The sequence below is a fragment of the Falco cherrug genome, chromosome 2 (assembly GCF_023634085.1).
Source record: "Falco cherrug isolate bFalChe1 chromosome 2, bFalChe1.pri, whole genome shotgun sequence".
Lineage (NCBI taxonomy): Eukaryota > Metazoa > Chordata > Aves > Falconiformes > Falconidae > Falco > Falco cherrug.
The window spans coordinates 89,499,884-89,570,239 of NC_073698.1; the positions used below are offsets into that span (position 1 = coordinate 89,499,884).

General features: G+C 42.9%; 3 protein-coding genes across 11 annotated transcripts; 1 reads left to right on the forward strand and 2 right to left on the reverse strand.

The window, feature by feature from the left end:
- Positions 1-726: 726 nt before the first annotated feature.
- On the reverse strand, positions 727-3,673 carry SAT1 (spermidine/spermine N1-acetyltransferase 1). Of its 2 annotated transcripts, XM_005443061.3 has the most exons (6): positions 3,398-3,672; positions 3,088-3,139; positions 2,920-3,003; positions 1,658-1,759; positions 1,531-1,571; positions 727-1,236 (listed from the first exon to the last, which is right to left on the reverse strand). In XM_005443061.3, the coding sequence occupies exons 1-6, from the start codon at positions 3,461-3,463 to the stop codon at positions 1,066-1,068; spliced, it is 516 nt and encodes a 171-aa protein (XP_005443118.1). In that variant the 5' UTR covers positions 3,464-3,672; the 3' UTR covers positions 727-1,065. The 2 variants fall into 2 exon arrangements, with proteins under 2 accessions (XP_005443118.1, XP_005443117.1); XM_005443060.4 differs by having other exon boundaries at positions 2,920-3,139; positions 3,398-3,673.
- Positions 3,674-4,038: 365 nt separating this feature from the next.
- On the forward strand, positions 4,039-32,967 carry ACOT9 (acyl-CoA thioesterase 9). 7 transcript variants are annotated; one of them, XM_027810913.2, is made up of 16 exons: positions 4,040-4,531; positions 10,977-11,068; positions 12,582-12,608; positions 15,628-15,673; positions 19,305-19,475; positions 19,587-19,624; positions 21,751-21,834; positions 22,432-22,535; positions 23,639-23,712; positions 25,827-25,894; positions 26,862-26,973; positions 28,040-28,130; positions 28,619-28,704; positions 29,466-29,553; positions 29,740-29,890; positions 30,142-32,967. In XM_027810913.2, the coding sequence occupies exons 1-16, from the start codon at positions 4,500-4,502 to the stop codon at positions 30,198-30,200; spliced, it is 1,323 nt and encodes a 440-aa protein (XP_027666714.1). In that variant the 5' UTR covers positions 4,040-4,499; the 3' UTR covers positions 30,201-32,967. The 7 variants fall into 7 exon arrangements, with proteins under 7 accessions (XP_005443116.2, XP_027666714.1, XP_055557310.1 ...); XM_055701335.1 differs by lacking the exon at positions 4,040-4,531 and adding an exon at positions 9,243-9,637; XM_055701338.1 differs by lacking the exon at positions 4,040-4,531 and adding an exon at positions 9,709-9,729.
- Positions 32,968-38,401: 5,434 nt separating this feature from the next.
- PRDX4 (peroxiredoxin 4) lies at positions 38,402-48,168 on the reverse strand. Of its 2 annotated transcripts, XM_055702655.1 has the most exons (8): positions 47,625-48,168; positions 44,924-45,041; positions 43,798-43,914; positions 42,529-42,651; positions 41,741-41,871; positions 40,108-40,142; positions 38,876-38,922; positions 38,402-38,531 (listed from the first exon to the last, which is right to left on the reverse strand). In XM_055702655.1, the coding sequence occupies exons 1-8, from the start codon at positions 48,151-48,153 to the stop codon at positions 38,528-38,530; spliced, it is 1,104 nt and encodes a 367-aa protein (XP_055558630.1). In that variant the 5' UTR covers positions 48,154-48,168; the 3' UTR covers positions 38,402-38,527. The 2 variants fall into 2 exon arrangements, with proteins under 2 accessions (XP_055558630.1, XP_055558629.1); XM_055702654.1 differs by lacking the exon at positions 38,876-38,922.
- Positions 48,169-70,356: the final 22,188 nt, after the last annotated feature.

Below are 70,356 nucleotides of genomic sequence, written 5' to 3' on the forward strand. Positions count from 1 at the left end.
ATTGATGAGCACCATTGTTTTCACTTACTGCTGCGCAAAGGCTTAAACACACAGGATGTTTTCCACTGCTCAACACAGCCCTTAGCTCCAGGCAGCTCAGCACTGCCACTGACTACACAGCACTAAGGCACATGCAAGAATTCTATACCATATCTGAATCATATGCATAAATCCAGATTACCAGCATTTAAGTTTGATGTTTTAAGTATCACATAAAGGAGTGCTTTGTGGTCAAGTAAAAAACTTTCCCTTGGCTGGTCAAACCCACTTTTGTGATTTAGGCTTTGAAATTACAGCTAGATGAATCTTCCCGTTCAGGGTTACATCCTTTTCACTGAGGTGTTCTGCAGTTAACTGGAAGTCCCAAGGAAGCAGTGCCTAGAGCTCCCCACTTTCTAAGTGGAGCTGCTTTCCAAAGCACAAGAAACCTTTAGCCAAATTCAGCAGCTCCAACTGTAACTCAAAGGTAGCCGACTAGCACAGAATGCTCCTGAGACACGACACTCTGCACCACACAGGAAGCAGAGGTTGATCTCTAACCCCTCCAAACATTCAAGATTTGGCACAGGTGCCCAGAACCTCACCAGTGGGTCCTGCAGGCATACAAGGACTGGGACTGGACAAGTTGTGCTTCACTCAAGAAAACATTTGGGTGAATGAGTCTTTTATTAATTTGCATGTCATCCAACTGAAAACTGTGAGAATTAAAAGTCAAAAATACTGCCATGAAGTGAAAACACTATTTATTTTTATAAAAGGCAATAATTAAACAAACCCTACCAGTGTGTACATTGTACACATTTGAATGACACTTACAAGAATGAAGTTTCCATATACAAAGATTACAAGCCCACACTGGTAAAGAATGCATACAAACACATACTCAACTTCACAGATGCCTCAACTCCAGATCACAGTAGCAATTACTCTAGGACCACACCTGCGTAGATTTTCATTATTAGCATCCACACTACTTTATTCTACTACAAACTGCACACAGAAAGCAAGGAGAAGTTTATTCAGAGAGCACATATATTCACAGAAAGAATTTGCTGGAATAATCTCTCACTCTTCTGTGGCCATCTTCAAGAGATATTCTTTGTCAATTTTGAAGAGCCTCCACCCCTCCTCAGTGGACAGATCAGATGCACCCCTTCTCTTATAGAACCTGATAGATGGTTCATTCCACTCAGCAACAAGGAAGTGCATACTGCTGCAGCGGCACTTCACAGCAACCTGCAAGTGTGCAACAACACATTTGAACCAACAGCACCAGGGAAGCCTACTAAGAACTGGTGAAGCTATTCAGCAACTATGTATCACCAGAAGTCATCAAGTTCATTGTCGGTCACTTCAGCACATGTCACTGCTTAACAGACTCTAGACAAGTCTAGTTTTTAAGCCATCTAGTGTCCTGTCAACTCCTTTAATTCTGAGTAGTGCTGAAGGAGAAGCTCTCACGCAGCTAGCAGAAGAGCAAGAACATCGTGTTCTCAGTTCTGCTTGTTTAGGCTTATCACTTAGACATACCTGACTCAAGTTCTTCAGAATTTCTGACCCAATGCCAAGTCCTAAAAAAAACAAACCACAGCAAGAAACGTAAGTTTTAATTTTGAAGTCCTACAGGAAGCAACTCATCTAATTCTGTAATACATACCTCTATACTCAGCCATCACATAAAAATCTTCAAGATACAGCAGTTTTCCAATCCATGGATCGTAAGTGAAGTAATACATGGCAAAGCCCACAATGCAGTGTTCTGAAACAAAGGGTTAACTTTAACTAGTTTGAATTTAAAAATGCTCAAGTCTTATATGCATGTTTAAAAATGCAGATTGTGACATGCAGACATTTGCTACTGGCTTAGAATTAGGAATGAAGTTCACAAGTAAGCACACAACTGAAAACACAAGCTCTGACAAACTTGTATCTACCTAACAGAATGAAGATTGCCCTTGCCATACCCTGAAATCCTCAAAAGGAACACAAGGCTTTTTTTCCTACAGAGAAATGCATACCCTACTGATGTATCAGTATTTCTGTTCTGGAAGACAAGAAAACACTTTTCACAGCAGATCAATCTTGATGATTGCCTCTTCTACCTCAGCAACCAAAACAGTCTACCAAACTCTATAAAGAACACTGACCTTTCAATGTATATTCCTCTAACTACACTGTGCGAGAAGGCATGCTCACAGGTCACCTTTACAGCAGCATTTCCAGCACCTCAATTTACGCTTCCACAGAGAGAATCACTTTTCTTTACCTTCACCACCATAAAGTCACAGTAAGTAAAGCTGCAGCTTCAATTTTAATTCTGTGGCCCAACACTAAAGAGAAACCAACTCTTCCAACAGCAGCCCACTCAAACCTAAGCCTTGAGTATTTTATCTACATGTACTGTAACACTCTGCACATACTGTAAGAGAAGCGTGCAAACAGATTTCTGATCTACTGTCTTTGGTAAAGGTTTGGCAACAGCACTTGTCCCTGTAGACCTTACCTCATATTATGATCATCTACTTTATTGTGTAACGGATCTTTTAGTTACCTCCCCGCCCATCCATGTACACAGAAGGGCCATGTACATGGCGAAGCTAGAGACTGTAACCTGAAGATTGGGGACAAATTAAAGAAAAAAACGTGATTCAACAGGATTACATCAAGGTAAGTCAGGGTCAAACAAGAAAAGCCATTTAATTAACTGGAGTCAAGTAAATTATGTTACACCTGATCTTCCCACGCCTCCAGGATTAGCAACTACTTCAGCAGAGTATCACGATACATTACTGCATTTAACAGTTAACCTATTCCTCCTACCCCAACTGACTGGCAGAACCTTACGTACAATCGATAACATTACGTATAAGATGCCTGTTGTGTATTTAGCATCTAGAGGTAAGTATTGGGAATCCTCACCTTCAGACGACCACTGCTCTTTTGGCACTTCTGCAACCAGACAGTGGTAGAACGGGTGCTCGCCAAAGCCATCCTCAAGCAGCTCTAGAAAAGCAGAATAAATCGGCACCTGAGCTACAGCCACCGTCACCAGGCCACCAACCCGGCGAGCAGATGCCGCTTGGATACCTTTCTCGGTTAGCACCACTTGATCCTCCATGTCCTCGTACTTGGCTAGTTCCTGGAAGAGAGGGACGTGTCAGCGGACTCTCCCCACCGGCCCCCGCAGCTGCTTCCCCATTGGCCGCTCCCCGCCCCCGGCCTTGCGCAAGAGCTTGTTTTCGTTCAGACACAAGGGCGAGAGTGGCCCCCTCCCCCCCGCAGGCTGCCGGGCCGCCCACCACGGCCGAGACCGACGCCTGAGCGGGTCTCCGGCCCCGCCGCCGCCCGGGCTGGGGGACACGCAGCTACCGGCCCCGCGTCGCCTGCCCCCCCCCACCTTGATCAGTCGCAGCAGGTCGGGGCAGTCCTCAGGACGCGCGGCGCGGATGCTGAACGAGGCCATTTTCGACGGCGCTTCCCCCTGCGGCCCCCTCGGCTGACGAGTCCCCGATGTGTGAACAGGAGGAGCAACTGCTTCTTCATTCGTGTCCCGGGCGCGGCGGCCACCTGCGGTCAGTCAGGCTGCGAGCATGTCCCGGCGGCGTTGAGCAGATAGGCGACCCCCGTCCGGCTGGCGCCGCGTCTCCGGCTCGACCTGTGCCCGGCGCGGTGGCCGGCTTCCCTATTTATAGACACTCACGCTCCGCCTCTCCCCTCACGCAGGCCAATGGGAGCGCCCGTGGTGCTCGCCCTCAGCCAATGATAGCGCTCCTCCCCGGAATCTCGCCTCAGCCTGCCAGCAACAGCTGGTGCGGGATGTCTCGTGACTCCCCACCCCCACTCCCCCGCCCGCGCGGTAGCGCCCCCTGGCAGAGCCGGGCGGCGCTGCAGGGCGCCCGGGTTAGACACCCCCCACCCTTCTCCCTCAGCGGCGCGGGGGGAGGGCGGCGGGCCCGGGGCTGAAGGGGACCCTTGGCGCTGCCTGGCGAGCCCGCCCTGCCGCCCCCCGGGGCTGGGGCTTCTCCCGGCACCGGCTGCCAGGGTACCCCGAAAAGCGAGCCCGTCGCTGCCTCGGCGAGCGCGGCTGCGCCCGACTCGGGGCTGCTCCTGCCGGGGCGCCGCGGCACCGTCTCGGGCGCCGTGGCGCCGCCTGGGCCCCGGGGCGCGGCGGCTGTCGGCACGGTATTTTTCACGGCTGTGTTGAGGAAAAAACAAAGAGAAGCCGCTGTACTTGGCTGAAACACTAAGTAATGGTCCGTATCAAACCCCGCGGGGCGCGGAGGGTGCCTGGTACCGAAGTCCGCCCCGGGGCAGGCGCGGCCTGGCGGGCGAGGGCGGGAAACACCGACGGCGGCCTCCGGGCTTGGGGCTTTCCCAGCCTGACACACGCACCGCCGCCGGCACGGTTTACCGGCCTGACTGGAGGGGAAGGGGAGGTGCTGGGAGAAGCACGATGGACAGGAGTGTTTTCGAAACGAGGGATCTGCCAGTAGTCTGCCATGAGGGAGGCTAAGACTTCTTTTCAGTGGAGGTATGGATGTCCTTGAGGAGAGAGGTGGGTGTGATGGAGAATTCAATCTGGATGCTTACCAAAATAGCTTTGGAGTATGAAAGGATGGAGGCATTAACCCCAGCCCACTTCTTCCTCTGAACGTTACCTATGGACACAGATCTGTGCTGCAGAGCGAGAGCTGGATCCTGATCTAGATGACCGTGCATGTCCATAGACCTACCAGCTAGGCCACCCAAAGGAGGAGTATGATTCTTTGGCGTAAACGTGGTTTTCTTTTCACCCTCTTCTATAAATCTTGCAACTATCATGCCCATTCTTAATTACTGTAAAGGAGCTCTTTATTGTACATGTAGCTTAATCTGACTTGGTTTAAGACTGACTTGGGATATGGGAAGACATTAAGTTGTGCTACTGCCTCAGAGTAACAGTCCTGAAAACCTGGATTCCCAAACAGTCTCACAACACTCGCACCCTATTTTTCAGTGTATCCAACAATGTACAAGGTTCTCCCTCTTTTAAACAGAGGGGCTGCCATGGAACATGATACTACAGGAGAACTGTATTAAGAAGCGTGGATTCTGGTGGTAGGTGCTAGCCAAGAAAATCCTTTGGCAGAGTGGAAAGTGCCTACAGTCCTGGAAGAGTGGTTTAGGACTTATGCAAACACTCTAACTGGCCCAGTTTACCCTCTATTGGAGCAAAAATGGAGATGCCCAAAGAACTGAAGCATTTCCAAACCATAAAGCAACAGCCAATGGCTATAATAGAAAAGTTTTGTTTCATGAGTTATGGATCTGGAAATCCTTCAGGACAGGGGTTTTGGTAGGGAGACTGACTCTGAATAAACTAGCAAAGAATAGACTCAGCCCAAGTACATACATTTAATGAATACACATTTTTTCAATCCCTAGAAATTACCTGACTGGGATTAGAAGTGGGGAATACTGTCTCTGTGAAAGATTTAACAGCGTTTGTGTTGTGTCAACTCTTCTTGGTTTACATTTCACAATGAGGAAGTCATGCTGTCAGGGAACTTACTGTTGTATAAGATCAGGAAGTGCCTAGTTCCTTTCATTCTCAGGTCAGAAAAGTCATATGATTTTTGAAGTTTCAGGGGAAAAAAAAAGCTTTTTCCACTTTTGACTTCTTTGATGTCCAGCTTTAACTTGCTCAGAAATATGCTGATACTGTGTTACCCCAGTGAATACAGTTCATTGGAGTTAGCTTTAAAGTTCAGAAGGTAGAAGGAAGTATCCTGAAGTATCAGAAACGGTTTCATGAAACAATAGGAAAAGAAGACAATAAAAAATAAAAGAACAACAACAAGAAAATGAAAAATATCTAATTATTTAGTTATATATTTATTACATTATTTAGTTATATATTTATTTTTTATATATTTATATATTATTTAGTTATATATTACTAGAGGCATTTTTTCAGAATAAGATTAATAAGAATGGTAAGAATATTTTAGAAAGAGGTTCTAAAAGAACTCAGTTTAGTGAATGCATCAGACTGATGGGCCTTGTACTTCCTTTTGTTTCAAGTCTGTTTGTCTCTGAGCAAGTTTTGTGTCATCTTGACGTAGCTGAGGTCAGTGGTGAAATCTCTAATGACTTGGATAGGGCTTGGATTTTATCCCTGAGTGGTCAACCTGTTTATTTGCATTTCTCTCCAAGGGAATGAGTAAGTGGTAAGTCTCCTGAAAAGGATCAAGTTTTTCTTAAATGATGCAATAATGTATGCTGGAAAGTGGTTAGTGAACGTGTTTAAGGTAAACCAATGTTGAAATTACTTGTTATAATGAAATATGCACAGAAGTCTGGATTAGCTTGCTTTTCTGTTGCCAGACAGCAGCTTCTTCCACATAGAACCTGCTGACGGTGAATCCACCTGAATCCTTCCACAAGAAGGGTTGGTACTTTGGTGTTTGCCAGGTGGAATGATTAGAATTATCTAAAAAGATCATGCGCATTGTCCTCCTCATTTTATCGCCTCCCTAAATCTTACTTGTAAGTGAAGAAACAGAAAATGCCATGTAAAATAGCAGACACCACTTTCTTTTTTAGCGTGCAAGAGGAACTGGTGTTAATAAAAGCACACAGAGTGCTAGGTAAGAAGCAGGTTTTCCCCACTTCTTCTCCAGAGATGGAGGTCTTGTCTAGTTTCAAGCTACAGGAAATAGCCATGCTAGTTCCCCAAGATCCTTTCACAGCAATGGAACTGGACAATTTATTCAGAGAGTTATGGGACCTCAGCTGGACTTGTACTGATAGTGTATTTTCATTTGCACCTAAATGTCTGAACAGCCTCTTTTCTTGGAGGCTGGACAGAAAGGCTCCAAGTGGGCGTCAGTTTTCTTTCTTTACCGTCAACTAATCAAATTCTCTTTACTTCTCGTATTTTAATTTTTTATTTCCTCCTTTGCTAGGATTTCCTTTGATTTCCTTGAATTCCTGTATGAATGCCTCTCTCATGCTTCGAAGATTCTGTTCATAAGAAATAAAATAGGGAAGGAGAAGAACTGCTTATTCCACATTAAAATGCAGTGAGCTAATAGAATTTTTCTTATACTATCGAATGTTCTCAAGTATTTCAATCCAAATTGTATCTCCAAATTATATCTCCTGCCAAATCTCTGCAGCAAAATACAGAAAATGCAATTAATATTCAATATTGACCTATAATTTATCCAGATTAGTCTTCGGACAACATTCAGGATTCTCTTAGCATTTTACTGACTAATTTCTTCCTAATACTTAGAGCTTGCACTGTTATTTATGAGTTCATAGTTGCTTCCCGGTACTTTTTCAAGTAACTTACAATTACTGTTTATCAACACCAGGCTGTACATAGGAAAAAAAAATATTTCTATCAGAATAGTACAGAATAGTAAATAAATACCACAGTAGCACTGCTCAGAATTCGGGGCAAATGCAAAATTAACAGTTTCATATAACAAAAGTGCATGAATTTCCATATGCTGGCAATAAAAGGACCATCATTTTCCATTATTATCTTTGTAGACATATTTTAGGTCATTAGAACCCTATTCCTGTAAGCTAATACATCTCATCTGTCATTTGGAATAATGCAATGGGTTTACATTTGATGAAGCTGGAATTTAGACATAACTAATTATCTGCCTGCATCCGCACATCATCTATATCATGCATGCAAAAGGTTATAGAAATAAATGTTGTGAAGAAACCAAGCCAGACCTCAGTTTTATAACTTCATGTTTTGGATGCAGTAGAAGTCCCTTCAGCTCTGATCCTGCCATATACTTAAATCAGTGTTCTTGGGTGCAGTACCTCAGGCTCTAAAAAGAATCCTAGGGAATCTAAATTCTTCTTTAAAACTAACAGGGGTTTGTATGATGAGCAGATGTTTTTCTTACATGTCACATTCACGGTTTTGTCTTTTGGCACAGTTTTCTGTCCTGTCCAGAGATGATTCTTTTCATGGCTTCTTGGTTTTTGAACCTGCAGTACACGCCCATACCAGGTTTCCACATTTTTTCCTACAACCAGCTGAATGAGGTTTGCAATAGCACTCTCGATTTCTTCCTCGGTAAGACACACAGAGCAGGTTTATGCATTGTCAGGTAGCTAGGTGTGACTGCCTAGGCCAGCATATACAAAGGCTGTACCTGGGGACTGGCCTTGTAAGATGTTTGGGGGTGCAGGCCAGGTGAGAGGAGCTTCTCCCCTACCGTGCCGTGCATGCCACTCTACCTGCTTGCTGCCTTCTCCACAAACAAGGCTCACCCACCAGGCTCTTTGCTTGTGCCTGTGCCTGGTTATGTGGTCATCAAACAGGAGGGAAGTGCTCGCACCACATCCCTGACAGAAATACTGTGCTGGTAGTAAGGGTCGGTTCCAGGCAGTTTTTGCTCAGTGTGCAAGGCACACAACTTCAGTCTCTCAGTCTTTCGAAACAGAAATCTGCACCCTATCACAAGTTTCATAAAAAAAGACACGAATCCTGTTTTTCAATTCACGTCACCTTAGTTTGCTTGGAAGCAATTTATCAAAAAGGATGTGATAGAGAAAAAAACTGACGAGGTGTGACTTTTGCAAATAATGAATAATCCAGTTAATGTACTTTGACTGTTTGCTTAGAGCATCTGTTTTCTCATAGCCTCATACAGCCTCAGTGGCATCTTTAGCAAGGTATGTTTAACGACTTCATTGCTAATTCGTACCTCCTAGGAGCACCATTTTGTTGGCAGCGGCCTCTCCGCTCTGAGGTTCTTCAGTTCCCAGTGACAGAAGTAATTCTGATGCGAGTTAATTTTTTTGATTATTCGCCTGCGGAAACCGCACAGCTTGCTCAACAGGGCAGTGCTTCCTTAAACCTCTTCTCCCTAGGACAAGCCCAAGGCTCTCCATTATCTTCCCTAACAGTGCCACCAAGTGACTGGCCAGGGGAGGAGGCCGCGTCCCCCCACGCCCCGGCGGCACACGGCCGTGCCGCGGCGGACCCGGCCCCGCCGGCCGCCGAGCGCCCGCCCTGCCGGTGCGGTGCAGTGCGGTGCGGTGCGGCCCGGCCCGGCCGCGGAGGGGCCCGGGGCCGGTGCCACGGCACGCCCGGCTGCGCGCCCGCGAGCCTGCCCTTTTCAAGACACAGCGGAAAGAAAAGGAGTATTAAAAATCAATAGATTAAACAAAAACAAATCACGGTGTTTATTCAAAGCAAGTCCCACGCACAGCCCGGCGGGCAGGGCCCACCCGACGCCTAACGGTCGCCGGCGGCCCCAACCTCCGCCCCTGCGAGCGGGTGCGAGGAGACGGAGAGGCCGGCGGCCGCCGCTGTGCGCAAGGCGCGGTCGCTGGCCGGAGGCCGGGGCCGAGCGGCAGCGCCCGGCGGCCCCGGAGCGGCCCCGGGGGCGGCAGCGGGCGCGGGCAGCCGGCTCCGAGCGGCCCTGCGTGGGCAGCGCACAGAGCGCGGCGGCGGGAGCGGCGCAGGGCCGCTCTCTGTGCGGGGGAGCCGCGAGTCTATGGTGCTGGAGGACCGCGTGCCTGGGGCAGGCGTGGCCCCGCAGGCGCGGGCGAGAGGCGGCCCCGCCGACTGCTCCGGCCCCGGCCCCGGCGCGGCGGGCACCATGCTGGCCACCCGGTAAGGCTGCCGCCGTGCCGCTTAGCCCCTGCCCGCGGCGGCGGGGCCGCGGAGGGGGGCGGCCGGGGGAGACGCCGCTCCCTGAGGGGGAGGTGGGTAGCGGTTCCCGGCGGTGCCGGGGAGGGGAGCAGGGCCCTGGGCCGCCGCCCTGCCCGGGGGGTGTCGTGCCCTCACCCTCGCCCCGCGGCCGCCCCGCCCGCTGCCGTGAGGGGGCTCGCCCGCGGCACCGCCGGGCCTGGAGGCGGCCGAGCGCTGCGGGATGCGGGCTGCGCCGGGCCGGAGGCGCCGCTGGCCGCGCCCTGAGACCCCGGGCCAGAAGCTGCATCAGTCGTAGAGAGTTTCCACCGTTGCCACCTATGTCATCTCCGGGGTGTACGAGATTCCACTGGCTTCTGAGGGGTTTTGTGTGTGTGTGTGTGTGTGTGTTCCTTTTTACTCTCTTAAGCACTCCTAGCATCCTTGCCCACAGAGGAAGCTCGTGTGTACATGATATATATGTGTGGATATGTATATGAGGGAGACACGTATAGGTATGTGTGTACGTGGTCCAACTTTTCTGCTGGTGCCTGGTGACTTGCCTCTTGTTTGAGGTGAAACCCCAGACTCAGCTGAAGAAAATTACCGGCAACCCATGTTCCTTGTCAGGATAACAGTGTGAAGTAGCACGAGAGGTTTTGCTCCTGCTGACCCTCAGTGTATTCTTGTGTTCCCGCAGTTTCACTTGCCTGGAGGAGCTGCACTGGCCAGTACCTGGTCAAACGCTTTCCTGAACTGCTGGGTAGATTACATTCTCTGAAGGGTTTCATGGTTGTCCCTTCTTGCTGAACAGCTAAGAGGATTATATCCTGCACTTCAGGCTTGTTCTGGGTTGCAGCAGTACTAAGCCATGGAGAAGACCAGGCTTAGCTGAATGGGATCGTGTTGGATGCCTTGTGATATCCTTCTTGGGATATTCCACTTTCCATTGCTATGCATACCAGCCAAGTGCAGGAAAAGTGTGTGGTTATGGTCATGGATGATTTCCTAGATGCATGTGGACCCTGTCTGTGTTAGTGTGTCTGCAGGGTAGAAGCTGTTGTTCCCAGGGCATCAGAATAGTCAGAGAAGAGAACAATTACCAGCAGAAAAGCATTCGTCTTGTTTTCAAATAAGGGCAGGTATCAGTTGGAATTTCATCTGGCTTGGAACTGTTGTACTGATTGTATCTGGTTCTAAAAGTCAGGATAAAAATAAGGAATGGGGGTTTCTGAAGTAATCAGCTCCATTCTAAAAATAAATCCTAAATTTATTTTCGTGGCATTACTTTTAATGACACTGAATTTTTCTGCTCTGCCTATAGGTTGTGCATCATGAAGAAGCTTCCTTCTGTTCTGGCTAGAACACTCACGTCTGGGACCAGTGGCTTCCCAGTGCTTCCTGACATGTCTGAAGGTAATTGGCTGTACTTCAGAGCATTTTGCAAGGAGTTTATTGTTTCAGGTGGTGGTTCTTTGTGTGTTTACATGGTTTGGGTAATGGACGTGCCCTTTGCTGTTAGCTCATGGTGTGTTTAAGAAGTAGTAGAAAATCACTGTGTGTTTGGAGATTAATGGCAAAAAATACACATAATCATTGAAGTTGCGGATTTAGAGGCTTGTCTGGTTCTTTAGTTTTGGAAGAGCGTGTGATTTTTTTCCTGGTGGGACAACTGCTTCTCAGGTTGGCTCTAGATATAAAGTCAACATAGTACAGACAGGTGCTATGGTGACTGGAGAGAATGGCCAAGAAATGGAAGACCTGAGTGGAAATAATGTCTTACAGAACCTTTAATGTGCTAATACCATTAATTTCCTAAACTTAGATAAATCTTTTAATCAGATCAGCAGCACTGCCTCATGAAAATGCTCTGTCAGTAGAGCTTTTTGTTGAAAGATTGTTTTAGTGCTCTAATTGTAATAAACAGTAATGTTCCTGTTTCAGAAGCTTTTATAAAAGTTTTCTTGCATTCTAATCCCATGTACTGAGAAAAGAGGAGGAGGGAAAGGGCTGGAGCCAGGTACAAATAATTCCTTTATGGAGTTCTGCTTGTTTCTGAGATGTTCTTGTTCCCTTTGTTCTCTAAATAGAAACCACAGGTTATCCAGTAAAAGAGAAAATGAGAGTTATTTGTTGTTAGAGAAGTTCTTTCCATTATTGTTTATAAATAGTAATTTGGGAGGTTAAAGGAGAGGAGCAAGGATACAGAATATTGCATACTTGCAAATGTTACCCTGCTCTTTTATTTGGATATTTGACAATGATACCACCTAGAAGGCCAGTAAAAATAGTACAGAGGTCAGGCCACCCTGGCCTTGTCTCTGATTTGTTTCCAAGGAATACTAATATATTTTGGACTACAATAACTGTAAATATTTGAGATTCTGTTCCAAAATCATAACATTTAAATAATGTTATGCAGACTTTTGCTGATATGTAAACTAGTTTCCTTTAATTTGGTATCCATGCTTCCACAAAAGCACCAAATAGTTATTCTTACTAGCTTTTTACATGCTTCTTCCATGGTTCTCCCAAAAGCTACACAAAACAAGACTTTGGAGGTTTCCTCTGAGATATCTCTCATCCTGCTTCCTGAAAAATGCACCAGATATTTTTTCCAGAGTTATTGGTGTTTGTCAATAGTACATGGTAGCACCATGTTTGAAAAACTGACTTACACTGCAAGCAGACATTACACAGAGCCAGTAGACAAAGGAACTAGAAAGCTGGCTTTGAAAGAAAGGACAAACTCAGTTGAAAAGACAAAGATACTGACTGTAAATTGGGCAAGGACATGTTTCCTACTGAAACTAAGGAACATGGGCTAAACGGAACTCAAGCAGATAGAATAATCTGGTAACTCCTTACTGGATGTAATTTGCATTGTTTCTTGTAATTGTTAATCTAACCTGTGTTTTCCACTCCACAGGACACTTACCCATTCATGTGAATAATGGTGTGTTGTGGTAATCTGTACATATTTTAATATTTGCTGTAACACTGAACTTACTTAGCTACTGTTTTTCCTTACTTCAGCATTCATGAAAAATGAAACGCTAGTATTCTTCTCTGTCGACTTGCTTAAAGCCTCTTTGCCTCGAGTGAATGGCTCTGATCTTGTTTGTGGCAATGTTGTTGTACTAGATCTCTGTCCGCACACTGTGTTTCTGGTGGCGTGCTGGGTAACACATTTCTAAGAGGCTTGTGGGATACAAAATCTCTTACGCAGTGGCTCCTGCAGTACTTAGGTTCATTTTAGACATTTGAATCCACATCTTTCACTGAAGTCCAGAACAAGCGCTATACCAAAACTGGTAGTAAAATACATTGCAGTGGTCTACCTGAACTTGGATACAGTCTGGAGAGGCACCAACACAAGGGGACGTGGATCTCATTAGCAGAGATGAATGCAGTGATCTTGTCCAGCTGCCCTCGTGTCCTTTCTCACAGCACAGTGCAAATAAACTCAGACCCTGCTGCTCTGGTATTAATGATCCACTGATCCCAGTTAGGAGACATGTGAGATACACAGCATGATAATGGTGGATAAGCCCCATTTGCTTTAATTGTTTTGCAGATTTAAGACATTTGCCAAATAAAGGAGAAAGAGTTTATGGATTTTTATGCTTAATTACTTACTTAAATTTCTGTTGTAAGATAACTAATATCTAGAAGAGCAATATAGTTTTCTCAGGGAGGGGGGAAAGAGAAAACCCATGTACTTTTTTTTTTTTGTGAGCCTGTAAAATGGACTAGATTTAGCTTGGCAAATTTGGAAACATTTTTACACTTTGTTGCTTTTATTGTTAAAATAAAAATTACGTGGTCTGAGCCTGGCAAATACTTACTTGTATGCCTGAAATTGAAAGCAGAAGTATTAAATGTGACTAACAGTGTATATACATGTTTGCACGTTTGGACTCGAGATTTTTTTTCAGAGCCTTTTACCTCTTTAGAGTTGAAAAGGAAAATGAACTTTGTTTAGACAATGAGAAAGTGCTGTTTATTCCCTCTCCATCCCAGCCCAGTCTGCACCTGTTGGAAAACAGAGGTTTTGTGTTCTAGAAGCTGTAACAGTGTTTCTGCTAACATTGTATTTATCAAACGCATGCTATGGCAGTTTTACCGGTGGAGTATGAGTAACAGGAAGGTAGTATCTGTTCTGTACAAGCCTGCTGCTTCTTAAGAAAAAAAGAATCAGATCTTACCCCCTTCCAAAAAAACCCGCCCAACTCTAAGCTTAGTTTTCAATCAGTTTCTTTCAGTGAAATTTTTTTTTTGTTCTTAGAATTAGTAGTGGAACTGTTCTAATTTCAAAACATGATTTTAGCCTCCTTTCCTAAAGAAGTGAGGCCTAAGCAACCTGTTTCGTCTTTGTCTGCCTATGTTCTTGTCCTCCTCTTCTTCTAGAACCTCCTGTTGCTTGATGTCAGCCAAAAATCTCAAAGCCAAAATGACGAGCACAAATCTTGAAGAGAAATGTGTTTCCACAAGCTTTGTGAAAATTGGCTTCCAAATCAGAGGTCCGGTAGGGTGCCTCAGCTAGTGTTGGGGTCTGCCACCACCGTGGTGTTTGCTAGCAGCTGGTGAGTGACAGGGGGCTGTGCGCTGGCTGGCTGGCAGTCAGCCCCTTGCCTGCCTCTGGGCTAACCACAGCTCACGCTGGTGCTTGTCCGGAGGGCAGGCAAAACAGGAGCAGGCTGGGAGTGTAGGGACCAGGTGTTGCAGAGGGAGGAACGAGAGAGAGAGAGAGAGGAGGTTAGGGGTGTTGCAGTGGTGGTATGGGGGACTTGGACAGGAAAGCAGCAGAAACTGAAGCGACTGTGTGGGGAGGAGGGAGGCAGAACCACGTGGATCTGGGTGAGAGAGAGGTATGTGATTTAATACTTAGGAAATCAGGCTCTGCTTGCTCCAGAGTTCTCTGAACAGCTTGCTAATCGCTGTGAATACTCTGACTGGGCATTTAGCTTGAAAAGTGCCAAGCCTGATGACGTCTAATAATCTAGAAGGACAAAGAATCAGCTCATGAGTCACCAGCAGTCCTCTTTCTGTTTCATCATGATTTTTTTTTTTTTTTTTGGGTAGCCCTTCCTTGACGTGTCCCTAACTATTTTGTCCTAATATTTGAACTTCCTTATATTAACATCTTTGTAAGTAAGCAGGGAATCCCTTGCTCAGCTCTCAGCTTCTGTTCTGAGCTTGGTAATTGTTGCTGCTTGTTTTCAGCTGTTTCCAAATAGCATACATTCACCTGGCTAACAATGATGGGGTAGTTTGATAGTATTGATGGGACCTTAGCACACTTAATAGCCTCATCTGAGGGAGGAGTAGAAAACCTGCTTATGCAGATTATTCTTGAAATTTAGGAAAACCTTGTGCAGAGCTAGTATTAACTCTCTAGTGCAGACAGTGCTGGAATAGGTTTTATAGGCCTGTTTTCAGTGTCTTAACGCTGTGTTCTTTGAGACTGCTAAAAATTTCCAGTCTGCTGACATTACCTGCCTTCACAGGTGGGATTATTTAAATAGTATTCTCCTCATTCCCCGTCTCCCAGCTGCACTGTTCCTTTTTACGTTCTTTTATGACTTTCTGATACATTTTATTTCCACAATTTTTTTATGTTTAGGCTGAAATATTTTCACATCAGAATTCCTCAATCTGATATTGATCTGCTGTCTCTTTCAGCTGTTAATTAGCCCTGCAGGTGTTTGATTGCATTAACAAACACTCCTTGTTGGCTATACACAGTAAGCTATGGAATCATGTTACTCAGGCCATTATTGTGATATGCCTACTAACAGCATCATGGATTTGGCCAAACTTTTGTTTCTGGGCTGCTATTTGCATGAATTTGCTTAATTTTCCTGTTCTGGGATGAGGATTGTGCCTTTTATCACCACACAACCTCATCTTCATCACTTACAGAATTAAGCTTGATTTGCTTGGTTTTTTTGTGTGTTTTTTCTTTTTTTCAGTGCGGAGCAGATTGAGGGATATAGTGGGAGCATCTACCAACTGGAGGTACAGTGTACATTAAATGTGTTTTATTTTATTTGTGAAACCCAGAGCTCAGGGTTGTGGTAGTGGAAGTTAACAATGTTAGCTGCCTGAGTGGAAAAGAAAAAAGATCCAGCTGAAAAGCAATGCAGACAAGGTTTCTGAATTGTTACTTTGTGGTTGACCAACTTCTGAAATTTCTCTGACAGAAGATCTTTAGCACCAAAGGAACAAAACGTGATCTTGATGTTTACAAGGTTTTCCTGTTAGCTTTAGCTCTGATGGAAGTTTAAGAGTTGTACTGTCTGGCTGGAAATGTTGCTGTTACTCTTGAGTTATCTGTTGGTGGATTACCCACATAATGGATTTATCCTGCACTGGATTCAGAGGCAGCTGAGCTGGTTCAGTGTGAAGCAGGTTGCATTACAAATGGCCTGGTGGCATCCATGTCACTTTGGAAAATTGTGAGCTCAGGATCAGGGTCTCCTTAGTCAGGAGCATCTTGTGCATTTCTTTTCTCTGCTGTAGCTTAATTTTAGATGAATTTACCTATAATTTAAATCATTGATGTTTTGGCTTTATTCAGGTTACCTTCTTCCCTCTTCATTACATTGGATAAACCAGAGTTGACTGTAATCCTCTACTGTTAATAGTTCTGAGAAAGTCAATATAGCAGTCTGGGGTAATTGTGTATTGCAGTTTGCTTGGTCCCATATTTATTTTATTGATTGTTAATTTTCTTATAGCTGTGTTTGCTGAGCTCTTCTTTCACACTTTGTGCACTGATAAGGAAATGAATAGAGATTTGCCTGGGTGGAGTGTCTGATGTGTCCAGGCCTTCTGACTAGGTTTATCTAAACAAGGTTATAGGCATGCTAAAGAAAGTGCCTGAATCTGGGAAGCTGAGTTTTGCTTAGTAAGACTAGTATCCAAGCATGAGGGGGCTTAAAATTCTCAATAGGTCAGCTAAAAAGGGGTTTAAAGGTTGTTTTTTAAAAAAGCCTTCCCTGCAGCCCAGAATGGCTGGGGAGGAGCCATCCGAGGATCAAGATTTTAGAGGGCTCTGGTCAAATCTGATCTTCCATCTGTTTCTTTTCCCCGACTGCTCCCACCCTGGAAGGAGAGCAGACTGAAGCCAGGATCACCACAGCAGTGTTTTTCTTAGATAGGTACGTTTCTTGTGCTGTATAAAATACAGTAGAAATGGTTTGCAGAGTACTGTGTGCTCTAACTCCCCTGAAGAAATTAAGCCAGGGAGCCCATAGCTGGGAGTGCTTGAGAATGTTGGGTTTAATGTGGGGAGGTTTGAAGGACATGGATCATGCAGCCTTTGAGATCCCACTTTTAAAATGGAGTGACAAAGAACTGATACGTGGAGACTGAACAGCCAGTGCTTTAATTCATTTAGGCCACAGAATGACTAAAGAGGACAAACCAAAGAGAACAGCTTGATAGGGGTCCTGAAATGGGAACTAGGGAAAGACTGATGCACATACATCTGGATTGCTGGGAGAGAGGAGAGATGCATGCTGGAGGAGTACTTTTGGCTGTTAATTTTACTAAAAGGAAACACTGGTTTATGATTTCTCTTGTAAAGGTCAGTGGCATTTTGTATTAGAAAGAAATATCTTGCTTACATATTTATTCTGCTTTTGTACTTAAATTGTAATTAAAACTATTAATTTGTTCATTGCTAATTATAGTCTAGATAAGAGCTGTGGCCATTTCAGAAATAAATATAATGTCATTTCTCCGAATGTGTAGGGCAGGTATTAGTTAAGACTTGGATAAGAGATTGTTACTGTATGACTAGCACTGCAGTGTGTAACAGTATGTGTTGAAAAATGTTATTGCCTTGAGCCTAATATTTCCATATATTGAAGAGTACATTCTGAAGCTGAAGTCAAGAAGAGTTCTGCTGCTGACCCCAGAGGAGCCAGGATGGGACTGGTGAAAACGGAATATAGTGAAATCTTTATTGTTTGGTTTCTCTGTGTTTATAGACAAGTTTCTGATTTAGGCTCTGATTAATTTCTCTTAAACTTTTCACTGAAAGATCTCGGAAACAAATCTTTTAAAAAGCAGAAAGGTGCATCACCTTGGACATTGCATGTTTCCTTAGTCATCTAGTATATTCTATTTCTATGCAGTGGCATAACTTCAAACATTAACTCTCTGGAGGAGGTTATTGTCTTTCTATTTTCTCTGAACTCTGCAGTAGTCATGTTGCTTAGATGAGGTAAACCGTATTTCGTATTTAAAGCAAGCAAACAAACAAACTGAAATTTTCTGCTAGACTTTTACTTTCTTTGATCACGGATTATTCATATTTCCCCAAAAATTACTAAACAGAAAAGAGGGAGTGTAAGTCAAAGTGTGACTGCTTTGTACCTCTCCTCTTCCAAAAAGAAAACTCAAGCCAAAAAAGTCTTTATCTTAAACAGCTAATACCTGCAATTCATCCAAAGTCAAAACTGAAGACAAAGTTTCTTTTTGGTGAAAAGGTTCTTTCTGTTGTTTTCTTTCAGTTTTTTTTTTTTTTTTTAAGTTGGTTTTGTTAAACACAATGGCACTCGGATCTCAGCAATGCAGCATGCACAACTGAGTGAATGGCACATATCCACAAATTTAAAATTGTTTGGTTACATAGTATTTTATGCCTTCTTGTGCTCTATGAAATGGATTCATAGTTTTGCATACTCCTTGGCTTTATACCAGAACTGATGCATGTTTAACCCTTGGGTTTTTAATGCTTTGTTGCTGGTTCTAGGGATGTTATGAAATACTTGTTTTATTGAGCCAAGTTGCACTTTGAAGGGGAGGGAACTTTGAAGGAACAGGTAAGAGAGAGTGTTGGGCAAGATTGTTATATCTCGTAGATACTGTGTAAGGAACCAACCTGGTAGATTGGAAGGAAGTGACAGTAAGTTGGGCCTTACTCCCTCTGACTTGGTGGTGCTGGAAAAGCAGTTCTGAAAGGGTAGTGCTCCCTTTTCTGTATTTTATCTTTCTATGACTTTCCTGTATAGTTGTAAGATGACTGGGTAGGAACAGAGAGAGAGAGAAAAAAAAATAGATTCATTTTCTCTTTTAGCTTGCTGATCAAGTGTATGCTGTATGAACTGATGCTGTGAAGGGAGAACTCACCTGTGGATCAGAGAAAATCTTAGCAGATCAGTTCTCTGTGTTGGTAGTACTAACCAGCACTATACATCCGCTTTACTTCATGGGAGAGATTGTAAGTTGAGAGTCCTTTAAAATGGACGCTGTAGGAAGAGCTGTGATACAGTAGCTGTAGAAGACATGAATATGCACAAACCCTCATAGGTTAAATTATGTCCGATTTGTTCTTTTCAAGGAGAACCGTTTTGGGAGCATTCAGAGTTAGATAAACTTTGTTCATCTCCTTAGTGCAAAGTTTGTGTTTGCCACTTGTACATATAACTATTTTAAAAGTTTTCTGCAGTAGTCTTGCCTAGCATTATCTCACTGTGTGCATTTCACTTTCTTTTCAAGTCACGCTTACTGTGTCTTGCTATTTTTACTGCTTTTTTGTTTTCATTTTGATAATCTTCAATGTGACATCTTTTAGCTAGGTTCTGTTGTCATATTCCAGACAGAGTGTTTTTTGTTTGGTTTTTTTTTTTCTTACCAGGGATCATGTGCAAGCAATGCAAGAAAGAAAAGCTCTTCACACTTTACTGGCAAAACGGCAGGAAGATCTCCCTCCTAGAAGAATGAAGGATAGCTACTTGGAAGTTATTCTGCCTCTAGGAAGTCAACCTGAAATAAGAGAAAAGTACCTGAATGTACACAACAGTGTAAGGTAACAAAACATCTATGTGACACACAAGAAAGTATTAACTTTCATTTACTGTGTATGTAGGTATTTAATTGTCAAAAATTTTTACATATTTATGTTTTACAAACCTTACAGGTTTGGAAGGATACTTGAAGATCTCGACAGTTTAGGAGGTATGTATCTATACCCTTGTAAAGAATGCACAAGTAATGCAGACAAAGTGAGTTTGAGTACTGTTGAGCACTGTTTGGGTGATATATATGACCTCAGAGAGGGAATAATATCAATGCGCTATCTCAAAGGAGAAGGAAAAAACCAAAAGATTCTAATGCTGAAGGAGAAGGAAGGATGATAAAGAACAGACAGAAGCAAAATTGGTCAGCTTCAGCTTCTTGTCTCTGCCAACTTTGTAAGGGACCATCTACAAGAATAACTTACTGATGACTGATCCTAGGTTATGAATGTGCATTGAGTGTTAAATCAGAGAAAATCTGCAGAATCCACCATTTCAACATGTGATTTTTCACTTAAAGAAACACCCCACAACAAAAAAAAACCAACACAAAACCCAACAGAGTGAGGTGCAAATATTTTAATCTTCCCTTTGGGGAGAGGAGAGTATAATCTGGAAAGAACAGAATGCATCCGTTGAGAACAAATGAAAAATGCTTGGTATAGATTCTTGGGTTCTGACTCCAAACTGATGTTACGGGTAAAACCAACTCAGTTATTTCATGAATTAGCTTTCTTAGGTTTTTTTCTCCTTTTAATTTATTCGTGGTCTTTAAAAGTTCAAGATCTTTGACTTTTGTTTTGCAGCTAAAATAAGTGCTAGGTTATTAATATAACTTGGAGATACTTTTTTCTTTAAATCTCACCAGGTGGCTTCTTTCTTCATCAGAGTTCTGTAGCTAGTTGGGAGCATTTTGATGGAGATTTTTAACAAAGAATAAGTGCTTATTAAGGGAAGGGTCTGAATGGAACAGCTTTTTGGGTTTTTTTTGGCAGGAAAGACCTTCTGCGGGTCCAGGTGGGCAAAACTGAGGAAGGCAGAGAAACAAGTGAATGTGTGTCACCTGTCTATCAAGGACAGACAAAACAGCTAGGTGGTTTATATTTCTTTCTGGGATGTGGAAGGTAACTGGCTTCAGTACCTGTCCTGAATTAGAAAAGGGGACTTGAAACTGTTGGCTGCGCTTCATTGGTGAATGAGATGAGCCTGTTTTTCATTCTGTGCCTTGTTTATTTTCTCTGGAAATCTGTGAACATCTTAGGTTTTTCCTGTTGCAGCACAGAATGTCTTTGCCTTGTTTGTAGTCATACTGGGCTTCAGTCAGTTCCACTGAGGAGGTATCGTTTTGAATTAAGATACCTGTCCCAGTTACACAATATTCAGGATGGTGGTCAGCAGTTTTCACAGGAAATTATACTGTTCCATTCCCCCTCCCCAGTACATTCTGTGATCTTGACAGATGTACTGCATAAAGGTCTGGTCAACTTTCATTTTTTTGTCTTTGGCAATAGGGTTCTGATAGATGACATTCAGGCTTTTACTAATCATATTGATGGCATGAGTTCATAGGTATAACAGTTTTTAGAATTGTGACTTCAGTAATTTTAGGGAAAAACTTTTTGGATTATGTGGAAGGACAGAGATCTTCCTCCTCTTTTATCGCATTAAGCACAAACAGATACTTTTCGGTATGGAAATCTGTGTTGAGTGAAAATCACACGAGTACTAGAAAAAATAGTCTTTGCAGTCTTGTATTACTCTACGGACTCTGTTTACTTGGATATGCTTTTATGAGCAGAGCTAATTAATTTAAATAGTGGTTTGGCTAGTAATAATTACAGTGTGATAATTACCTCTGACTATGCTTTCATGCCTGTAAGGCACAGTTTATCTAATCGGCATCCCTTTAAAGGAATCAGTACTTGAAAGTAAGTCCTCAGATAGCTTGTGTCCTTGGACAACCTGCATGAAATCAAAACAGAAGGTAGGTAGGATCTGAGACAGTGGGCTGCAGGGGTAGAGGGAAGAGATTACGTGGGTTTGAAAGTGGAGCAAAGTGCTGATTTAAAGTTAAATTTCTCTTTGTAGTAAGTAAATACATATATAACTGAGACAACTGCTGAATCACTGTTTTCTTTATAGCAGTCTTGTGAGTTACATACATGAACATGTGGAAGTCATGTGCACTCCTACAGTATGATACTTAAGTATGTATTTTGCAGGTACTTTTCATGCACCATTGAAGTTTTTGTTAGAGAGATGACTCCATTTTTGTTCTCTCCACAGTTCTGATTTGCTACACTCACACCAAGCAGGAAATGCAGCCAAGGTCTCCCTTATCAATAGTTACAGCTCTGGTGGATAAAATCAGTAAGTGGCAATTTGGTCAGTAGAAATGTTTTCATCTGTTTGTCTTACACTTTTAGCAGCTACTGCCTTCCCATGGATGTTACTGCGGATACCTTCTTCACTCTTCCATTTAGTTCATCTTGTTTTGGCTTTGAACTCTGAGTACTATGGCTTTTGTTGAATGGAAGAGGGAAGACGGCTTTGTAGATTCTTTTCAGCATTTCATTCAAATGGTTCCCTTCAAAATACAACTTTCATGCTTCCTGCACTTCTGTGTTTGGTTTTATTTTGGCATGTGAGTTTCTTAGCTTCATTATTGAACAGTGTTTGTTCTGGTGGAGTTGGACCTTGCTTGTGTGGCTGAACACCTCTGTGGCTCTGCTGTCCATCTGCCACCTGTGTACCCACCTCCTCCTCCTCCTGTTCTGGCTTTCAAAGTCTGATAAGGCAGAAACTGCAGGCTAGCAGCGTGGTGGTCCCTTGCAACAACTGTCTTTTCTGAGTTGTCTTTGCGTGTGTTGCCACTTGCAGAACACAAAAAGGTCGTAGAGAATCCAGTCTTTCTAGTATTACGTGTGAGTGATTTGTCTCCAGTAACCTCTAATGTTTGTCTTGTAGATTTGTGCAAGAAGATTATATATCCAGACTGTGACATCAAATTTACTGGCAACGTTTCTTGGGTTGGGAGGACCTCCATGGAAGTGAAGATGCACATGCTACAGGTTAGTTCTGTGACTTCTCTCTATCTTATGACAGGCATGAGATGCTTCAGTGGGAATTCTGGATAATGACATTAGTAATCTGAACTATATTTTCTAGAATAACTGTTTTTGAAGAGCTTGACACAGCCCTAGTGTTTGAAGACCAAGATAGCTTCCAGTAGTCTAGGTGCAACAAGATATCTGTTGCTAATCTTTCTTTTGAGACACATTTTTCTTAACCATTGTTTTGTAATTAAACAGCAACACAGTACTCCTGCAGAAAAAATAGGTGACTGTGCTCTGCATGTTCTTGAATAAGTTTCTTCTTGCTTTTGAAAAACTTTATTTTTCTTTTACCTTTGCATTTTATAGATTTATAAATTTTAATGTTGGTATTTGGATCCAGTATTAAATCATATCTCTTGTGCTCATTTTATCTACTGCGTAGCTTAGTGTGTGTAATGAGTTATTAAATACTAAATAATAGGAAATCAATGAAGGGTGTAACTAGACTACACTGTGCAGGAAGCAAAGGGAATATTAGTAATTAAATTTTAAAATCCTTAACCTTTCTATTGAGTATTTGCTGTCAGTTGATTAGTTAACTGAAATATTAATTCAGTTATTTATTTAGAGTAAGAAAGATATGCTATAAACAAGTAATATTAGTGGCTGTAATTCAGATAAACAGGTAAGTATTTTTTTTGTTCTGTTGGTCTCCTTAAGTAAAGTCTCTGATGTAGAAGTTAATGTTACACCACTATTGTTGGAAGTCCTTGAAGTGCCGGCATTAGTGACAGTTTGGTGTTGACAAAAAAATGTTTTGGCATTTCTCAGAATAAAGGGTAATAGGTCCTTTTAAAATGCCTGTGTTGGTTTCCTTCCCTCCCAGCTGAAAGTGGTAGTTAATAAGCATTCCCTGCTTAAGGTTTACACTGCAGAATTCCTTAAACTAGTTTTAATTTGTGTTACTTCCTTCTCTTCGACCTGTTGTGAAGGTTCTTGGAAGGGATGTTGGAGTGTGAAAGTAAACATTAACAATGTGATGGAATAGTTGATGTTGACTTGTAAGCACACTTACAGTTTTACAGTTTAAAAATAGAATTGTTTCCTGTCTCTCGTAGCTACATGATGGTGACTACAGCCCTGTGTTAGATGCAACTTTTGTCATGGTGGCCCGGGATCCAGAGAACAAACGGTAATTTGTAGGACAGGAAAATAGTTTTCAGACTCCCACTGTGGTGAAAATAACAGACGTGGCAGCTTGCTATGTACGTGTAGAAGCCATATAGCGTAGGTGATAAATAAATCACATGGTCAATGTTTTCTGCTGGCAAGTGTTACTTCCCTGCAGCAAACTTCAGAGCATTGATTTCAGCAGTCAGATGATACCAGGAATTGCTATTAGTCTTGGGATCTGACCCTTTAACAGATTTTCCCTGTGTTTGAATGACTGACCTGATGGAAACAGAAGTGAATGAGTCTCTAGAAACCCACCTGCATTCTAGTGGTTGTTAGAATTAATTGCCTTCTTGCCCTAAAACCAGAATGGATTGAATTTTAATGGTTGAATAGTCTTTAAGTGGCTAATGCCATTAATTCCCTAATTGATGTGATAGGTGTCATCAGAATAATTCAGCCTAACACTTGCTTATGTAAGTAACTTGGAACAGGTAAGTATTCCCACAGAACTTTAAAAAAAAAAAAACACCACCAAGAACTTTCTTATTTTTCTGGTTTTACTCTCTCTGCAATTTCTTAGTCATTAAACTAACAGGCTACTGAGTTTCAGTTTTGGTTGATGACTCCAGAAAAATCAGATGCATTTCTTACCTCCTTCTTGTATAGCCTGAAAAAGTAATAAACAATTTTCTGGTTTTAACTAGTTTAAATAATTGCCTGTATATAATGAAGGAGTTTTGCTTGACATAGCTACTTCTAACATTATCAGGAATAAATAATTTTTAGGTAGGTTTCCATCAAACTTATGAGATTTATTTTTTTTTTAGAACCCATTGACATCCCATACATTAAAAGAAAAAATTTATGGTTCCCATTGTAAGGACTTGTTTTGCAACAGAAGTAAATCAAATCTGATGTAATTATACACTAGCAAATTGACTGGGGACAAGCCTACATGGACTCGTGTAGATAGATACAAAGTTCAGTGGCTGTTCTTAAAGCCAGATGTCCACAAGCCCACTGTGTTTTGGAAGCATTCTGTCCATACAAGAAGGGTGTTTGTCCTATGTAAGGTAGAAACTTTTCAGAGAGGTACAGGGTGTATGTTACGTTGGTTATAGTGTCACAGAAACATGGTTGTGTGGCTTTTGGACCATAGCAAACTTGCATCTCAGCAGCTTGGGGCTTGGACAGGAGAGCTGATGTAGATGTGTCCTGAGCTGAGGAGAGGGAGAATGAGCTCTGTGATGGAGAAGGAGCTGGTGTGTCTCCAAAATCCAGACGATTAGCAAACTGGGAAAGAGCAGTTTGTTCAAAGTGAAAAGATCCTCTCTGCATGCCTTTTGTCACCAGCATAAGTAAAGGCTTGGGGTAGAGGTGAATCATTTGGCAGATATCTGTGTGTATGTCTATGTATATATTGTTCTAAGCATTTGTTTCAATGCTGAAAATAGAAAAATAATAATCAGAAATTATGGGGAAGAATGGCTCTGGAAAATAAGCATTTGCCTTACCTTGTGAAAAGAAATAATTAAATGTTATATAATTAGGTTAAAGTTGTTTGTGCAGTAAAATAAAAACACAAATTCATGCTGAAGGCAGCCTCATATCGTCTTTGACAAGGGGTACACGTCGTAAACAGCTTTTAGCTGTTGATAAGGCTGTCGTGGGAGCGTGTAGATTATAAGAACACTTGCTAGTTACAGCACTATGCTCGTCCTGGTTGGTGGAATGGTACCATTCAAGATTTGTGTATCTGTTTTAGACTATCCTGGCTCATCACATTTTAATTTGCTGAGTTTCTAAACAGCTTTCTGTTTGAATAATCTTAATTATAATCTATGGGTACAGTTTTAGCTCTTTAAGAAGCATAGATGCATGACTTACTCTTTCTTAATCATACTAGATAGTGGTTGGATCACTTCGCTGCCTCTTCAGACTTAAAGCTAATGTGATATTCTGTTGGCAGCTGCACATTATGAAATAATATATTTTTTTCTGTGCTATAACCTGAAATATGTCATTTCATCTTGTACTGTGTAAGTAAGCAATAATGGAAGACTGTTATAATGTATTTACAGGACAAATTCTTGTAAAGTTTGTAACTTAGAAAAAAATTCCTGTCCATAGGCCAGCATTTGTTAATCCACTCGTTCCTGAGAGCCCTGAGGAAGAAGAAATCTTCAAGCAAGGGGAATGTATGTCATGTTTCCTGGTAGTATGCATGTCTGCCTCGGGTTCAACTTAATAGCTGCAAGGAAGTAAACTTCAGAACTTCTGCCACTTAGAAATGCTCCTGATTTGTTTAAAATCATGTTTTTGTTCTGTCTCGTGTGTCCGTAGTGTAAGACAGTTTAAAAGCCTGCTGTCACAATTTTGGAAACTTTGGCTAAACTGACAGACAAGGGCACTCCTGATGTGCTCTGCACCCCCCAGTAGACTTCTCCGTTTCCAGGATGCTCGCTCTGCTTCAAATCTGAGTGCAGCACAGGCTTTCCCAGTGCTCTGGCTGATCGCTTGCCCCCGTGGTGGCTCTGTTAGGTACACCACAACAGCTCCTTACCTGTCTCGGTGCCCATGTTCCTTCTGGAAAGAAACTCAGAAGAAGTAAGGGGAAGAACAGGGGAAGGAGTTTGTACCTCCATCTTTGTTTCAGGCTGGAATTTTAGAGCAGAGAATTAGAGAAACACTAAAGACTGAAGAAACTGAACAGAAGATCTTTTAAGTTAAAATTTCAATCATTGTGGCCTATGGCAATGAGTTCTGTCATAAACTTGCATTCTTGTACCATTGGCAAAACCTGAAGAAGGTTGTTTGTTCTGTAGAGTTTCTTGTTTGATGCATTTTTCCATACTTTGAGGAGAGTACTTAAGTTTTCTGTAGGAGTGGTGGGTGGCTATCATAGTGTATACATAAAAAAGATCTTCATCACATTGGGGAGGTAACAGCGAACTTCTGCCTTATTTTTTCTTTGATGCAGTCAATTCTAAAAGCCAAACTTCTGTTTGAATCTATGGGACTGTGAAGTTATAGCTTTTAACTTCCGGGGGGCGGGAAAGAAAAAAGGAAAGAGAGGGCTGATTCCAGGTTAATATCTTCAGAGCCAAGCCAAATGTATGTTTGGTTTTTTTCTTTGAACTCTAATATGTTTTTTTTAATGTTTAGTGAACAAACTGAAGAGGATTGATTTCAGCACTGCTTCCTTACTGAAAATGGCTCCCACTGCAGAAGAAAGAAACATTGTTCATGACATATTCCTTAATACATTGGACACAAGGCAAGAAGGGGAGGGGCAGAGGAGAACTGAAGTCCTATGAAAAAGTAATGTGCCTTTTAAGTGGGTGCTCTTAAGAGGGTAGTCTGGGATAAACGTAGGCATTTTGTTCTCCCATTTCACCATTTAAATGCCGTGGTGTTCTATTTGAAACACAGGTACAAACTTTAATGTGACATCTGCATCTGTTAAAAGAGTCTTCTGTTGTTAAAAGGTGATAGCTGTACCAAGATGGTGAAAGTGACAGTGTAAGCACAAAGAGTTTCTCAGCAAGCTGTTAGGAATAATCTTGAGGAAAAAGGCTGATGTTTAACCAAAAAAGGGAATGGAATGGTTTTGAAGCCCTGTGACTTGCACAGTCTAAGAGTTTTCTGCCATGATATCTAGGAAGAATGGCCATATTTTGACCAAGTAACCTTGCAATGTGTTTTAAATATAATACCTGACAATATTATTTAAAGGAGACTCTTGTTGGGGTACTTCTCTTATACTTGAAATTTGTGTGGAATCGTCCAGTGTCAGCGGTGATAGAGCAATGCCTAATGGCACTAGTGCAGTATTGTATTTGTGGATCACTTATAACTTCTTTAAATTGCTAATATTATACAATTGTTATTTTCAAAGCTGTTTACTAAAGTGAGACATGCTTTCCCTTAAAATTAGCAGATTTGTTTTGTACACGTTCTGTCTGGATTTGAAAACCTCAAACCATCTGCATGTTTGATGTTGAATTACTCTGTTAGCTCATTGTGTGCTTTCAATTCATATTATGACTTAAAAATCAGAGTGAAGGCTTTTCTGACAAAGTGCCTTGCTTTATGGTTGTGATTCATCTTTTCTTTTAAGTACCTTTCTCGAGCTTGTTTATTCACATAAGTAACAGATCAAAGTATCACTTTAGATAAGGCTTCAGGGTCAGTTGGAACAGCTTTTAGTGATAGCATTTCTATTTTGGGGATTTTTTTTGGTGTGGTTTTTTGGTTGTGTGTGTCTGCATTTGCTATTTGTGCATTTTTGACTTGCTGAATTCTGCTAACACGGGCTGTAAAGTTTATTGTCTCTTCCAAAGGATGGTAAGTTTCCGGAGTCGTAAATTACCACCCAATTCAGTGTGGATGGAAGATGCAAAGTTGAAAGGCCTACAGATTTGCCATCCTCAGGTATTTTGAAAATTTTTAAATGAATTACAGAAACAGTTACTTACGAAATGTCTTGCAAGATCAGTCAATGCGTTATTTTGTTTCAGTTCTGCAGTCCTTGCAACGTATTTAGATCATAGTTTCTTTTCTCATTTTTCTATTAAATGTATGGATTACCACTGCAAAATAGAAGATTTTTAATTACCTTGTTTTCTTACCAGATTATTCATTTTATGTAAAGAATTTCTTCTGTAAGATGTTTAAGTTGGGCTTCTGATTGCTGACATGATTTTGAGGCTTTTATCTTATGTTGTCAAATGAGTTGGATGAGCTCCTATTAAGTAAAGTTGCCTCAGCCATTTGGACTTTTGCATATGTATTTCAGTAGTGCTTTTTATACATTAAGATGCTGGGAGTTCAGTTAAAGACTGAAGTGCAGCTTTCAACACAATGCTTTGAAAAGAATATATGTAATATGGCAGTTTGATTTTTCTTGTGTCTACATACAGGAACGGAACATCTTCAACAGGATCTTTGGGGGTTTTCTCATGAGAAAGGCATTTGAATTGGGATGGGCAACTGCTTGCAGCTATGGGTGAGTTGTAGACCTGCAATATTTATGCAATCCAGAGCGCTCTGCATGTATGCAGAGGTCAGAAGCCAAGCTAACCAACCTAATGACAATTTGAGTAGAAAAGACCTAAGTGTCTAGTAGAATCTTGCACTATTAGTGCACAGCACTGTTTTACTTAGAGCACCTATTGTGTTTATGAAGAGATTGGCATCTTGCTCCTTGGGGCTTGGTTTTTAAGCATTACATGTCAAGATAGAAAATACATCCTTTTTCTGTTTTCTTTTATCTCACCAAGCTATTGAGATTGCCTTTTGAAGATACATTTTCTTTCTAATCATATAAATAGACATTCTATCAAATAAATATTACATCTTTTCGTTCTGTACACAAGAGAGATGGTTTCTGAACTTCTAGTAAGTGCTTGTGTGACTGAGGTCATCACCCAACAAAGGTCTTTGCGTCCCGATGTTAAGTGTTTTCTGTTAGTTGGAAAACTGAGGCCTAAGCAATGATGGCGTGAAGATTGCCTAACAAGTGTAAGTCATAGGATACAATAATGATGCATCCTTAGAGAGCGTGTATTCTTTATTCATGTGAGAGATTTCCTCCAATTATTTTTTTCTTGGGTGATGACATAATTCTTTTAGCACTTCCTGTGGCCTCTGATTAAGAAAGAGATTTATTCCTTAGCAACCCTTCATTAAAATGCTGAAAATGAAATACTTTAAATTTCTCCAAACACCCTCATTATTCTTGAAGAAATTTCTCTTTTTCTTGCTCAGGGGTTCCAGACCGTTTATCGTGTCAGTGGATGATATCATGTTTCAGAGGCCAGTTGAGGTTGGATCGTTATTACTGCTTTCTGGACAGGTAGGAATTGATTCCTTTTAAATAAGGAGAAAAACTTATCTTTGCTGTAGTCACTGTTAATCACTGATGATGAACAGCGCATTATGAGAGTGTATGACTTTTCTTGTTAAACAGTGTAATTAAGTCTTACAGTTTTTCAGTGCCAGTGATAAATTACGAACTGTAACTCTTGTCTTAACTGTGTAGGTCTGTTACACAGAAAAAAACTACATCCAGGTGCGAGTACACAGTGAAGTTTATGATGCAGATACCAGAGAGCACCAGACAACCAATATCTTCCATTTTACATTTATATCAGAAAATGAGGTCCCACGGGTTGTCCCCAAAACATATGGAGGCAAGTATCCAATTAAGGCATTTTCATTGTAACTCTGTTGAAAGGATGACTTTCTTTCTGTTGGAACTTTGGTCATTTTAATAGATGAGCTATTGGCATTTGAATAGTTCAACAGGATTTCATGATAAACCACGTTTAATTTATGCTTTGATAGTGTGGATTGCTTCCGAATCTTACCAGTCTGTGTGGTTACTCAGTATTGATTCTACATTGCTGATGGGGTTCTCTTTCTTTTCTCCACCTTGTTTCAGAATCCATGTTGTATTTAGATGGGAAGCGACACTTCGCTGCAGTCATGAAAGAAATCTGACAGGCGCTGGAGGCTGTGTCGGCAGTGTGGCAGCATGCTGTCTTGGAAAGAGCTGTCACCGGGGCTGGATAACAGACAGGTGCTTGTAGTACTCAAAAAAAACCCCACAAAAAACCCGCACAGCACAAAACCAAAAACCTAAAACAAAACAAAAAAGACAAACCCAAACCCCCCAACAAACCCCACCTTTTAAGTGCTATTTATGTATTTGCATATGTTTGGATTTTTCTATTCTTTGCTACTAGAATTTGTTGAGATCTACTTTATATGCTGCTGCTAGGGGAAAAAGGCTGGAAAAATCCAATCTTAAGCTGTAGATAGTTTGTCTGCTTTGAGAGATCTCATAACTGCCTTTGCTCTCTTGTCACATTCTGCCTTCTTTCCCTTAGTAGCTCTCCTTTGTGGTTCCCTGATACGGGATTGAAATTCTATCAGAAAAATGTGTGCAATAAGTAGTTACACACAGGTGAAGGCATTTGACCTACCTTCTTGTGTAAATTAGGTTTAGGGTTGTCTTTTTTTTTTTTAACAAGGATGCATGCATCTAGGCAACAGCCTAAGCCCAGAAGTTACAGTGTGTGCACAATGTAAAGCAGGTGTTTCTCATTAGCTGGGATTTTACAAGGTGGTTTGGGCTTCTGTTTTGGACAGTTTCATGTTCCCTTGGGAGGAAACTGATTGTTGCAATGAAATGAGGTGGGCAGATAGTCTCTTCTGGCATTCTGTTTGTGTACAGACAGTCCTTGCAGCAGTGGGGTTTTTTTTTTTGGTTTGTTTAATACATATCTATCTATCTATCTATATCTCTCTGTACATGAGTTCCTTAATGCATTATTTCTCCTGGCCTGTAGAGTGGAGATCTGATTGGTGAGCTTAAGTGGGACTGGGAAATGGCATTGTAGAGTGGAGTGTTTTAGATTGTTAGGGATTGGGAGCAGAAAAGATAAAATGCTGCTCAAATGGTAGTGGTTGTGTTTGATGCTGGAGCAAGGGTCCAGAGAATGTGTTGAGCATTTCCCAAGTCAGCTGCTGAATGGCGGGAGGATTTTTATCCCATTGGGGTGGTGGTGTACAGCTAGAGAACAGCCTCCTCAGCTGGGTTATTTGTCTGGTTCCTTGGTAGACTGTAATGAAATACGAGCATTGCAGAGGTTTAAAGGTTGTCAGGTTTACCTGTGAAGGACAGAGTAATTCCCCACCAGAGGGGCCACCTTGGTGGACATAACTCTGGTGGATAAGTAACAGGAAGAAAATACTTGGTACTGAGGTGCTTCTGATGTAGTGGAGAAGGTCTTAATATTCTCCAGTATCTGGCCCAACATTTGAGATTAGGAGGGTGAGTGGATGGGAGGCATCAGCTTCCAGCAGTAAGGGTGATTAGTCATAAGCACAACATTGGACCTCTGATACCTTCATATCGAGACTGATATCCTGCCTGATCAAGACACCCAGAGAGGAGTATTTGGGCTCAGTGGCAGGTTAAATGGATGAAAGAGGATGTCTTCTGATACATGAGAGCAGACTCTGACTTGCCTGATATGGTTCAAATCTTTTGAAATCAGGAGGCAGCAAGTACAAATTATGTGAATCAGCACAGGTGCACAGACTTGTTGACAAAACAAAGCAACGTGTTGAAATTTTATTTCCGAGTAAGAAAGTTTGAGGGAATCACAACTGGGACCAGCTTCCTTTGGTGCTAGGATAGCGTGAAGTTCATGGCTCCGAACAGCCGATTGCTGTTCGCGTGAGGAGGGTGAGCATCGTGATAACCAGCATGTTACACACCAGCCTTTCCTTTCCAAGATTCGGCTGCCGTTAGAAGTCGGATAGCTTTCCAGTGGAGGCACAGGGGTGTTGCCTGGTCTGGAGCAGGTTGCAGTGACAGTTAGCTCTGGGTTTCTCACACAGTTTCTCTCTTCAGCCACACTCTGGTGCTGATTCAGCTGTTTGATGTTACAGTCTTTAACAGTTACAACACTGTGGATATGTATATTGTATTTTCTGGTTTTCTCCTTTTTAAATCTTTCTGGAAGCTGAATATACTTGAGTGACCATAAAATAAAGAACTGAAATTCTATCCCAACTCGTTCCCCCCACTTCACTTCATGGATCACTGCTGGTGTTAAATAAGTAGGGGGGCAGGATGTGGATGTTCTATTTCAGAACTTCGTGTTACTCCTGACTCTGAGGTTTTTATCATTGACTCGGTGGTCCTACCTGGGTCGTTTTTGTATGATGCTTGTAAGTTAAGGGGATACCAAGTTTCTCCTTCTTCATGCCTTTTCCGCTGTATTTAAAGATGAGTTTGTCGTAAATTCTAAATCCAGTCTTTGGGAAGGGATTGGAGAAGAGAAAAAGGGGTAATATAGTAGGGAGCAAGGTGTCAGAACCTCTGGACACAGGGAAGAAATGAATCCCACAAATGAAGATGCTTAGAAGAATTAGCGTGTTTTCAAAGTTCATGGCAATTTAATCATGTACCACAATCACAGTAGTTATAGAAATGAATGTACAGTCATACACAATGTGTGTATATGTATACATATGTAAAAGATATAAAATATATATAGTAATAAACAGAAAGAGATAATATGTGCTCACATATTTTTTGCTCCAAGAAGGTAACTCCAAGTTGTCATGCTCTCTGGTAATGGGCTAAATGTAACTTTCTTTGAAGGTATTTATGCACATCGCTGTATACTTTTGTGTGTGAGAGAAAATTGTTCTCGGCTCTCATATTCAGAATTAAAATATTTCAACCTGGTAATTAATGTGGAGTTTATGTTGCAACTTAATGACCAACCTGTCACAGCTGTAAGTGACTAACCATTATCACACAAGCCTAAAGGTATTGCTAGAAAATCTTTTTATTTATAGTGAACCTATCTGTAATTGGTAGTGGCTCTGTAGAGGGAAGTAAATGTTTCTGTGCCCACCGCGTCTTGGAATACGCTGAGGAGGAAGTCTGTGGTGGCTGGATTGCCTCCCCTAACCCTCTCAGTGGTGATATAACAGGAGATTTCTGTAGGACTGGCTGAGCCCAGCCTGAAAAAGTGTTTGGTTTTAAATGTTTTTTATTTTTCTGTGTTTAAAAAAATAAATATGAACATTACTTCCTCAAACTTACTGTAACAGCTTCTGGTAGCTCTTCAAATACACACAATTCCTTGGCAGCCACGTCGTGGTGTGGAGCATTCTGGGGAGCAGCTTGCTGGAGCTGGTGCAGCATGGGTCACTGCGTGAGGGTTTTCAGAAACCTGCTCTGAACCTACTGCGCGTCGAATTGGCTGTACTGCACGTTCAGTCTTGCCTTTGTCCGCTGACAGACTTGTTTTATGGCTGGTCCTCCTCTGAATGCATCTGTAACTAGCTGTGGGAGAGATTTCTTCACAGGCTGAGCACCAGCTAACAGGAAAATAAAAGGGTAATTATTCAGCTTTCATGAAAGGGAAACTGGGGGCTCCTTTTGTGGAAGGTGTAGTCAGACAACAGTACTTGCATAGAACATACACTGGAGCACTTACCCTGCCATCAGAGGATCCTCACCGCTGCAGGGCTCCCTTCCATGAGGCTGGAGGCACTTCTGGGCCTTGCTATTCATTACTCTTTCATAGTCTTGTTGCGGAGCAGAAATGGGAGATTTCTGGAGGAGGGAAGTGTGGCTCTGGGAACTGGTGCTTGGGGCTCTGGGAACTGGTGCTTGGGGCACTCGGGACAGTGGCACGAGTTCTGGTCCCTACTCGGTGTCGCTGCTTTATCTGGCAGCTGTTCAGCAGAAAATTCAGGTGCGGTCCTGCAGCAGGGACTAGTCCCCCGGGCCTTCTGCATCTGCCAGGGGCCTATGAGGGGGCCATTTCCAGAATTAAATGCTGCTAAAAGTGAACTTCTTACACGCATCGCAAGTAGGCTGGCAGCAGGGCTGGCTGCCTGGGGAAGCAGAAGTTTCTCAGAGCACCTGGGGGTGGTGGGGCAGCATCTGCAGGCCTCGTTCAGCGAGTGGCTTGCCGGAGTACCTGTCCCAAAGGGGTGGAGGTCTCAAACTTCCTCCTCCAGCTAAATCTGCCCTGCTTGGAGAGGTGGCTTTCAGCTGCAGACCTCACCACCACATGAAGTTTCTTTTTCACAGCTGAGTGAGCAGCGGAGGCGTGCGAGCGGCTGGCCCAAAACAGCACTGGAAGTTGAAGGCAGCGTCTCGTCACTAACCACGACTTGGGTTTGCAGGAGCTCTTTGCTTTTTCTGTTGAAAAGACGAGTTCACGATGGCAGCTCCATGCATCTGCGTTTCACGCGCTTCCAAGCGAGGCCTGTGAATACATCCCAGGGTTTAGGAAGCAGAGCTGTGTGAGATTTACTTCTTCCACTGTTTCAGACCTCAGGTGAAGAGTACTGGAAGGACAGGCCACTGGCATTTGTTTGGTTACGGTTTTGTGAGAGAGCGCTGCGGAGCGCGCTGCCCGCTCTGTCTGAATTCGTTTGAGGCTGCCCTGGTGCGCGTCAGCGTTTCCAAACCAGCAGCTGGAAATCAGGTTCTTGGGCTCAGCTCTCTGCACCGACATTTGAAAGGGTCATATTTCAAGCAGTGCTACGGATGTCTAGCACAGTGTGATTTGCTGGTGGATCATCTGTTTTGCAGAAGATGATGTCATTTCTATTTATTGCCTAAAAAATAGTTAGGGTTTTAATTTTTGTACTGCTTGTGCTTATCTGAAGATTTTGCTTTTACACCTGTGCATAACACATTCCCCAGTACGTCAATGAGGCCATGTCAACCCCTAATCCTAGAACTAGGCAAGAGCCAGAGATGTGCATCTGGAAGAGCGGCGGGTTTCTGTACCACCTTAGTGTTTTTGTTATCGCTAAGGAGTCAGAATCAACTTCAGCTGTTTACCTGAAGCCACCTGTATTTTATCTTTGTCAACTGCAGACCGTATGTGATAGTGAAGTACTGAAGTGTTGGTTAGTCTCCCAGTAACCGTCTTTCAGCTCAGAAATATTTCATGTGTGCTTAATACGAGAGGCAGACTTTGGGACCAGAACTAGAAGGATGATTGCGGCGGTTTGTTAATGCAAACACAAAAGGGCAAAGCAAACCTTTAAATTCCTCTGCCTGCTGGATAATCCTGTCTGAGATACCGGTACTACTAAACTCTGGTTTTGAAGTTAATTTTTTCTTGGTGGTTTTGCTGGAAGATCTCAAACTCTCCACATGCTGATCATATAATACAAATAATTAAACAGCCACCTGAGCTTCAGAAATAGCTATTGCAGCATCATCCTCAGAGTTACGTTATCAATTCATTATGATTTCATTGCGTTTATCAGGTGTATATGTAGTATGCATGTGAAGGTCAAAGAACATGCTTCTTCCAGGAAATGCCATTTCAGAATAGGGCCTTATTCTTTCAAGAGCCGCCTTTGCTCTGTTCACGTTCTGTTAACTTCTAGTCCTGCTTTCTCTCACTCCTTGCTTGACTTTTCCCCTGACTGGGGGGCACAACCAGCCAAGGAAGCTCTGTACTGGTTGGAGCTGCTCCTCAAGCTGGTGTGTGATGGAGGGTAGTACAAAAATAGGCTGATGCCATTAAATGGTACATGGGTTTTCAGTTTTCAGCAGCAGAGCAAGAGATGCACAGTAGCTTTAGTGGGCAACAATAAGCAAAATCGTCAGCTTGCCATTTGTTTTGCACTTCTGCAAATCCTAACAATCCTAAACTCACAGACTTCAGTGTGTCGTGTTGCACCCCCCACCCCCCCAATTTCCAATATTATTCTTTCATTCAGTGATGTCAACTTCCCTCCTTTGGTTTCCCTTTTTCCTGGAGGCAGTGTGTAACCGAGGATCTGCCTTTGTTTCCGCTCTGCCCCTCTGTCAACTCTCATCTGTACCCCCTCAAACACGAGCATTTTTAATCTTTTCTTATTTTTTGCAGTCTTTTCCTTCCTCAACTTCCCCACCAGCATATCCAAATCTCTGTAAAACCCCGTTCTCTTTTCCCACATAAATAATCCTTTGTTTCAAATATGTAATGTCACATGGTGACTTAGGTCTTTGCTTAAGGATTATTTCCCAAGACTTTTTTTATCTCCATTGAACTGCTTTTTTAAAAAAATAATGCCTTAGCCCATTCTTTACTGCACGTGTTTAGAGGGCCGGGGGATTTCAAATTCGGTGCAGCTACACTGCTGTGGACCTAACTGTGCAATGTTCAGAGTGCAGGTGGCCTCAGTTTTCTTCAGTCACTAAGGGTTCTCAGCCTTCCTTTCTTTTCTCAGCTCAGGGTTTGTCCAAGCTATTGTCATCTGCTTTTGCTTGATGCTCTCGCGGCCGTCTGTGCGGCAGCGATACAACCCGTGGTTTTGTTGCGGTAACTCACGGCTCGCCTGGCTCTGCAAGGAGCCGTGGGCTGGGCAGCACGTGTCCAACACGTGGGTTGTCGCACCTCTCTGTCCCTGTAACATCCCGTTCGCTGGCTTAGGGCCACCGAGGGTTTTGCTGCTGGGAGGGTGCTGGGCGTGAACAAGGGCCACCTGGCTGGAGAGGCTGGCAAAGCCTCTGCACAGGGCGCAAGCGCCGTTTCTAAGCCAGGCACAGCGTTAGGCTTGTTCTGTGCCCTGGGCTGCCTATGGACAGCCGTGTAACAGCTAGCCTGCATTTGTTACACTGCGGTCCCTTGGAGTTATTTAAAGATTCTCTGTGTTGGTTTTGGTGTTTCAGGGATGCTAAAAGGCTCTAAACAAAATCCCAAGTAAAATTCAAGCAGCTGATTTACAGCCTAGTAACGTGAGAAACTGCCTCCCTGCATGCTGCCCTCCGGTCTTTGCGATCACGCGGGCTGCAGCAGCACAGCGCCAGCCTTTGGCACCGGCCCCGCTGTGCCTCCGTTACCCTCCGGATGGGATCAGCAACTCCTCTTTCCCCAGCCTCGCAGGGACGGGGAGGCTGGGGCACGGTGCCCTCTGCCCTAGGCACACACTTTGGTGGGATTTGTGTTAGAGCTGAAGCAAAAGTCAAGCAGCTGCTTCTGCTTTCTGTCTGCAGTGACTAATCTGGAAAGATGCTCCATACTCGCCAAAGCCTACAGAATCGGGTAACGTCATGGTGAAAATGCAACTGCTCGTCTAGTTCTGCAGAACTGTACTGAAGTGCCTGTGTATAGGGAAGGGAACTGTATGGTCGGGGCAGGTGGTGGGTAGGGGAAGTGAGTTCTCGGGAGCGTGGGGTCCAACCAAGAGTAATCATGTAGTGGTGCTGGACTGGAGCAGGGGGGAAGCCTTCTCTGAGGCCTTTGCAAGGATGACCCTGGCAAAGAGCTGACTGACTTCAGGTGCTGTTTTTCCACTTGTACGGACCCTAGGCCACCACGTTATAAAGGAGAGGTGGGAAGAAGCAAGAAAAGCCATTCTTAGGAAAGGGTTCCCAACTATTAGGTGTGTCTTGTGTCACGTTTTCCCTTGAAAGAAGAAATCCACGTACACAAACCACAAGAAGTCCTGATGATCACTGGATACGTCAATACTAATCTTGGGAAAGACTACAGTTACTCCCTTCAAACTAGGAGCCACAGGCAACGAGTGGATCAGCACAAGATGCTAACTGCTATGTACACCTGTTAACAGTGTAGGGCCAAAGAAAAAATTCAGACTGTGCAAAAGGGATCGATCTTATCAGCATACATGCTACAAATACAAGTATGGAAAAAATTACCGGTTCAGCTCCGGAATCACATGAACTGGCATAGCTGTATTTTTTTCAGTGCAGCTATACTGATTATGTAGCATAGGGTATGTTCTTAGTAGCTTAAAATGTTTTCCAGCTTTGGACAGACTGGAAATTTAATTCAGCAACTGTAACTTATTTCTGGTTTTCGCGTTAGCTGCTCTTACCTCTGGACTACACACGACCATACCATAACCAAGTGGCTCTTCTCTAGCTGTAGCTCCTAGAACGGGACCAAGCGGGCAAGGTTTTTGCAGAAATTAAGTAATCTACCAATTGCAAAAGTCATGAATCTCAGCCTGAGATGCTAAGAAAAGTAAATTTTGGGAAAACTAAGCATCTGAACAAGACTGACAGGGACAACTTATTTCCTAAGAATATTCTCTGATAACTAATGAGGTACCCATGCTTCACACTGGTTAGACTCCTGTTTAAGCAACCAGACATTTTATGGTCTATTGCAGTTACATATTAGTCAAACTCATTAAAGTAACAAAATTAATGAAATTTTATTGGCAAAAATGAAAGTGAATGTGACCTATAGAATTCAACGGAAATGAGCCTCAGTTTAGTTTATCAAAATACTTCAGTTTTCCAGCTGGATCTGGAATTATCTGTGCAAGAAAGAAAATGAAAATATTAGTCAAAACCCCCAAAACCGCACAAACACAACAAACGATAAAACCAGAACAGCACAGTATTTCATAACGTGATGCTAAGGCCAGCCCATAAGCTACACTGAAGAGTCATTTATCAGTTGATACTAGATTACCGTTTACCTCTAAAGGCACCTAACAGCAGTAGCAGAAAGATTTAACTGACTGGGGGAAGAGAGAGTGCAGCCTACCAATGGAAGAATTTATACAGCTGGGAGCACGTAAGTCTATGTTGCTTGCCCCAAAGTCAAGGTGTTTTAATAAACTAATGTCCGTAATCAAAAGTCTTAGAATTTACTTACAGTTCTTCCCTTGGCCACCACACTCTCATGGCTTCCTCTGGTTTGATCTAATTAAATCAAAAACATTTAGAAGGCATGGCTACATCTTTTGAGAAAGGCTTTCTGGACGACACTGCTACTTAAATTATCTGCATCTTTTGCACAGAGGAGAAAAAGAATGCTTATGTATTGTTTTAGATTTTTGAACTGGTAGTACTGGAGCTGTTAATCTCAGCAGGATAAGACTCTTTTTTAGAAAGTGTGTTATTGTCATACTATTTAGGTGTTCCATGGTTATGGAGGACAGAACTTTTACGTGCCAAAATATGTCTGTTAGGCCAGCCAGCCCTCTCTCATTTTAGTCTTAATAGCCAGCTTCCCCCACTAAGACACTCCTCTGCTAGCTTGAAAGAGGCGATTCCTAGCCTCCAGACATCCTGATAAATTTTCACATCCGGCAAAGAAACACAGTTTAACATTCCACTGTTCTTACTATCAATTATAATGCACACTACTCTGCTTAGAGGCCGCCGGGCCCTGTTTTTTGTTGAGACAGCTCTTAAACAACAACGCTCTGTCATCACCAGATGGTTCAGAAGAAAGCCACATGCTCAAATAGATGAGAATGATCTCATCTGAACTAGGCAGCTCAGACCTCTAGTGAAAGTTTCACTATTCTGCTGAGGCGTCATCCCAGCCAGAGAACACCAACAAGTTCAATGGGTGTTTATCTGAACCCTAGTTCTTCTGCTTGTAGGCACACGTAGGCAGTAACAAAGGAGGAAGAGCTATTGCGCAGCAAAGCAGTGCGCTCTGCTGGAGTTCTGACAGTGGCACGCCAGCTCTGTCAGATACTACAGCAGCCTGGGAACCTGTATCTGGTATTGTGGGTGTTGCCTAGGATCCACAGTAAGACTCAACAGAACGAAGAACTTATATGGACAAATAACCAAGAAGATTGGAAATGTGAGTCTGTCCTACTTCCTCTCATCGGCTGTTAACAGCAAAAAAAGTTCTTGGATCACAAACTCATTGCTGCTCAGAAGTTTTGTTCAAACACAGGGAATCTGAAACAACTGGAATATATCTAGTGTGAGGGAAATGAGCTTCTAATGAAATCAGTAGTAATCTGAAAGCTGTTACCTGTAACATACTCTTATCATCTCCACGAAAGTTGCAGAAATTTGGATTTGACTTTAGTCGAAATGAGTGGTTTTAGTGGTACATGCATGTAAATATAAACAGTGACTTACTGTTTCACTGCCAGGTTTCCAACCAGCAGGGCAAACTGGGAAGAAAAAAAAATAATAAAAGGACAAAGTTAGTAAAAGTATTTTTACACACACTTACTTTTGTGCATTTAATATTCTCTTTCTGAACTTGAAGTAAACAGCACACAATTGTCACATATAAAAACCTGCAACTATTAAATATGCGGTTTTCTTTATACATGGGATGGTGTCCTAACAGTTTATACCTGATACCATCTACCACTTCTGTTAACCGGAAATTGCGTTATCTCTGGATGGACGTCTACGTCTTGGTTTAATTCTCATGCCCTACTAGACAAAGTACGGGCAAAGCAGTACCTGAGAATGAACACCTATTCTAGTAGACACAAGAGTTTCATAATGAAATTCAGGTGAATACACAGAGACCTACCTACCTTTCTTTAAAACCAACTCCAGGGGAGATTTTTTAGCAAAGAAATCAAAGATTCCACAAGAGACTGAGAGATTTTATGTGAAGCCTTGCTCAGGAGTTAAGGGATTAGAGCATGTGGTTAACGTGCAGTATGGCTGAGAGCCCTGTGACCACCTGTACAGTTTCACATTCTGGAGCGCAACTCTGAGCTGATCAGAGCTCTCCTGACACTTTAGCCCCATGAGTTATGCCATATTACGCTGCTTTAAGGCATGCTGTCAGACAAAATGCCACAAAGGCCATTAGGAATTGTGGAGAACTACTTTTCCTACTCTGTGCAAAGAATCCAATAAGGCATCTAAGGAGGCTCTCCTCAGCATTCACACAAAAGCTGGAAAAAACGTGGTACTCTGGAAACACTGCAGATCAGTATTCTGTCAGGCAGCTTTGTAACTAAACGAGGCTAAATTTCCTTACTGTCAGCATTTCCTTGTACAGCAAAGCATAATAATGCCTTGTACCTTCAGCTAAAGGTACTTTCAAATGCCAGGTGAAATTGAGTTGAAATGGAAGTTAAGCTGCTGAGCATGTGTATTAACAGTTAAACCTTTAAATAAATGCATGTGTGTACTTAAACACATTGAAAGAAACGTGAAAAATTCACCCCATGTTTGAACTGCGGGAATATGAATTCTGGAGACAAAGTAATGATCTCAGGCTTCTTTGTCTCGGGGAAGATGATCACTTAATACTTGTGAAGAGCATACAAGTCACGGCGGTCTAACTTTCACAGTAGCACTATACATTCTTGACACAAAGCCTGCTCACGTCACTTACTTGTCACAGATCCTCAACGAATGACACAGGACAAGGACGGCCTGCATCTCGATTATTTTAGTATGACAAAAAGTACTGTAATACTGGTCCTGATTCTTCATGGCCCCGTATTTTGTACAGATTTATGCTTGTGACAGATGGTGTATGTAATGCCTTACTTCAGACTAAGGAACGCTTTATGCTCTGCGTTCTCATGGATGCGAAGCAAAATGTTAATTAGTATTCTAGAAACGACCTATGGAGGTACTGGGACCAAAGAATCATGTTGCAGGGCAATCAAACCACTTCATTTGTTGCATAAGGCTAGTCTCTAATGCTATGGAGTACCTTTCTTCCAAAAAGCTACAAATACAGCTTTCACTCTAAAGAAAACAATCTTTAACATGAAAGTATTTAAGACAGCACCTTCTCCACGTTTGTCTGTGTACTGGAATGCTTGTACTAAACGAAGCGTTTCATCCACCGATCTCCCAACAGGAAGGTCATTCATTGTTATCTGCCGAAGGATTCTCTTATCGTCAACAATGAAAAGGCCTCTGTGAAAACATTTTTTTGATGTGCGTTAGAAAGCAGAACTAATTACAGTGCTGTGTTTATGCACTATCTTATGTCTGCTGGATGGGAGGAATTTGATCTCTGCAAACACCATACAATACCCACCACCTCAGAACACCAGCACACTACTATTCTTTACCTAGGGTATCAGATGACGTGAGCCGAGGGCAAGGTAAAACCAAAAAAAGGATACTTTCCTGCAGAACATAAAACTGAGCTTTGATAGGCCCTGCTAGGGGATGTTGCAGATGCTACGATGTTACTGGGATCCGAAAAGCAACTGATCAAGTTTTTGAAGTGTATCTTGAGGACATTTGTTAACTGTAGTCTTGACTCCACTTGGACCTGGGGTCCCCCCAAGTGACTGCAGTTCTGGGGAATTCTGCGTGTTTTCCCTGCCCTAGGTATCTGCTGCTGACTGCCGTTAAACAGGACATTAACTTCAACCCCTCTTCTGATTCATTATGCCTTTTTTTTTTGGTGTGTGTGTTCTTCAATATTTATTTTGTCTCTCGGCATGAATCCTCAAGTAAAATCTGTTCTCAAAGAAAAATTTCAAATGCTTCTTTAGATATAAAGCAGTAAGTACTATCCCTGCAAAAAAAAAACCAAAAAACCACTGTAACCAAGGGAAATACCTAAGTGTATGCCCTTGATCTTCCAGATATACTCCATAATCCTTTGAAATTTGGTGTGTCAAATCTGAAAGAAGTGGAATCCTTATAGGTCCGAGTCCTCCTTGTTTTCGAGGAGTATTAATCCTTTGAAAGAAATGAGATAAATCTTTATGAGGATATCTGTATATTCCCTGCACAAAGTGAGAAGTCACAAGCTAGAACATTACAGTCAGAAGGATTTAGTGGAAGTGACTTTTTTTTTGTTCTGCACACAACAGAGATGAGTACTGTTTATGGTTCAAGCAAAATGTTCAGTAGATCTTTTGCAGTTTTTGGCCATGTCTATTAATAATGACCTCTTTCTTATCAGTCATATTTGCTCTATACCAATGTGGTCATGAATTAGGACAGTGTGATGCATTTATAGATATCTGCATCCTCATTGCCTTTTTTTTTTTCTTTCTTTTATTTATAGTATTTTTTTGGACTGAGACATGATACATTTCAAGCAATACATTGTCATGGTTTAACGCCAGCCGCAACCCAGCCCCCCACAGCCGCTTGCTCACTCCCCCTGACCCAGAGGGATGGGGAGGAGAATCGGAAAGGAATGTAAAACTCTAGGGTTGAGGTAAGAACAACTTAGTAGGTAAAGCAAAAGCCGTGCATGCAAGCAAAGCAAAACCAGGAATTCATTCACCACTTCCCATGGGCAGGCAGGTGTTCAGCCATGGCCAGGAAAGCCGGGCTCCATCACACGTAACGGTTACTCGGGAAGACAAACGCCATAATGCTGAACATCCCCCTCTTCCTTCTTCTTCCCCCAGTTTATACATTCAGCATGTATTCAAATTTTGGCTAGCTTGGGTCACCTGCCCTGGCTGTGTCCCCTCCCAATTTCCCATGCCCCTCCAGCCCACTTGTTGGCAGGGCCCAAGGAACAGAAAAATCCTTGATTTAGTATAAACATCACCCAGCAACAACTAAAAACATCAGTGTCCTATCAACATTGTTCTCACGTCATAGCCAAAATACAGCACTGTATTAACTACTAAGAAGAAAATCAACTCTATCCCAGCTGAAACCGGGACAAGCTTCAAAGATAAAGGTATTTGCATGCACTAGAATTAAAAACTGTCATCACTGACAAATTTTAAACATTTGTATCAGCAGCATCAAATTTTACACACTATAATACACCTACATAGGCTAACAATCTGGGGATACCCTTCTTCAGCTAACATGGACCCATGAATAATTTCTAGTGGAAAACAATGATAAGATACATACCATGCTAAGTGAGTGAACTTTGAATCCACAGAACATGCTACCACCTCAGTATTTATTGCTCTGAATTCTTCAATTCTGTCACTGAAGGCGATTATCTCAGTTGGACATACAAATGTACTAGACAATTTAAGACAAGATAAAGCAAAAATTGCATGAAACAGCCAGTAAGTTCTCCGTTTATCTTGAAATGGTAGATTTAAAACTATTCCAGCTTTTCCTTCATTTTTATTGCTTCTTCAAGCATTTAACCAAAATGCTGCCTGACAAATCTTCCAGCCTCAGACTCTTTAGCTTAGTTACAAATGATTTATTACTGAAGAAGATTGTAAACTTGCAGTTAGCTTACAACCTGGATTCAAGTGTTTTTAGTTACTTTTAGACTTTATGAATATTAACTGGCCAAATCTAAGCACAATGAACAATTTTTTTTCAGAGGAACATACTATAATTTTTTGTTATCGTGCATGTCTGCAAGTTTTAACCATTTTAATTTGAACTTTTTCCACTACAGAAGAAATAAAAATGACAATTTCTAGGGCCTTGAAGCTAAGGGCCAAGAGCCACGTTATTTCCTTTATAACATCAAGGTAGTTATGCATCTCTGTCCTCTTTTCTTCCTTTTGTGGGGAAGAATGGGATTCTCTGGTAGAAAGCAGGGATGTTTTCACTCAACCAGTGAAGTTACTGCATTCTCAATAGAAGAGGGTAATGTTAAGTGTACTTCGGATGTTATGGGACAAGCTTAAAGGGAAAATGCCATCTCTTAGATACACTGCATACACTTTAGAAAATCTAGATGGGATGTTGTCTCCTATTTGCAGCAGTGATTTACAGCATGATACAGAATGTAAAGGTTGCCTGATTGGGTACTACAGACTGAAACTTATTTTTTTGTAGGAAGACACTAAATGAGCGGACAAGCTTATTAGGACAAAGATTATGTTACAATTTTGTCAATGCCTGATGAAAACCCAAAGGCAACGAATGTATTTTCTTCTGTCACTCCATTCTTCTCCCCCAAACCCTTGCCAAACAAAAAAACAAGACCTCAAAAAAAGGAGAAAAATTAATGAAAGTCTAGCATAGCTGTGCTCAGTCTTGCTGTGTCTACAGTGGTCTTACTTACAAGTCAAGAGGATAGAAGAAGAAGACAAGATATTTTCCTTCATAATCAGTCAGCTTCAGCTCTTTAAACTCTCCATTAATGACTGCCGTTCCTTCCCAGTAAGGCGCTGGCTTGGAGACTGAAACATTAAGAACGTTCAATTAAAAGTCAGAATACAAAGCGCGCGTTCAAACAAAGCTGTTCATTAGCTAGCTTGTGTGCAAGGACAACTGGTCCTCCTTTTGCTCGACAACAACCTCCTGTACACAATGACAAAATGAAACTTCCTTACCACTTTAAACAGAGATTACAGAACGATGAAGAAATGCAGGTTTCAGTACACATGGAAAGTAAATAGGTTGACCAACTTGTGCTTACACATGAACCCCGTGAATCACTGATAATCAAGGCCACACAAACCTTATCTGGGCATACTGAACAAACCATGTGTGCACCACCAGCTCATGGCAGAACATCTGTTAAGACTGAATGGAAAGCTGTTTAAGATTTCAGGAACCCTATTTTGTTATGAACAGCTGTTGTGAACCAGAACTGTAAGATGGTTCAAATTCGTATTGTTACTCTTTAGCCATAAAAAATTACTTGGAATTCAAGTCCACAAAAAATACATGCTGCAACATGTTTAGAGACAAATGCCTAAAAATGCAGCGTATATTTAATAAATTACAACTCCTGAGTAAATTGTAACTTGAAGATAGTTGTGTTTAAAAACAAAAATCCAATTTAAATGCATGAAATGTATTTACTATTCCTACCAAAAGGGATTAACCTTGAATATTAAATATTAAAAATGATTCTGCCAGATACTGTTTTCATAGTGACGTGAATTCTGAGACAGGGCAAGGTATGCTGGAGATACAAAGTGAGCTGAATACGCTTGTGATGTCAAGGACCTTGACAGAGAGCTTCAGGAAATTAGGGAAATGCTTCTTATAAAAATATATGGCATTTTAATTGTCTGGACGATGACTGTGTTTGGCTTTCCTTTTTAGGACAACCCACAGCTGTAGAATACAAATACAGTTAGTGAGAACGTATAACAATGGCTGCAAAAAATGGCCCAAACCATCAGAGATCACGCCCGCGAACGGGAAGGCAGCCATCTCTGGTTTCATTTGATTATAACCTGCAAGGGATACAGCAATGCAAGTACAGAGAGTCGAGACAGTAGATGTGACTGACAATTCCAGTTTACATTTCTTGAAGAAATCTCTTCTTCCTCCCGAGTCTTCTGCAGAATTCCTTCCGATCCAATTTCAAGCCCCGGGCTTCTAATTATTATTAGTTTTTTAATTGAGTCTTTGCAGGCATGGGACTATTTTCAAGTGAAAGCAAGGATTAATCTTCAAGTTATTTCATGCTCTCAAAAAATGTCTCAAATTTGTTGCTTTTTACAAAGCAGTGACACCCCAAACCTAATGTCTTTGCAGCAAAGCATTCTCTTCAACTGACCTTCAGATCAGGAGTGAGAAGGAAAAGAAATTAAATAAAATACACCATAACCTGACCCCTTTCTAAATTAAGATGATTTTGGGGGGGTTAAAACCACTTGTCTGAAACGCTGTAATAAATTATAAAGGGAGGCAAAACCAAACAGTGTCAGTTACAAAATGCTTGGCTGGTTTGCCATGGCTCTTTTGTAGCATCTGTTTGCAAACGTTTAAAATGGAAGTTATGCCCTGGCTTGGTGGAGGAAAAGGGTGTAAAGCTGCAAACTCTGACAGCAAAGATCGTTTCTACACGACTTCTCTCTGTCCTCTGTTCTGCAGAACGGGGCTTTTGGAGAGCATCTGAGCAGCTGAACAGCTGCCCCGAACACCTCCCTGCGGCTCAATTCAAGGCGTTTGCATCTAGGTCTGCCACAAAGCATTTAAATCACAAGAGAGCGAAGGCACAAAAGCAAGTGACAGACCAAGGCCAGTCACAACCCGCAAGCGTTACGAGAGGTGACCCTCCGGTACTGCTCAGCGCAGCGTGAGAGCGAAACGCTTTTGTAGATGGTTTCATGCGTTTCCCTCAGCTCACTCGCGGGATCCGGAACCACCGACCTTGCCAAGCGCCAGTGCAAGGCCACCCTCGCTGCCCCCGCAGCGCAGCGCAGGCCTGGGCGGGGCGGTGGGCCTGGCCGCCCCGAGCCGACAGCGCGCAGGCCGCCGCGGGGAAGGGACACCCGCCGCGGGGAAGGGACACCCGCCGCGGGGAAGGGACACCCGCCGCGGGGAAGGGACACCCGCCGCGGGGAAGGGACACCCGCCGCGGGGAAGGGACACCCGCCGCGGTCACCCCGCGGGGGCCGCGCAGGGCCGGGGGCGGCTCTCGGTGCAGGCGGCGGGCAGCGCCCTCAGGCCGCCGGCTGGGAAAGGACCCCCCCGCCCCCGGGAAAAGCCTCACACAGCCGCGGGATCCCCGCGGGTGCCAGGAGGGAAGGGAGGGCCGCAACCCCGCCGCACTGCTCCTGCTGCAGCGGGCACCGGGGCGGCCCCTGCCCGCGGCGGGGGGCACCGGGCGGCCGCCGTCCCGCCCCGCGCGGCGCGGAGGGCCGCCGCGCTCCGCCTGACGTGGCGCTGCCCGCCGCGGCCGCTAACGGCGCCGCGCCACGCCGCCCCGCTCCCCGCGGCAAAGGGCGCCCGCCCGGGACCCCCGTCCCGCCGCCCCTGCGCTGCCCCCTCCCTCGGCCGCCCCAGCCCCGCCCGGCACCTACTCTTGGCCTGGCTGAGGTGAAGCGAGTGGTCGGAGACGGGCACGCGAGCCGCCTCGCCGGGGTAGACCTGACCCCCGGCGTAGTAATGGCACCGCTCGCCTTCCCGCTGCCGTGCCGTGCGCGTCTCCTCCGCCTCGTCTGCCAGCGCCGCCGCCGCCGCCAGCAGCAGCAGCAGCACCGCGCCGCGCCGGCCCCGCGCCGCGCCGCCCGCCCGCAGCTGCCGCCGCGCCGCCTCCATGACCCGCCGAGCGTGCACGTCCCCGCCGCGGCGCGAGGGAGGAGCCGGGCGGGCCCCGCGCACAGGCGCCCCGCGGCGGCCGCGTGAGGGGAGGCGCGAGCCCGGGCACGCCGCGCTGCCCCGGCCGGCACAGGCGCCCCCGGAGCCCGCTCGCCGCCGGACCGGGCAGTGCCGCCGGGGCCCGGGGTCGTGCCTGAGCCCCAGGGGGAGCGGTGATGGTGTCTGTGTCGTCTGTTTCCCTGGAGAACCAGGGAAAATAAAAATACACGCGTGCGCGGAGAGAGCGTGCATGTCGTCCAGGGTGTGTGATTGCAGAAGGAAACTAGCGATGCCTGAGATTTGCTGTCTGGTGTCTCTCTTATCTGTGGCGATGTGGGTTCGGTGGGTATTTCATCACTGGCGGTCATACCGATCTCTGCCAAGTGCAGCTTGCACGTTCCGGCCCAAGGAATATGTGCAATGTGAAAAAAAGCCCTGCCCTAGGTCTGAAATCTTGAATTGCTGCCAGCTGGGCAGCGATTTGTGAATGGGCTGCATGTGGTGGCGGCGTGAAGAGTGTGGTTAAATGGGAATGAGACTGCTAAGTGCCTTTTAATTCATAGAATCATAGGATAGTTTGGGTTGGAAGGGACCATCAAAGGTCATCTAGCCTAACCCCCCTGAAATGAGCAGGGACATCTTCAACTGGATCGGTTGCCCAAGAGTCCCATCCAACCTGACCCCGAACATTTGCAGGGATGGGGCATCTAACACCTCTCTGGGCAACTGGTTCCAGTGTTTCATCACCATCGTCATAAACAATTTCTTCCTTATACCCAGTCTGAATCTGCCTTCTTGTAGTTTAAAACCATTACCCCTTGCCCTATTGCAGTGGGCCCTACTAAAAATTCTGCCCCCATCTTTCTTATAAACCCCCTCTAAATACTGGAAGGCTGCAGTAAGGTCTCCCCAGAGCCTTCTCTTCTCCAGGCTGAACATCCCAACTCTCAGCCTGTCCTCACAGGAGAGGGGTTCCAGCCTTCTGATCATCTTTGTAGCCTAGATGTCTTGGTTCAATTTTCTTCGTGAGAGGTCATTATGTTCAGTGCTGAGCAGACTGTGGTTCATGTCACAAAACAGTTACATATTTGTCACACATAAGCATAGCTAGAGGGTAATTCAGCAGCACATTTAATAACAAGCAAGATTTTGAAGATGGTAAGTAGGCTGTGACAAGCAGTAGATAAGGCCTTGCAGCTTAACATCTGGTCGAAGTTGTACTAGGCACACCTGTTTGACTGGGACAGTTCAGGTCATCTGCCAAGTGTATCAGTTAAATTGTAACCAGGATCCTTAAAAATGAAGATGTGGAAGAGCTGGAGCTATCCGTTACCAAAAGTGGGGAGACCACTGACCTGTGCTTGGAGCACTGTGGATGCCATCCTCTGGGGAAGCTAATGATTCAGTAAAAAGCTTACTCCAGATTGATGATGTCAGGCTCTTAACAGAGGAACATCTGCATTGCATCCTGTCTCTGCAGGTGATTTATGATAAACATACCTTCAGGATGGTACGGTACCCATGCCAGAACGGACAGTACAATTTTCTCTTTTAAAAATGATATAGAACAGGCACATAAAGAAGAGAGCCAAAAGAAAATGCTGAAGGCCGTTTTCAAAGAATACAGGCTGTGTAAAAGGAAGGGATTAGGAAGCTACCTATCGTTATGTAGCGTCTTGCACAAATCCTACTGGTTTTCTGGTTTCGTACAACAGAATCCACCCTTTAAAAACATAATTCATAGAATTAAATTCATGGAAATGGGAGAAACAATACCTTCCAGGCATGCTTGCACTTCTTAACCTGTGATTTTAGTGTTCTTTCCTTTCCCATCTCTTGTCATGTTTGCCTTCAAGATCCAGTCTATGTTCTGCAAGTCAGGGATCGTGCTTGTCAAATGCTGTTCTTACTGTTACTGTCACAGTAATAATCTTACCTGGGCATATTTGTCCACCTGAAGGAACTGAAGATGACCAAGGATCAGAAGGATAAAGCTCTGGAAGCAAAATCCCTACACAGTTGTCGGGCTTGATCAGCATGTGTGAAATTATAAAAAAATGTATTAAATATCTGCCTACAGGGGAAATGGACTCGATGGCACATGAGATCCCCTTGTCCTGTTTTTTCACAGTGAGTTGATGGTAGCTAGTCTCTGATTATACCTCCTAAAATGTTGGAAGCGGGATAAAATCTGATCTTCTTTTCAGTGCTGCTGTTTGACTTCCCTCCCCTGTCAAGGGTGTGTCATTAAAGGGAGGATGAACAAGACCCATTTGCTCCTGTTAGGTGTTTGGCTGTGGTGGAAAAAAAGCACTTCAACAGTCTGTACTCCCACTGATTTCAGATTCAGCTGTGCCTTACATTTAAGCTTGCTAAAACAACATGTTTCTATCAACATGATAGATCATTGTCTTACATGATCCAGCTCTAGCAGTACTAAATTTAGTATCAAGCTTTCCTCAGTCTCGCTGCTCTTAAGGAAAGTGACAGTCATGGCCTTTCTGAGTTCACAGAGAAAGTTATTTTGGTTGTCCCTGCTCTTCTCTTTTTACTGGTGTTTTGAGCCATGGGAAATGGCAGTGATATGAAAAGTAGTCATATAGTAAAGTTCAAAAAAATGAGCAGTTGAGAGGTATGCATAAAGTTAATGCCCCTCAGTCAGAAGATATTCCCCAATACCTATAAATGAGAGAGAAACCCAGTAAAATCAGTGCAGTAAAACCAGAAAAGAATCAGACAGGCCTCTTGTGAGTGGAGAAAATGCTGAAGAAAAAAAATGGGTTTCATCTGCAGAATATAATGTTAAATAGCACTAATCTGGGGTTCACATGTAATTAAGTATATATAGACACAGAAGGGAGTTCAAAAGAGCAACAAGAAAGACTTTCTGGCTGCTGCTGCACTATCAAGACTTCTGCAAGTGATTAAGAAATGAAAAATTTCATAAATGAAATCCAAGATGAAATCCAAATATATATTACTTTTCAATGTCCAAACGGAGAACACAGGCAGACTTCTTTCTTTGCCCGGTGATGAAACACTTGAACTGAATGCTGGTTTTTGTATTTAAATTGATGAAATTAAATGATGCTATTAATATGTAAGAAGAGAGACGCTACATTCATCCAGTTGTAAAGCTCTTCCGAAGTTGGTAGGGTTTATCACTTGCAAAGGGAAAGCTCTTAAATCCTTCCTTTTCTCCACTGTATTACAGGCTGTGATCCTGCATGTCATGCCATATTCAGGCCCACCAGGATGGTTCAGTTTTGGCAAAGGCCTTGATTGTGGCAAGGCGTCATTGCCACGGTGGCACTGAAGTTACAGAAGCAGGGAGTGATTTAGGCTTCTAAAGCAGTTTACAAATGGTTATGGAGGTTCTGTCTGTTCTTGCTTGTAGTAATGAAACACCTCACTATCATTTAAAAGACCTAATATAAAAATATCTCGGAAAAATTACCATAGTATATTGTAGCAAGATGCCTGTTGCCATTTTCTAGAACAGATGGAGCAGATGTTTGATACTGTATGGCTGAGTTAACATAAACATAAACTTATTGAAATCTGCCACTTGGTAGTGTAGAGGTGCCATGGATGTATTCATTCCCATAACCTCCCTTTGGGGAATACACTAGTGTTTGGAGATGAATTTCTATTTTTCCTCTGCAAACACACCTGCCGCAGAAAAGTTCTGCTTCATTTCTTCCCCTTTCTCCTCCAGCCAGCTCTGCTTCTTGCAGCGTCAGTGTCAGAAACCCTGTGGGGACTGTGTGATAAGAACAGGATTGATAAGATAAGATAAGTTAAGATAAGATAAGATATTGATAAGATAAGATAAGATAAGATAAGATAAGATAAGATAAGTGATAAGAGCATGTTATTAGTGTGTTTGACTGAGCGTGGAAAAAAAGGGCGATCAATCCTGCTAGTCACTGGGCAATGGGAGTGTATGGTTGCTAAAGCACCACCTGTTCCAAGCTTTCTTCTGCCTCTGTAAGTGCTAACAGAAACTACCAGTTTGTGAATATAAACAAATGTAAGCAAATATTGTGAAGCTACCTTCTTGACCTAATAAATAATGCAGTCCTTGTGGGGTCCTGTCAGCTTTACTTTGGCTGTCACCTGGGGGGCTGGTTACAAGCGTGTTTATGTTCTATCCCAATCCCATTTTGTCTTCCTTTAACAAGCCTGTATTCAAAGAAAGCACCCAAAATGTATCTGAGCATTAGCACGATTTTTAGGCTGTCACACTTGGCAAGCGAGGACAAGGAAAGTCGGTGCTGAACAGCACCCATTAGACATATGCTGTCCTCTAAAAGTCAGTGGACTATGAAGGACAGTTGAAGTATTGCACTGGAATACCAATGCTGGATGTCTGGGCCTACCCTTGACAGCATGCTGCTGACGTGCCCCGAGACCCTCACGGCTAGGAGCTTGCTAGCCAAAATAACCTAGCTAGCTTTGGTCTGGTGTTGCTGAGCAAGAGAGACCTTCACCCACAGAGCAGTAGCCCCACTGTGTCAAGTGTAGTGGTCTCTGCCGGTGTCATTTGCAGGGGTTCACAGGCTCCTGCTCTCGGGGTACCCACCCTTGGTTGTGCCTTCTCAGGTCTGAACTGAGACTAGCGTACTGGGGTCTGAGTCTTGAGCTCAGTCAGCTTTTGGGAAAAGGTGGAAAACTGGTCACCTCAGCTCAGACAAAAAGCAAAGCTGTGTCCTGCCGTCACAGGTGCCTACACTGCAGTCTCATGGATGGGAGGAAACCCTGTGGCAACCCAATTTCTTATGCTCTCAAACCAGAACAGAGACAGATGTTGCTGGTGGTTGTTGATGATGCTTGGGTATGCCTCTTCTGTGGGTAGTCACTAAAGCCTCGAGTTTATGGGTGTGCTAGCTGCCTCGCACTCAGGCTAAGTGGAGGAAAATGAAATGTTTAGCTGTTGTCAAAAAGTAGGCTTTACTGCCTGAAGATCACATCAACATCTGTGGAGAAGAGGAGGCTGCATTCCTTCCCATGATACCGGGATAACGGGGTCTTAAAAAATTCCCAGCTCCTCTCCTTATGCCAGCCTGATTGCCTTCTTCAGACTTCTCTTGAAAAACTTTTTGTATTATCTATTTTCTAGCACCATTCCATATCTACATTTGCCTTTCTCTTCTATCTGGATTTGTGAAAGAGAAAAATGGCTTTTGACCAGAAATACTCATGCACCTTGATGTGTTAGTGATGCAAGGGGTCCCTGTGAGGAGTCCCTGTGGCAATGTATTTGGAAGAAAAGGGACATGTCGCCTATCAAAAGTCACTGTTGCTTTAGCAGCTTGACATGATTAAAGGCTTTGCCTGTTCAGCGAGGCCGCAAGGTTATGAGAAATACACTGAGAACAAAGAAAACAGGATCTTTGGCAGTCGGGCAAGCAGAAAAACAGGAGCTAAGTTGAGAGCTGATAACTGCAAGAATGTCAACAATTCTAAAAATGGGACTGAGTGCTTGTATGCTTTTAACCAATTAGTATCTGTATAACGGCACATGCACAGCCCGTGAACAGTGTATGTAACCAATAGAATTAAGGCACGATGCATCTATGGATATGAAAATTGTATATAAGTTTGCAGAAACTTAAGTAAAGGGTCTTCAATTATGATCATATTGATATGTCATTGAGTCCATTATTTCACTCCTGCAGGTCCCTGCAAGGAGCGAATGGAGATGAACGAAGCGAGAGGCTATTGTTTAGTGTTATAAATGTAATCTAACTTTCTTGTTGTTTAATGTATGGTGGGGAATCAAATGGAAATTTAAAACTTAAATACCAGACACAGGACATGGACTTAGGTGTTTATGGTGCGGAAAGGTTTTATATCACCGCTCCTGTGCTTGGTATCTGCCTGCTGTCAAACTCCCCCTCCTTAGCCTTGCAGGGATCAAACTGATGTTATAACCCTGCTCTGTGCGTGAGAATCCAAATATGACAGGACACCCCCTATAACAACACGGGAAAGCTCCAGGGAGTCAGACTCTGATAGCGCCCCTGGAATGCCTGTGGTGGCCCACACTGGGGCCAGGAGAGAGTTAAAATCTGAACCTGAACCCATCCAGACACCCCTGTGGGAAGCGGTTGGGCCGGATGGAGGTGCCCTTTACCTCTTACATTGTTGGACTTAGGACTATAGAATTGACCCTATAGGGGTGACAAAACATTTCCAGTACTCAATCAGACAACATAACCCTGACTGAAAAGATATTCAATTAATGCTAGATCATGTAACAAGTTGAAAAAAGCCCAGGAGCTGGCTGAGGACCAACTTAAAAGGTCAAGGGAAGATGTAAAAAGATCATTTTCCCCTACAAGACACCCATTGGGACACCAATAGAGAGGCGCAAATGCAACTATTGGAACAGTATTGAATTTGGGTAACGAAAGGAATAAAGAGAGCTATCCCCAAAACAGTAAATTGGTCAACATTATATATAATTAGACAGAGGCCAAACAAATCTTCATCAGAATTCCTGGAAAAACTTTGGAAAACAATGAGGTGACAAAATCCTTTAGATCCTGAATCAGAGGTGGGAATTCAACAGTTAGTCTCACTTTTTATAGGCCAATCAGCTAGAGACATATGAAAAAAACCAACCCACTACAGAAACTGGGAATGCCTGAGAGGCGAAACTTAGAAAAACTTCTCGACCAGGCTTAGAAGGTATTTAATAATAGAGAAGAAGAAGAAAAGAGGGAAGACTGTAAAGCCATGGAGGAGGACAAAAAAAAAAAAGAAAAAAAAAGAAAAAAAAAGAAACAAAAGAGCTTTTATAACAGCTTTACAACAAGAGGGGGTCCTGACAAGAAGAAAAAAAAATAGAAAAGTGATGACCCCAGAAGGTGGAGACTTTTGGAAACCCCGTTGGGGATGAATCAATGTGCATGGTGTAAATGAACAGGACACTGGAAGGATTGTCCTCAAAGGAGACAAGGAAGCAGAAAAATTGTGAACACGCCAAGAACCCAGGCCCCTGTGACAGAAAATTGTGATGATTGACAGAAACCTGGGGAATCTACCCTAGCAGATCCACTGGTTATATTGAAAATAGGGAAACAACAACAAGGGGTGAATTTGTTAGTAGATACTGGGGCAACTTTTTTGGTCTTAAACCAGGCTTTAACACCTATTAATAATGATTTTGTAATGGTAAAGGGAACTACTGGTCAAAGTGAAAAAACATATTTCCTCCACAATTAGGAATAAAATTTAAGGTGGAGAATAACCAATTAAATCTTTGTAACCACTGGGGTTATATGTCGTAAGTGTACGACACCTTGTGTATGCTAACATATTGTCTGAGTGATTGAGGGCTAGACCAGAGAGAGAGAGAGAGCGTGTGTATGAAAGACACAGTTTTACTGTGAGACAAATATTTTGTGGTCCTTGTGAGGGAGTTGGTTGTTATTTGGAAATAATGGGAGACAAACAGAGTAAAGGAATATTAAAGAAAAGCCCATTGGGATACATTTTACATCACTGGAAACAAATTGCCGATTCCCCAGGAGGATCATCCAAAAGGGAAGATCTGATAAAATATTGTAATCAATAGTGGCCCTTTGTATAAATTGGAGAGTGGAAAAAAATGGCCAGTAAATGGAACTTTGAATTCTAATATGTTGTTACAGTTAATGCTATTTCTAAGATGAGAAAGAAAAGGGGATGAAGTAATACATGCTGATAGGTTTTTCACGTTAAGACAACATCCAGAGTGACAGAAAAAGTGTGGAATTAATTTTGCTACAGTGGATCCTTTAGTTTTGACATTAGAAAAAGATAACAAGAAGAATAAAACATTGAAAAAATGTTGCTCTGCCTGTAACATAGGGCAAAGGTGTCTAAAGTTAACCCATGAAAAGATAGAAGTTTTAGAAATGTTAACTGCACCTAGGTTGCAAGTTAGAAATGAAAATAATAGTGACATGGAATTAGAAACAGTAGGGGAACGGACCCCTACATCTACTCCTGTTTCTAAAAAAACCAGGAGTCGACAACCATCAATACTGAAAGATCTTTTGAAATCAGCGATTCAAGCCCCTTTGCAGCAGGTGGCAGGGAATGATGGTCCAATGTTTATAAAAGTACCATTCTCCATTACTGATTTGAATAATTGGAAAATAGCAGCTGGAAATTTGACCCAGAAAAGGTGGCAAGTGCATTTGAAATGATGACTAAAAAACAAAACCCAGACTGGCAAGATACAGATGCAGTATTATTTGACAGTACAGAAAGAGATTGGAAGGGCAGTGTTACATTTCCCTTTGAGAGATCCGCAATGGAACCCTCATGATCGAGATGATAGAGAATTGATAAGACAATATCAAAAGTTGGTATTACTTGAAATACGTAATGCCAACCCCGAAAGCTGTCAATTGGTCGAAATTATATGAAATAAAGCAAGATAAGAAAGAGTCCCCAACAAATTTCTTAAATCAATTAAAGGAAGCAACAAGGAAATATACCACTCTGGATGCTGAATCAGAAAAAGGAAAAGGGAAGTTGGCTACTCTGTTTATTGGGCAAGCATCAAATGATATTAGGTGGAAACTACAAAAACACCAAGGAATTGAGGCAAGAGATATTAGAAAAATGTTAGATGTTGCATAGACGGTATGTTGAAACAGGGATCAACAAAGAAAAACACTTACTAAGTTGATAGCAGCCTTAGAAAGCATTCAGAAGGAACGAGGGAACGATGCTTTCAGAGGAAGCTTGCAAAGTAGAATGGGGGCTAGAGGGTGAGAAAACGGAGTATTTGATTGATACTGGAGCTACATATTTGGTTTTGAATATAAAAATGCATGAATTGAAATCTAATATGATAAATGTTATTGGTGCCATGGGGGAAGTGAAACAACAGCCTTTCTTTAAACCATTGAAAGTTAAATTTGGAAAACAATGCATAACTCATGTATTTCTTTACTTACTAGGAGCTCCAAAGCCCCTAATAGGCCAGGATTTATTGGAAAAAACTAGAAGCTCAAATAATGTTTAAGAATTGGAGTGGAACATGCTATGTAGGTTATATACACCCCTTCTGTTTCCTGCTACCAGGGGAGAACAGAGGTAGTTCAGGAGTTAGGATGTATGATGACCTTAATCGATATCAGTGGTCCATTGACACTTCTGTAACCGGTGGTAGGGATCAAACCTGGGGTCAAGGGAAGTGGACCCCTCAACGTAACATACAATATTATGGACCTGCTACCTGGAATCCCAGTGTGTGGCTTAATGGTGCTCGAGAACCTATTTATAATTTAAATCACATTATTCAATTGCAAACTGTCCTAGAGATCATTACTAACAGGACAACACGTGCCCTTGACCTATTGACGGATCAGGATACACAAATGCGAACAGTAATATTGCAACTTCGCATGGTTCTCGATTAGCTGCTAATCAAAAAAGGAGGTGTTTGTGGTAAAATAAATTATTCTAATTGCTGCTTAAAATTGACGATAGCAACAAAAACGTTGAACAGATTACTGCAAGAATCCGAAAGCTGGCCCACGTCTCAGTTCAAACCTGGAAGAGCCCAGATTTTGATCTGTTTTCATGGCTTCAAGTAGCCCAAACATTAAGCGTATCCTCTTTTTTTGTCTTATGTGGTTTAGCCACATTCTTGTTTTTGCCATGTATTATTCCTTGTTCTATCCAACTTATTCAACATGTGGTAACTCAAATGCAATCTGCAACAATGGTAAACACAAAAGGTTATAAAAACTTTGTATAATCGATACACCATCTAATCGTCCAACAGTTATAGACATTATCTAGGATGCTTTCATTTTTATCTTAACATTTCATATATCAATATAAGGTTTTAAGATTACAGATAATTTTAGGTATTTTGGGTTGTTGTTTATAAGTATCAACAACTCGCGAGATAAGCCATAAGGTGGGAAGGAAGACAAGAAAGATTGACGCCTAGGCTGCATGTGTATTTCGTGACAGGGGCAGGGAAAGCTATTTTCTTACTGTGCATGCAGACTCCATTTTCAGAACACGCGACCATCACGAGCAATAACCATCGCCACTCTGCACACCAAAGGTCGAGATGATGGCTGACGTCTTTGAAATCACCGTGGTAGTGCTCCTAATCCTGGTGGTCATCGCGGAGATAATACTATTGTTTACAGCTTTTCTATATATTCATGATTGTAACTATTTTAAGGAAAAATGCTGTTTTTGCTGTCCTGCTTGTGCTTGTGTTCAGGAATCCTCTTCCCCTCCCCAAATTATCCCCATGAATTCGGTTACTAGCTAATTGTTGTTAAAGCTTTAATTGTGATTGTGAAGATGGTTAATTGTTGTTAAAGCATTAATCGTGATTGTTGAAATAGTTAAGAGTTCTAGTCGATTGTTGTTCTTATTTTTGTTGTACTGGGGGGGCATGGAAAGCCATTCTTCTGCTGCACAATAGGACTTCATCTTCAGGGCTTGAGGCGGCAGTGACCACCAGCTTCATCCTCTGACAACAGAACAGAACCAGACGGACTTGCCTGCCAAGACTATGTTGGTGCCTGCAGCTGTGACCACCATTGCCGATTGTTGGCTTACATTTGGACTTTGTGAATAAGGACTTTGTCCACGTTACATTTCTTGTGTTTGCTGTTCAGGAATTTCCCCCCCAAAACCCAAAGTTTATACCTCATCCCCTCCTACCTCTGAATGCTCGGAAATGTGAAGTTTATAACATGTTGATATTGAAATACAATTGTTAATTGTTGTTAAATATTATAAAGATAGTTAAGAATTTTCAATAATTGGTGTTAATTGTATAGCGAATGCTACATGCGTTTTCTCTTTTCCTTCTTTCTCTCTCTCTCTCTAACTCTTCTCCTTTCCTTCTCCCCTTTGTCTTCCTCTTATTTATGCCATGGCGGACCACTGTCCCGCAGACAGTAATGTTGAGCCACGGGGTGATGTAAGAAGCTGTGTCGGTTGTTTACTAGGACACTAAACCACAAACCAACACCACTGCCAGTGCAGCAGAGTGACGGTCTAACCACCAGACTAGGGGTCCACTGAACCTGAATGCAGAGCTGGTTCCAAGAACTCTAACCTAACTTATGCATGCACCCAGACTCCGAGGTTTGGAAAATCGGGGGGTGGGGAGGTGGGGGCAGCGACCCTCGAAGACCACCCAAGACCCCAAGTGAGGGTGATGGACATGTGCACCACCGTGGGCTGGTGGGTGTGGTTATGAAAACCAGCTCGTGGAATATGCAAAATGGTTCTTCCACTGCAGCCCATGGAATATGCAAAATGGTTCTGAAGAAAAGAATGAATACACCTGCAATGGTGACAGAATGCTAATTGGACTGTCAAGATGCCACAACCCTGAAGTGGTAGCTGTTACTGTGAACTCTCTCTTTCTTTCTTTCTTTCTTTCTTTCTTTCTTTCTTTCTTTCTTTCTTTCTTTCTTTCTTTCTCTCTCTCTTTCTCTCTTTCTCTCTTTCTCTCTCTCTTTCTTTCTCTCTCTCTTTCTCTCTTTCTTTCTCTTTCTCACTTCCTTTCTCTCTCTCTCTCTTTCTCTCTTTCTTTCTTTCTTTCTTTCTTTCCCTCCTCCTTCCTCCCTCCCTCTCTCTCTCTTCCCCCCTCCCCTTCTGTTTCTCTTTGCATTCGCAGATTTCTTGTTGCTATGTTAACAAAACCCAAAATATCACATCAAGTAGCTCTAGATGATACTTCCTTTGGATTTTCTGACCTCTGGAAAAACCTACTTGTTGGCCACCTAATTTTATGTAACTGGAACAGCTCTTTGTTGTAGTTATCATGATTATGGTATTAAGATTATTAATTTATATTCTGTTACGATATTTTCTGTGAATGTATAAAAAGGGAACAATTATGAAAAATGGAAGAAACATAGGCTAAGACAAAAGGTAAAAGATGAAAAATATTTTACCAGAATCCATACAACAAATGATATTGTTTAAGCAATTTGCTAAGGAAAAAGAAAAGGGGGGGACTTGATGTGAGGGATCCCTGCGAGAGGTTCCTGGGAGGGGTCCCTGTGAGGGGATCCTGTGAGGGGATTCTGTGAGGGGATCCTGTGAGGGGATCCTGTGAGGCAAGGCCTGCTCAGCAGCAGCCCCCTGCAGGGCCCGGCCCAGCCCCTCGACCGCGGCACCCCGAGGAAAACCTGCTTCAGGACGGGTGAAACACCACGGAGATGACGAGGTGTGAGGGAAAGAAATGTGAGGAAGGGCCCTGGGAGCACGGAGGGCAGGGAAGGAGGGAGCTGCAGGCGTGGGATTGCCCTGCAGCCCCCGGAGAGGAGGCCTGTTCATCCCGAGGGACCGCAGCCCACGGCGGGTACTCGCGCGGGGGCAGCGGGGGAGAAGCGTGAGCAGGAAGGAGAGGCAGAGAGGAGCCTCCATGGGCTGAGCAGAGCCCCCGTCCCCGGCGCCACCCAGAGGGGGCAGAGGAGGTGGGCGACGCGAGGAAATGTAGTGAAAAACCTTAAACTCTACAGGCAGGAGTTGCACAGATAACAGGACCCATCAACAGGCAGGCAGGAGCCTCACTGGCTGCGAGAGAAGGTCTGGAGCTCAGCCCACGCAGCACGTCAGAAGGGACAGTTAGTACAGATGTAGGTGAGCTCCACAAGAATGTAAATCAGCAGCCTTCTGACAAGGCTGTGCTAATTGCTAAAAGAAAAACTACTGAAGTGAGAAGACTCAAGGACACTAGGATAAAATAATTGTGGCAGTGGGAGATTGCGACCTCCTACACAAATGCCCCCCCCCCCCCCCCCCCCCCCCGAAGAGGGTGAATTCCCCGCTCAGGGAGCATGGCCAGTAAATTTAAAATGAACTGTACCTTTAAATTGAAGCGAGAAAGCAACTAACCAATGATTAGTTAGTAGGTGTAGACTATGGGCAGAACTAACCAACTTCACTTTATAAATATGTATTGTGAGTACAACTAGGTGTGCAAGTTAGGAGGAGCGATCCCCCTTGCACCCGGCGCCGCAGTAAACATACCTTTATAACTTATCCTGAGTTATAGTTTAATTCCGCACATTAGTCGCTTTTACTCACTTTTTGCTCACTAGGTGGCAGTAGCATGCTGTTATGCCGATTAAAATCATTGAAGTCATGTGCTGTTCAAGTGGCTGAAATTTTCTAAAAGCTGAGGATATGGTATCAGAAGCGCCTTTTCTTTCGTTCGTTCCTTTTTTTCCTTTTTTTCTAAAACACAAGGTCCGCAGGTGTAGGAGATGCAAGATGAAATCTATATTCAATACTCAGAAACAACTCCAGTTCCTGTGAACTTGTTACAGTAATGAAGATAATCGACCTTGTATAATTTTTCAGTAAGAACTTTTTCTCTTCTGCCTCTGAGAGTGAAGATTCTGGGGATACTAAAGTAGTCTCTTAAAAAGAAGGACAAAATAAGAAAAATCTCATGATGGAAGTGGTGGAAATTTGTAACAGAAGACAAGTTTTAACCTGGTTGCTGTGGAGTACCGAAATCAATACTGGATTTTTGTTTCTCCTTCCTTTTTTGCTAGCTACACATTTTTCTGGGAGTTTAAATAGCAGTTCAGAAAGCTATCATCCCTAACTGAGTGGCGTGCACAGGCCCTTGTTCTTTGCTCCTTCAGAAATCTCCATGCTCCATATAGAAATGCTGTAAATAAATGAAGAGTTTACGATTTTGTATGGTAACATCCTCATCCATTCCAATTCGAATCTGCATACATTTCAGAGATTCAACTATTTCAGCTTGTCCGCTTGGTCTAATGCAAGGACCTAGAGGTTCCCTTGCAAAGCAAAATTTCTTAGTCATTGGCAGTAAAATAGATATAATAATTTTTGTTCCCCAGACCATAGCTATATGTCTTGGATCTCCTTCAGTTAGGTCCTATAGCCTACTCTAGTATATAAATTGTGTTGGTAGTGAACTTTACATTAACTTAGGTCAATACTAACATGACTCCTGTTTGAGTCAAAGCTCCTGATCTGCTTTGGATTGTCAGCTTTCCAAGGAACCTTGGGAAGCCATTCCTCTGTGCAAGGGCCAATATTTGGTCTACTACATCTAAACCTGAAAGCGAGTGCTTTGAAAGTGATTGTTTTTCTATAATTAAAGGAAAAAAAACCCCATCATTTATAGCTAGGAATTTTATTTGTTACTGCGTCCTTACTTTTTCTTGAGAAAGGCATAATTCTTAGAAGTTTAGAAAAATTTACAAGCTTACAAACTCTTAAGTGAAAGCATAGGGATTTCAAGATACTAAATGCGTTCAAGATAGTACACTTGAAGTGTACTACCTATGTGCAAAGCTTTTATATGTTTGCACCCTACAATCTCATTCACCATTACAGAATGCAAATGTGGAGGGAAACATTTAGAAGCTACTAATACTTGCTACAGTTGGGTGCAGCTGATTTTCTTGTTCTACTGCTGTTGAAGCCTAAAATAAAGCATGGTATGCAACATACACTCTTAAATCACAATAAAAGAGTGACAATCAAAATACTGTGACTATTTTCTTCAGTGTGGAGTCTGAAGTGATACCAAAGGGAATGGGTTGGTTCATGCCATCAAGTAACCTGCAAATAAAATAGCAGTTCTGCATGTGCACAGTTCCCGTGCATGCTGAGGACTGCTCCCTGTGCGGTTTGAGGCAGCAAAGCCTGTCCCTAGACAGGGGGATGGGTATGTCTGAATCACTCCAGAGCTGCAGCCACCTTGTCAAAATTTGTGTAATCTCTGCTGTTTGTTGGGTTGGAGGTGCTGCTAAATAATTCCTTCTATTTTTAACAAGATTTTAAAACTTTCCGAGATTTTTGAAGATGGTAAGTACTGATGAGATAAATAAAATAAGGTGTTGACCTGCTGCACAGCTAGCTGCTACATGGAATCATTCCTCGAGTCTATGCTTTGAAATAGTTGTAATGAAAAGTTGGCTGAGTGAGCTGAAGTTCCCAGTTAAGAAAGCTGATAACACAGAATAGTTTGTGGGGCAGAGTTCCTCTCTTAGACCTGGGTGTTGATTTCTGAGATAAGATTTCTGCCAGATGGTATTTTTTAATGGAAATGAAACAAGCAAGCAGCACTTTAAAATAAAAAGGAAAAGTCAGATTCTGTATCTTCTGATCATCCTGCAGGAAAGCAGACTTCAAGGTCATTTGCAACATTTGCTGCCATTTTGCAGGGGGCTGACACGATGATTTTCATCCTGGTGAGTCTGCAGCCACACTACCAACAGACTGGAGCCTCTCACTGTTTATTTAGCAAGGAATAATTCATTTTTAAAATGGGTTATTAAAAATGTCTGACATCATCTCTTCAGTGATTTCATTTTTATTACCTGTAAGGTCAGTTTACTTACTGGAAAACTACGGATACAACCAGAAACAGCTGTGGCAAGTTGGCATCGATACTGAATGGGCTTGGCTGTGCCATGTGCTTTGTGCTCGGTTCCTCCCCAGGCAGTGGTAGTGCACTTGGCAAATCCCCTGCTCGCTGTGCCTGGTGCCTGGGCATGTCATGTTTGCATAGGTCACCGTACGTAAGTGCTGTTTATATTTACCAAATTATTTGTTAAAGATCAGTAGCTTATTATAATCCCACACTGTTTCATGATTCAGTGCATCCACATTCCCATCTCAGTGCTGCTGGGTGCTTCTGACATCGGCAGGAGAGCTGCCACGGGGTTGTTACTGCAGAAGGCGGGGAAAGGACTTTTACTAGTAATCCAGGGTATGTCCTTCCTCACCAAGGCTTTGTTTAAAAAGAATTACAAATAAAGAGCAAGCAGAAGGCTGCAGATGACAGAGCATATAGCCTGGACAGTAAATGTGCTAAATCTTTCTGCAGCCACTCAAAGAAAATGTGAGTCTGCCCTGTCTGTAGCTACAGGGGCTGGCTGTTTTTTGAAAGCTGTAAAGATTTTGCTTTTAGCCTGAATGTCTCTGGTGTGAAGCCTGCTGTCAGTGACAGCAGTGCTCCCACAACTGAAGAGTACAAGCTTCACTGGGCAGCAATGACTGCTTCTCAGCAGAGCAGTGGGGGAAGACTGAAATTGCCCCCTTTCCTCATTCCCAGTGGCATGTAACAGCCCCAAGCCTGGAAGGAAGGAAACGATGAGCCCCATGCCTTGAGCTGTTGTGTGGTGTTGCCAAATCCACATGCTAAAAGGCTGGGAGATGGGAAGCAGCAATGGTAGTAGACTTGGAGATCTTTGGACCTGTCCGGCTCCTTGTGTGCACTTAGGGTTCCCATGTCTGGACTTCCATGGAGGCCCAAAACTGTTGGTTTTTTTATGTGAAAGATGTGTTTTCATGTAATTGTGAGACTTTCAAAGGAGGGACTTTGGGAAAATAAGTCAATATTGTGATGCTTCTGAAGAACTGCGCCTAGCATTTGGGCATCTGAAGGCAGAAGAGCCTAGAGGAGTCTCCTCCTTTTGCCATGGGTCAGATTTAATCTTGGCTCTTAAGGCAAGGTGGCTATAAGGGCAGAGTGCCAGGGGATCCGTGCAGCTGCTTAGCCTCTGCTGTGCCTGAAGGCTTGTCCTGCCACGGGCTGGCCGAAGGAGAGGCCAGCAGCTCCTTCCACCCTCCCTTCCCCAGTAGGCAACTGCTGCCGGGAGACGGAGCAGGGTCAGGGCCATTTTCAGAAGCTGGTTGGGGAAAAGAAGATTACAGGCATCACCCGGAGGAGCCTGGCGTTACTCTGCTTCCACTCTGCCCAGTGGACCGTGCTGCCCTGTTAAATACGTCAAAACAGCTGGGCCAGGCCAGGGTTTGGAGGAATGTTGTCTCTGAAAGGTTGACTCAGGCACCCGAGGGAATTAGCGTGGAATAAAGACTCGAGGAAGCTGAACTGAGCCTGGCTATCAGCAATACATCAAGAGACATAAATATTGCTAAAATATTATATGAAGTGAACGTTAATGGGAAAAAATTAAACATTAATGAAGCATGCAGGGCTGGAAAAATTGCTGTCGTTGTTAGGTTTTAATTAGTTGCAAAGTGTTCATCCCAACTGCCTCTGTGCAGTGACTGTCCTCATGTGGCTGAGTTTAGGATATAACACTGCTGGATTTTCTTTATGAGTGACAAGTACTGAAATATTCATTATACGTCTGTCCTCCCGACTTCTGGAGTGCTGCAGCAGTAGACTGTTTTGTACACTAAATTTTGCAGTAAATGATACCAGTTACTGCCTAGTGGTACTTACTGCAGCCCCAGTGACATAAATGGTCCTGTCCAAAAGCTGTTTCATCTGAAATGAAACATTTGAGGGTGTTTCACAGCAGGAAAGTAGTGCCACCTTACCTGCTTCACCTTCCAATTTTAGAAATACCACAAAGCTCAAAGCATGTGTTTTTCACAATGCCCCATGAGCTCATGTGGCTGTGTACATGTACACACAGAGACACATACGTGTGTCGGTGAGAAAACTCAAATGGATATTTTTTCTTCCACTGGAATCTTTAGTTAATCTTTAGTACCATTAATATTAACATATTACAGTTTTCAGAGACAGGAACATTTTTAATCTCTGGTCTGGCTTCACATGAGTAGATACAGATCTACCTGTTAACTAGAGCATCGGTATCTTGAATTATAATGGCATATTTTTGTGCATCACTGTGTGGTCTGTTTTCTGTTTCCTTGTCTGGAAGTCTTTATCTTTGGTATCATATCTGTCTGATGGCTTCTGGAAACAATTTCCCTTTTATACTACTTCATAAACTTCTACGTACAATAGACTGGAGGTTCTGGGCCATTTCTCACATTTTATAATGAATTTTCTGATTGAATTCTTTTACATATAACACCTCATACATGCAAAGCAGTGCCTAAGATCCTGGTGGATTTTTTACTGATTGTATGTATAAAGCTCTAAGAACTTGTGACATATTCTGGAAAGCTAAGTTGCCACTGAAACTTGCACATTTGTATTTTTCAAGGCATTGAATGAAAAAATTTGAAAAGGGGTAAGAATAAGATAAGAATAAGCCCGTTAACATAAAAATAAGTAAAATTAGAAAGAACCAGGTATGCCTGCATAATTAAATTTTGTTTTGAATAACCACAACACTTTGGAATAACTACCAGATCTGTTGACAATTAGCTGGATGTTATTAAAGGAACTCTGTCACTGGCATTAATTTAATTAATGTCTCAGGCTATAGATGTGTGGCCATAAAGACAAGATGATTAACCTAGAATTGGAAAGAGAAGGGCCAGTATGGTTGTGTGGGTTCAAAATTCTCATCACTGGGCAGCCCATATGAATTGTAAATTGAGCTTTTGTGAACCGTTTTTAAGACACAGCTCTATTGTGTGACGCTCATCAGGGGCAGCTGAATGCAGGGGAGAAGGGCAGGGGCCTCACCCCTATGAAAGCAGATCCCTGTCCCTCCAGGTGAGCTGCAGAAGGGCCTGAGCTCACACGGGAAGCGCTGGCTTCCTGGCTGCAGGACAGGTCTGGCTGCTGAGGGGAAGGTTATTTTGCAGGGGGTATTTCGAGCATTAAAGGAGTGGGATCAATCCGTAGAACCTAGCAGCTGAAGAAAGCAAACAGGAGTGTCATGATGGGGAGGGAGACTGCCATTGTAGGCAGCATGAGTGACTGCTTGTTGAAGCCACTAAGCAGGGAATCCCCGGGGGAAAAAACAGTGCTGCTGTCGTTCAGAAGGACAAGTGGGGCCTCGTTTGCACGGTAAGGACTGGAGGAACTGTTGGTTGTTGCAACCACGGTGTACTCTGACTCAGGCAATTTGCAGCAGCAGAGCAGGAGCACCCACAACTTCACACCCCCTCCCCCCAGATTCACTGTACCGAATGACTATGGAAAGGGGAAATGGCAATCTGACACTGATCTTTAAAAAGGACTTTGGAAAGATGTCTATGTGTCTCTGGTCAAGAGAAGTTGCGTCTGAGAGAAGTCCACTGCTGTTCATCAGAAACACTGACATGCGTGTGGATTAGGGCAATTTGGTTGGTACCGTGTGCTCAGATTTTCCAAAAGCTTTTGATAAGCTCCTAAGTCGAAAGATCCTAAAGAAGCAAAACTGTAGCAAGATGAAAGGGAAGATCCCCTCTGGAACTGATGTGAGGGGTAGGAACAGACAGTTGGTATTTCAGTGGGAGATTACAAGTGGAATCCCACAGGGATCTGCACTAAGATCTGTGATGTCTGGCATATTCATAAGTGGTACGGAAAACGTGCTAAATAGTGACATGCTGGATGTTTCTTTAACTGAGTTATTCAGGATAGGAAAAATAACAATCTATTTTTAAACATATGGAAGAATCTCACAACATAGAGGGGCATTGCAGTAAGATGGCAGTCTGCATTCAGTGCCAATAAGCACAAAATAATGCACATAGGAAAAAATAAACCTGACTGCACGATGCTGAGGATGGGGTTTAAACTACCTCTTACCATTCAGGGAAGGGAGCTCCGAGTGGCTGTCAGTAATTCTAAGAAATGTTGGCTGAGGACAGAGCAACGCTCAAAAAAGCAAGTAGGTTGTCAGAAATTGCTACGGAAGACACAGAAAACAAAATAATAATTTTGTTGTGCATTCACCTCTTGATTGCTGCATGCTGTTCTGGTCTCTCTGTCTAAGAAAAGGTACAGCAGAGTCCAAAAGGGACAGAGAAACCTGATAAGTGTTTTCAGAAATAGAGAATGGCTTCTGAATTGAGATTGATTAAATAGACTCTTTAGATGGGAAAAGAGAAGGAAGAAAGGCATGCAATAGTGGTGTTTAAAATCATGAACGGCACAGAGAAAATAAGTAGCAAATGATTATTTGCATTTCTCCCAGAACAAGAACAAGGGACATCAGGTGGAATTACCAGGTAGTGGCTTAAGCAAACAACAGCAAACAACTTGGTTCTTGCAGCCTGTGATTAGACCGGAACCGGTCTCACAGTATCGGCTGGATGTTAAGAGGTTAGACAGGCTCAAAACCGATCAGATGAATTAACGGAAAAGAAAATCCATCAGGGCCTATTAGGCAGCAAGATGACATTCCTGCCTGAGGAACCATCTGTGTGGCAGGCTGCTGGATGTGGGGAGGAGAGAGTGGAGAAAATGCTTGCATGGTTCCCCCTTTTTAAAATTGTTTCCCTTGGTATCTGCTGCTGGCTCCTGTCAGTGGCAGGATACTGGAGTAAATGGACCTTTGATCTGACCTGATCTCTTCTTCTGCATATTCTTTTTATGAGGAATCAGTATGGGAGAAAGGCACATAAATACCCCAGAGATCCACAGGTTCCCGAGGCTTGATCTTTACTTAAAGAATTTGGACCTAGCCTGGGTGTCCACTTGGAGTCTTGGAAGAGAAAGCATCCAGAAGGTCACATCGATCCAGCCGCCTGAGGAGGTGAGAGCCCTGAGGATTGCTGTAATGAACCAAAGAGACACCCATGCTTTTGGCTATTTAATTCCATTCCTTGTGGGATGAGAAAGTAAAATGAATGCTGGGCTGCACCTTGTATGTTATCTCATGGTACATCTTGGTGGCATGAAAAGAGTAATTTGGGAAAGGTAAAATGTGTTGAGTAATGTATGATACATGGTTTTCATCATCCTGTAATTCAATGTTTTGTAGTTCTCTGAAGAATTACTGCTTCACCTTTTGCATTGTACAGTTTATTGCTCTGCTTTCTGAGCTTGTGTATAACACAGATGCACAGGAGCAAGGCAATATATTGTCATTGGTTGGAGAATGCCACTTTAAAACAGTGACAGAATTACTCTACAGCTAGAAGTGCAACCATGAGAACTGTATTTTGATACAAGGATAATGTCGAGCCGGAGTTAAATTGAATGCCTGTTTTGTTTCTTCAGGGAGGGTAAATTTAATCAGGTGCTCAAAATCAAATTAAGGTGGAAATCAGTTTGGAGAAACACAAGAATTACAATCCAGCTAATGACCTGAAGTAATACTGGCAAGAAATTTGCTTTCACATTGTAACATGAAAAATTGTTTCTCTAAGAGGGAGCTGCCTGTACCTCATGATTGCCCAGGGTAGTTCAGAGCCCAGCGTTTCCTTGAGAGAACAATTACAATGTGCCGCCCTTGGACTGTTTACTTCCCCTCCATTATAGTGTTACCAACAGTTATTATACTGTGATCAAGCCTGTCAGTGTTTCTATCATAGTAATATTTTCTAACTTGGCTGTTAAGCTGGAAATGTTTTCCCAGCCCAGCCTGAAACAGCCTCTGCAGCTGGTGACCCATAAGTGATCCAGCAGTGTCGTATCTTCTGCAGGCTCTCCTGTGGCGTGGGTCCCTGTAAAAAACATCTCTACATCTGGGAATAGCAAATGGATCCTGCATTTGGCTGCAACCTTGCTGCAGAGAGGGATTTGGATTTTAATGTACGTATTATTCTGATTAACGTTAGGTGAGTAGGGGGGCTTTATTCAATGTGGTTGGAAGGGGTAAAGTCTTCCCCTGCTGATTTCCTTCCTGTACAACGGGAAGACTTTGAAGGAGCTGTGGCTCAAAAGTACTGCTGCTGTTCCCATCCCTGAAGGTGTTCCCTTATGGCATAAATTTGTCACTCTTACTGATGGAGAACTTGGAGATGGTGGCCAGAAGCTGCAGCCATGATTCAGTAGGAAGGGGAAAAGCGCTGCTCTGATATTACCTGGAATTGTGTTTAACTTAAACCATCACAGTGCTTGATCTTCTATGACCTTTACCCATCAGGAGTTATTAGCTAATTGAATTCAGAAGGTAACTCCCTAACTGTTTTCAAACTAAATTAACTTGCTTCAAGGGACCAACTTATGTTTGTATTTCCACAGAGATAACGAGTTTAGGCTTCAACTGAAACCTTGCCAGATAACAAGGAAAAAAATAAATCAATGACCTCACTCTTATCTGGTCTTAACAGGCAGGCTTTCCTTTGCTAAAAGTGACCCTGAAATGGTCTGGGTTGATTCACACAAATTCTGAGCCTTGCATCCTGCTAAGCAGAGCTGTCCTGGGGAATGCTTTTCTCCATGAGAAGATCTAATCTGAACGTCAGCAAAGGTGCAGGTATTTGAAATGCAGCTTTTCTTAGAGTTGCTTCTGAGAAATTAAAATGAGCAGTAAGATAAAGAGTTAAGGAGGAAATTAGCTCCAGTACTTATTAGAGGAAAACCCCCCATTCTTCCACTTGTGCCTGGGACTGAACAATCTTCATAGGTATATACTTCTCTGATTCCTCATAGGCATATGCTTCTCTGATTATTTAATTATCTGACATTGTTAAATAAGAAAGGCTTTTCAGACATGAAAGGGAGACCATTGCCTGGTGAGAACTGGTGTAGCTGTATTGGTGGAGATCTTTCCTTTGGTGCCTTGATTAATAAGGGAAGTGGCTCAGCAAAGTGCCCCTCCAATAGTGCGTACCTCCTTACTCCTCTCTATATGGATCTCT

Bases quoted from the DNA above. Each gene is read 5' to 3' on its own strand.
- PRDX4 (XM_055702654.1), bottom strand. From the start codon at position 48,153: ATGCACGCTCTCTCCGCGCACGCGTGTATTTTTATTTTCCCTGGTTCT. The intron at 42,652-43,797 runs GTATGTATCTTA...TTTCTTTCAAAG, and splicing joins AAGTTCACTCACTTAGCATG to GATTAATACTCCTCGAAAAC. The intron at 41,872-42,528 runs GTATTTCCCTTG...ATGTTTTCACAG, and splicing joins GATCAAGGGCATACACTTAG to AGGCCTTTTCATTGTTGACG.
- ACOT9 (XM_055701335.1), top strand. From the start codon at position 9,519: ATGGTGCTGGAGGACCGCGTGCCTGGGGCAGGCGTGGCCCCGCAGGCG. The intron at 25,895-26,861 runs GTATGTCATGTT...TTTAATGTTTAG, and splicing joins AATCTTCAAGCAAGGGGAAT to TGAACAAACTGAAGAGGATT. The intron at 28,131-28,618 runs GTATTTTGAAAA...GTCTACATACAG, and splicing joins TACAGATTTGCCATCCTCAG to GAACGGAACATCTTCAACAG.
- SAT1 (XM_005443060.4), bottom strand. From the start codon at position 3,463: ATGGCCTCGTTCAGCATCCGCGCCGCGCGTCCTGAGGACTGCCCCGAC. The intron at 3,140-3,397 runs GTGGGGGGGGGC...CCTCTCTTCCAG, and splicing joins ACCTGCTGCGACTGATCAAG to GAACTAGCCAAGTACGAGGA. The intron at 1,760-2,919 runs GTGAGGATTCCC...CCTTTGTTTCAG, and splicing joins AGAGCAGTGGTCGTCTGAAG to AACACTGCATTGTGGGCTTT.